This window comes from Canis lupus, chromosome 4 (genome assembly GCF_048164855.1).
Source record: "Canis lupus baileyi chromosome 4, mCanLup2.hap1, whole genome shotgun sequence".
Lineage (NCBI taxonomy): Eukaryota > Metazoa > Chordata > Mammalia > Carnivora > Canidae > Canis > Canis lupus.
The window spans coordinates 60793542-60851405 of record NC_132841.1 but is presented as its reverse complement, the minus strand read 5'-3'; the positions used below and the strand labels follow the sequence as shown (position 1 = coordinate 60851405).

The window sequence follows — 57864 nt, the reverse complement described above, 5'->3', positions numbered from 1 at the left end:
AAGGACCGAGGGAAACCAGGGGGGAAGTATAACAGGTGAAACTGCTGGGATTGGCCATGTAATGCAATGATGAATAACCGCTGACCACTGGTGGGGAAAATGGGGGTCCTTAGGGAATGGTGGGAACTACGACAAACTCAAGACCTTGTGCCCCCCAGGCTCCTTCGCTTCAACTCATTCTTCCATGTCTCCAATGTGGCTGGATCACTGGTATTTTTTTCCCTTTAGTACTGTTATAGTTTTATTTTTTATCTTTGGTATCTTAATCTGTGGGGAATTAATTTTTACATCTGATATAATACAGGAGTTTAACTTAATTTCTCCCCCAAATGTTAGCCATTCATTCCAACATCACTTATTCAATATTCTGTCTTTCCTTCCCTTACTGGAAATGCAAAATTGATTTTTGTATGTTGAGGTTATATCTGCCTACTTTTTGTTTGTTTGTTTGTTTCTTTTTTGTTGAGGTATAGTTGACACACACGTTGATATTTTTAAAATATTTTATTTATTAATTTATTCATGAGAGACACAGAGAGAGAGAGGCAGAGACACAGGCAGAAGGAGAAGCAGGATCCATGCAGGGAGCCCGATGTGGGACTCGATCCCGGGTCTCCAGGATCACACCCTGGGCTGCAGGCGGTGCTAAATCGCTGCGCCACCGGGGCTGCCCACACGTTGATATTTTTAAGAGAAATTGAGCATCTGGAATTTTATAAGTCCCCAATTTTTAAACATTAGTGCCTCATTACTTTCAACTCCCTTGGCCAAGCTGAAGACCTCTATAGGCCAGATGTGGCCACCAGTTTGCAACTTCTGCTAAAGACAACGAAGGTAGGCAGGGTTCACTGGAAGTCTATGCAGGGATGTAACAGGAGCAGATTTGTAGTTCAGGAAATTCCTGAGGCAGCTGGTGTGAGGGAGAGAGAACATTCCAGATGAGGGATGATTGGTGCTCTAGCTGGGGCAGTGGAGAGGGCGGCTGAAAGAAGAGAGGGTGTGGTATTGCAAGAATTGATGCAGGGAAGGGCATGCTCATCGCATTGTTGCCAACAGCCCAGGGTACCCACTGTTCAAGTCTGAGGAAGAAACTGCCTTGTTTGGAAACAGATGACCATGGAAGAAGAACCTCTTAGTATTAGAAATGCCTCCTTCCAAAATAGCAGAAAGACTAAATAAGCCTCAGGTTTTAGGGCTTGAAGGTAGAGTCCTAAAGGTGATGAGACGGCAGGACCTAAGCTGAGCATAGGGAAGAGGAATGAAGCTGAAACCAAGTCCTACACCCCAAAGGGACTAGAGATGCTCAATATGAAGAAGAAAAGGCATAAGGGAAGTGGGAGCTGACTTGCTGGCTCACTGAAAGCATTTACTGAGGATCCACATATGGCTGGGTTCCAACTGGGGCTAGTTTGGGGGGACATAGGGATAAGCCAAGGCAAATGAAATCAATGTTGTCCCTGCCCTGGGAGTCTTCTGGGAAAGATGGTGATTGCATAATCTCACGAATACATGCAAAGGTGCAAAACTGAGATAAGTGTTGGAAGGAGAGGGGCACCGTATTCTGAGGGCATCTCCCCAGAGGGTGGGGACCTACACTTCCAGAGGAAATGATGATTCAGCTGAGGGATGAGTAAGCAGTAAAGATGTAAACAGGGGGAAGGAAAGGCTTTCAGGCACCGGGAACAGCATGTGCAAATACCTGACTCATAGGAAGGTCTGAGGAGGCTGGTGTGGCTAGAGCAGGGCGTAGGGGCTGTCTTCAAAGACTGTCAGGTGAAGGGAGAAGGAAGTTCATTCTGTGTGGTCTGCAAATGCATCGTTCAGGGATGTTGTAATGTGCTTTTTAGTAGAGACTGATGGAAGTGTTTGGAGTTTGTTGTTTGCATTTAGTCCACTAAAATAAAAAGCTACCGTTTATTCATATTTCATGTGTCTCCACTTCTATTCTACATAATTGTCTCATGGATCCACGAATAGCCTCAGTAAGCACGTGGTCCCCTTATCGCTGCTGTGTAACAAGCATCCCCTAAACCTTTGTGGCTTAAAAAACATCAATGTACGATTACCTCTTTTGACTGTGGAAGGGGCTCAGCTAGGTAGGTTTTGCTTGGAGCTTCTCATGCATCTGCAGTCCCAGGGGCCTGAGGCTGGAGTCATCCAAAGGCTGAGGCTACACTGGAATAGTTGGAAGAGGGGCAGAAGCATCTCTCTCCTCGCAGCCTCTCCACCTCCCAGCCTGCTTGAGCTGCCTCTCTGCATGGCCGTCTTTGGCTCATGTATTCAGTGGAGTTCTTCTTCCAGAGCAGGTAACTCAGGAGACACGGGCAGAAGTTGCCAGTCCTTACAAAGACTTGCTCTGGAACTGCCACAGGGTCACGTCGACTGTAGTCGCCGGTCGCAGTAGTCACAAGTCAGACCAGATCCAAGAGAGTGAAAGATAAACGCCACCTTTTGATGGGGCAATGGCACACACAGGAGGGAAGGAAGCGAGGATGGCCATGGTGGAGGGAAGCCATCCCAGTAATGACAATCACGGTCCCCATTTTACAGATGGAGACATCCAGGTGAAGAGAGAAACTTGCCCAGGATCACAAGACCACCAGCAAGTGGCAGAAGCAGGGTACAGACCCAGGTCAGCCTGACTCCAGAACATTCTGCATTTAATTAACCACTGGGCTGTCCCTTCAGTGTGGCAGGATGGGGCAATGGGAAGAGTCCTGGATTCCGCTGCCAGCACTGCCTCCGACTGGTTGTGTGACGTTGGGTGAGCCCCTGCCCGCCTGTGGGCCTTGGGCCCCTCCTCGGTGTAGGACTCTGGGGATCTGAGGGCCTGGGCGAGCAGGTGGGCCGCCACCGGCCCTCCCTTCCCTCAGCGCATCGGTATGTCAGCTGGGCGTCTCTGCCCTACGTCCCTCTCCTTCCCTCTCAGCAACCCTCCGGGCTGCTGTGTTTACCCGGCTCTCCCCCACTTTCCTGTAATCAGAACCAGGAAGCAAGGCCTTAGGTCTCTCCCCTCCCGGCCTCCCCGACGCGGCCGGTTCCACTCTCTGCACTGGGAACCTCAGAGGCGGAGGCCAACATCTTTGTTATGCCAGACGGGGCACATCACACGCTGCTGCACTTGGCAAATAAGTGCCGCGTCCATCAGGAGAGCACGTCCAACAAGAGCTCGGAGAAGCGGATCCGTGCTCTTGCTCGGTGCCAACTGCCCGACTGGCCGCCAGGCCGCCAACCCGCCCCACCGAGGCCGGGATCTCAGCGGGTCAGGGAACCCACAGTGCCGTCCGTCCGTGGCGGGCGATCAAAACGGATTTGTTGGTTGCACCAGCTTTTTTTTTTTTTTTTTAAACCCTGCCTTTCAATTCATTGTTTCCATTTTAGGATCCAGTTTATCCTCAAAAATATTTCGGTTCACTTTTCCTCTTTTGTCTATTCTAATTCCTTGATAATGCTTTTCTCTCCCTATTGGTTTTTTGTGAGTCTAATATTCCGGGCCACCCTCCCACCCCCACCCCCCAGGAACATTCTCTTTCAACTTAAGCCTTTGAAATTTCAGCTCGCCCCAGGTCTTCTCGTCTTCTTTTCAGTTTCAGCTAAAATGTAAGAATGAAAAGCTGTAAGGGAACTGAGAATCAGAACCCCTGGCCTCTGACTCATGCCTCCCCCCCTATTATATTTCTCAGTTTCCCTCCTCACTGTGGATCTCAGTTTCCCCATGGGACCATGAAAGAGTTGGACTATCAGTGGGTATCTTTTTAGCAAAGGAAGACCTGTACAAACCTAATTTTACGCAGAAGCAGGAGACAGAAGGGAGTTAGGAGTGCGGCAGCCAGAGCCAGGGCCTCCCACCAGGCTCCTTGCTGTCTGAGGCTGCATTGAGGAACCCCTCGGCTCCACCGAGCTGGGCAAACCAGAGGGGCACCCTGATTCTGAGGCAGAATGATGCCTCGCCCTGCTAAGCCCCTGGACTGTCAAAAAGGGTCACATGAGCAGACACAGTCAGAGATGTGCACACACGTACACTCTAAAGAGAACCCAGGCCCCAGAAACAGCTGTGGCAAGCTCAGGCTTTTCTCATAGGGCTTCCTCATTTGTTCAAGTTTTTGCCATTTCTATTTTCATTTCTGGTTTCTTCTCACATCCTTTCCCTTCCCCCTCCAAAGAAGTTACTAAAAATTCTAACAATGTCTACTTTTATATCCTGGCTGCTATCTGTTGCATGTTCTCTCCCCACCTTCACCCCTGGCCTCCATAGACAAGACTTATTATTAAGTTCACTCACGTTTGGTTAAATTGTATTTCAGCTTCTTCACCAGAGAAGGGTAGTCATGAGGAAGAACTCTGTGGCCATAACAGTATATTCTAGAAATCTGAGAGCAACACTTTAAAAAAAAAAAAAAAAAAAGTATTATTAAATTACACTTTCTTTTTTTTTTTTTTTTATTTATTTATGATAGTCACAGAGAGAGAGAGAGAGGGGCAGAGACACAGGCAGAGGGAGAAGCAGGCTCCATGCACCGGGAGCCCGATGTGGGATTCGATCCCGGGTCTCCAGGATCGCGCCCTGGGCCAAAGGCAGGCGCCAAACCGCTGCGCCACCCAGGGATCCCTAAATTACACTTTCTAATAGGACTCATCTCGGGGTGGAGGGATGAGTAACATAGACAAAGGGGATTAAAGTGTACACTTACCATGATGAGCACTGAGAATTGTATAGAATTGTTGAATCACTAGATAGTACACCTGAAACTAATGTATGTTAATTACACTTAAAAAAAATCATACTCATAGTGAAAAATCAAACAGAACAGATGAGTGAAAGACGAAAGTAAAAGCCTACTGTCCTGTCCTCCCCACCAGCCCCATCTCCCTGTCACTAGTCCCCTATAGTAAACCTGCTAACTTTCTGAAAGTCTTTCCAGAGTATATTTGTGAAAATAAAAACGTATGCTATTTATACAGAAAGGTGATATACATACTATTTTTGTTTCAACCCTTTTCGTTTAGTATCTTAGAGACCTTTTAGAGATCTTTATCACACATATCTATCTCATTCTTTTGAACTGCAGGATAAAATCCATTGTACAGCCATACGCACTTTTTAAAAAATTTACACATCTCCCTATTGATACATATTTGTGTTGTTAAGTAGATGGCACATACTGTGGTTTATCAAATGAGGATATGTTATGCTGTTGTACAATGAGCCCTTATACTTTAAAATGTATTTTGGATATTGCTTCATACCAGCTGGTACAAAACTTCCTCTTTTTTTAAAATAATGGATTCTAGTTTTTAGAGCACTGCTAGCCTCACAGCAAAGTTGAGAAGAAGGTGCAGAGATTTCCTTTACACCCCCTGCCCTAAGCATATATATACCAGAGAGGTACATTTGTAGTAGTTGATGAACCTACATTGACAGATCATAATCATTCAAAGTCCATGGTTTACATTAGGCTTCACTCTTGGGGTTGCACAATCTAAAGATTTCGGCAAATGTACAATGACATATATCCACTATCATAGTATCATGCGGAGTAGTTTTCACTGCCCTAAAAATCCACTGAGCTTTGCCTCTTCATTCCTCCCTTCCCACTAACCTCTGATAATCTCTGGTGTCTTCATTCTGTCCCTAATTTTGGCTTTTCCTGGGTATCATATAGTTGGAGCCAAACAGTATGTGTAGCCTTTTCAGATTGGCTTTTTCCACTTAGTAATACACTTTTATGTTTCTTTCATATCTTTTCTTTTTAAAAATATTTTATTTATTATTAATTATATATATATATATATATATATATATAGAGAGAGAGAGAGAGAGAGAGAGAGAGAGAGGCAGAGACACAGGCAGAGGGAGAAGCAGGCTCCATGGAGGGAACCTGATGTGGGACTTGATCCCGGGTCTCCAGGATCACGCCCTGGGCTGAAGGTGGCGCTAAATCACTGAGCCACCCAGGCTGCCCTCTTTCATATCTTTTCATAGCTTAATAGCTCATTTCCTTTTAGTGCAGAGTAAGATTCCATTGTCTGAATGTACAAGTTTATCCACTGGAGGACCCCTTGGTTGCTTCCAGAATATGAATAAATTGGCAATTATGAATAAAGCTGCTACATATCTGCATTTGCATAATAATCCATGTATGTCAATACATTAATTTATGTAGCCTTATTTCCAGCTTTTATTTTCTTACTGCACTAAACAATATTATGTTAAACAGATTTTTGGGTTTTTTTATTATGCTAAACTGCAGTGACTATCCTTTTCATATATGTTGTACAGATCTGTGTGCTTAGGACAATACCTGTGTAACTGTGTAAAATGTGACGACAGCATATTCCTGAGTTCTGTTCCGACCCTGTTTTTTGTTTTTTGTTTCTAAGACCTTATTTATTTATTCATGAAAGACACACAGAGAGGCAGAGACACAGGCAGAGGGAGAAGCAGGCTCCATGCAGGGAGCCCAATGCGGGACTTGACCCAGGACCCTGGGATCACAACCTGAGCCAAAGGCAGACGCTCAACCACTGAGCCACCAGGCACCCCCTCAACCCTGGGTTTTTGTAAAGCATTAAATTTTGCCAGTGTGGTAGATCAGAAATGGTTTCTTCTTGTTTCTGGACTTTGCATGTAGATCCACTCACTTCCTCTCAGGCTCTGTGGCCCAGATGACCACCCCATATGTTCCCACAGCTTGTCACATGTCCCTCCCCCTGTGGCAGCCTGAACTCTCCTCTTGCTGAGCTCTGTCCTGTATTTTCTGACAGCAATAAACACTGTCCCTATAGGAAAGCAGCCCTTTCCTGGCAACCAGCCCCACAGTCACACACACATTTGTGCATTTGATTCACCACCGGTCTGGGGGCAGAGAGGAGAAGAGTCCAAACTGCTTTACAAATGAGGAAGCAAAGACCTGGCACCAAGCAAAGAGCCATAGGGGCAGCACCATGTCACTCCCTTGCTGCCTTGGTTTCTTTCCTAATCCACCCCTCTGGCAAGGGCTGCTGGGCACGCTTCTGTGAAATAGTCTCCTTTATCCCATGGTGGGCTTTTTCCTGGACTGTGGCTTTCCGTGGCCTGTCCCACCCCCTTCCATGATTTCCTGTAAACCTCAACTCCTTATCCCGGCATTTTGAGACTTCCAAAATACATAGCCCACATCTCACCTTATAGCTACCCTACTCACGGGCCACGTGGCATAACTCTTCAGGAATAATTGCTGTTTCTCAAGCACAGTTCAAAGTTTCCCACATCTACATCCATTCACATGTTTCTTCTCCATGTGACCTGACTACCACCTGACTACCAAAGTCACGTCTATCCTCCACGCCCAGCTTATGGCCACCAACCAAATGAAACTCTGATTTATCTTCATCGTCTGTCACAAACTAACAAGACCAGGCTTCTGTCCATGCAGATCTATTTTAAACCTCTTTTATAGCCTTTATCACACACCCTGTCATATCATTATCCTTCTTATCTTCACCATGTTCCAGTAAATCCTTGAGAAGCAGCACCGTGTTTAAGTGCTAACTCTGCCCCCCTAGGGCTTTCAGCAGGATCTGCCAGTAGTAACTAAGATACCTAAAACTCCCACACATATGGTTGTAACATAACACAACTGAAATAAGTTTATACAACCTGGTATAGAATTTGCTTTTCTACCTTAGTGATAAAATACGGTGCAAGCTCCGGAGTCTACACATTTAGATCTACTTGATTCTCTTTAATGATTACCCATCATGATTATGTGTTTCTTCTGGTCTACTTAATCATTTCCCCTTTCTGAACAATTGGTTTTGTTTTATTCTCCTTTACAAACAAAATTGAAACTAGACGTTCAGGTAAAACATCCGACATTTAAGGAACACATTTCAAGCAAGGGAATTGCTAGATGAAAGGATATATACTTTTTACATTTTAGTAAATTCTACCAAATTACTCTCCAAACAGCTCTGTTAAATTAGTTCTTCTTTTTAAGAATCACCTTACTCTCTTGGCTAAAGACTCCTTGTTATCTGCTGCTCGCCTGCTCTTTTGGAAGTTTTCCCTAGGCCTCCTCCTCAGTGTTTACATGGGGAGACAGAGTACCAAGCTAGTTTCCCTAGCTCTGTCGCAGTATCTACTCCATTACATAGAAGTGAAGTTCATGTACCAACCTCCCTTCCCAGCATGTGAATTTCTTAAAGGCAAGGACCTTTGTTCACTTGTTCACTTTGTAATGTCCCTCTGCTACTTTAAGAATGTCTAGGTAAATGTGTGTGTGCATGTGTGTGTGCACATGCACACGTGTCGTGAGCACCTGCCTTCTGGTCCCTGTGTTGGAGGGTTGGGGACATGAAGATGAATAAAGTAATATTAGAGAACAAAATGAGGAGTAATAATAATATGGGCTAAGTGCTAGCGTGTGGGGTGACACAAAAGCAATAGAAGAAGCCTCTAATCCAGTCTCATAGTCAGCAAGTCCTGCTGAAGGAAGCTGAACAAGCATGAGTGTGTGCATGTGTGTGTATGTATGCATGTGCACGTGCATATGTGTGTGTATTGGGCGTAGGGACTGGTACAGGAAGAGGGGAGAAGGCAAAGGGGTGGAATGGAAGAGCACTAGGAGTGGAGGAAGGGATGTGGGAAAAACCCAACGGCTCATGGCCAGTGACTTCCAACTTTTGACATCCTCTCTTCTCTTTTTAGAAATTGTGACCAGGATGCTTGGCCCCAAATCTTGGTCACTTGGCCTTTTTCCCGTAAGCATTGGAAACTGCTGCCTCCTGACCCGAACAGTCTGGTAAAAGTCAGTGGCAAGGCTCTGACAACCAGGGCGCCTCCGCCTCTCCAGCTTGGGCATGCAGTCCTTGCACTGGCTGGGCTTCTGCATCTGAGTCCTGTGATCGTGGATCAGGGTCAGTCTTCCAATCAGACAGGACTAGGTTTGAAGCCCTTCAAACCGTTTACCTCTCATGTTAGCTGAGGTGGGCTGTGATTTCTTTAAACCTCCATTTTCTCATCTGTAAAATGGGGATAAATGTGTCTGTCTCATAATGTTACACAGAAATGAGAAAAGAGGAGAGGATATGTATAAGGTGCTACGTCCAGCTCCTATAATTAATACACACACGGTTAATAAGAACTGTGCCTGCTGTCTCTCAGACCCCTTGACAACCACTTGGCTTGGATGCTGTCCATCGATTCAGCCTTCTTATTTGACAGATTGAAGACCAGACTGAGACCCAGGGAGGGACAGTCACACAGAGGTGTGAGGGCCAAGACAGGGGTCCTCTTCCTCTGGACCCTGGACTTGTTTCGCTGCCCCCACAGTGCTTAGCCCAGCTGGGGTATCCGGATATCCTCTCATTGGTGCAGTGAGATCTTTCCCTCTGTGCCACCCAGCACAAGGCACTGCTTTGGAGAGATAAGCCCTTCCTCCTCTCCTGAACGGATCAAAGGCAATTTTCTTCCTCTGCCCTTCTTTCCTGGCCACAGCCGGCTTTATTTTCTCTCTTTATTCTCCCTTCAGCCCTGCTTCATGTCCTCCTCTGCTCCAGCTGACATTGCTTGATCCCCACATTCATTTTACTTCTTGCCTACAGGACCCACCACACATTCTCAGGCATTTTCTTTCCTGAGGCTCAAACACTGGAAGGTCTGCACTTAGTCCTTCAGCCCAAGAGGCTGCATATACAATCTCACCGTGGTCGGTTTCCTGAGTGCCATAGCTAACAGAACTTTCCACAGCTTCTCTGAATTTGATACCAATAGTGAATTTACTGCTTACTCTGTGCTAAACTAGTTCTAGCCGCTTTGCAGATATGAACTCATTTATTTCTCCTAACAACTCATGGGACTGTGAGATACTATTACCAACAATCCCAATATACAGATGAGGAGTTTGAGACACAAGATTAAGTCATTGTTCAGGGTTATACAGCTAAGAATCAGAGTAACCAGGCCTTCAAACAAAGCAGTTGGCACCAGAGTCACTCCGGAGCTCCTCTGAGGATCAAGCTGTGCCGGGGTCATTGCTTAAAGCCGCATACCGATTTTGCCTCTCCCCTCCGTGGCTTATTTCTCTCCCTTTCTTCATCAATCACTTGCACAAAAACCCTCATCCTTACAGCAGATGCTAGGAAATCCAACCTAAGACACTTCCCAAAAATCCATACCACAGGCTGTACTACTCTCAGTAGTATGATGTATATGAAAGATTCTGTTTCCCTGTTAGATCAATTTATTTTTTCATTTGAAAGATTGCCCTCGGAGAAATGAATACAATGTCCTGAAATTGGAGATATGCTGGAAAATCCAGGAGATGATGATGAAGATAAACACTTTTTTGGAAACTCTGTGCTAAGTTCCTTAGATGCATTATTTCATTTAACCACCAAAGGCATCTTCTGTGGGTACTGCAGTTCAGAGAACACTTTCAGTGTAATGACAACCACTGGCAAACACATCACCTCAAATTTCTTAATCTCCTAATCATGATGATATTCTAACTTCTATTTTGATGTCCAGTCAAAACCTCAAATTCCATATGGCCATATCTGAATTCATCACCACTTCCTGTCCTACAGACACTTACACTACTGCTCTCCTTGTCTAGTCCCTGCTGGGTGATGGCCCTGATTCATCTGATTCAACTCCCCAACTCTCAACCCATCCAAGTTATGCTGACCTTTCTACTGTCATGTCTCCTGGTTTTCTCCCTTCCCCTCCAAACCCAGTTTTTTGTGCATTCTTTCTATTCCCTCGACTACCATTTCAGGGATTTTTATCCTCATTTTACAAAGAATCACTCTGAGACCCAGAGGGCTTAAGCACATTGCTTGAAGCACTCAGCTGGTTTAAGGTCAGAATCACCATTGGAACCCAGACCCATCTGGTTCCAAACCCCATGCTTTTTTCTATCACAGTGGTGGGTCTCATTAGCACAAGTCTGGGGCTGAAATCCCTTTAGGTGGAATAAGAAATTATTTTATAAATACTTTAGTAACACCACATTAAAAACAGTGACTACTATTAAGAGTGATCCCCTTTTCAATTTTCTTTCGGTCTTTTAAGATAGGTGAAGAAAGCCTTATTTGGTGCTAGAAAACCATTATTATCTCCCCAGCACTTGCTAATCTTCCTTTTCAATAAAAAGAGCAAGCCCCAGGCTCAGACTTTGGCAAGCAGCAAAATCTAGCTAGAATTTATTAACATTGTTTTGTTTTCATGGTTACCTTCTATTTATGGCAGATGACACCGGTTTACCACGTGTAGCAATGGCAGCAACGCAAAATTTTCTTTAAAAATAAATGTATTTGGGTTTTAGAAAGAAGTCAATGTCAATAAAGTATTCAGCAAATAATGGTACACCTGCTAATTGGAATGGCAAGAATCACAATGGTGAACTTTGGCGTGGGGAAGGGAGCATGGCCAAGTTGTTTTGTAGAGTATTGATGGGTTTTGCCTGCCAGTGCCTCGGTGGCCTCAGAGTCAGGAACCCAATTTCTCAGTGACCCTCCACTTGCTTCCTTCCCACAACAGGCTCGTTCAGCTTAGAATAGAATAGGAGGGTCTTAGATGTCACCCAGGCCAACCTCATGTCATGGATGAATATTGAGGCTCAAAGAAAGAAGGTGACTTGACTAAGGTTATTTATAACATTATAGCTGTCCTGAGCCCAGAGCCTGGGTCTCCTGATCCCCCATCCATGTTACCTCCTCTGCCCCAACCTGCTTCCATCACACAGAAGTATTAATCATCACACACCATTCATTCCCTATCTGTAGGAAACTCCAAGCAATGCCATTCAGATTCAGCCCTATGAATTAAGCCCTATGCCCTAAGGCATCCCTTACATTGCATGTAACAACTTAACCTCTCTCTTAGAGCTCTAGGTGGGTAATAGCTAGCTACTGTTCTTGGGAAAATTAGTAAGAAGCGTCACTCAGTTTTTGCAGGGTTAATTCTCTTATGAAGTCCCAACTGAGAAGAGCTGGTAGAGATTAGCTTCTTTGGAAGTCTTCAGGCCAAGTAGCCCTTCAGAGGATCAACTGAAGTCTCTCCGGCTTTAATTTAAGCCATCTCCCCTCATTCGGTCCCCCTGAGACGTGGAGAATTTATTAGCATGTCTCTCATAAAACGCTAGCACAGCAGGAAATTAAATTCATCCGGTATAATCAGCCGTTCTGAAAGCTTTGCTGGTTGCTCTGCTTACTTTTTGGTTGCCAAGGTGACTGCAAATTGATTATTTGAGGACTTGTTCTATGATCATTCCAGGTATTGATGTTAAGTTTAGACATTGACAGCATGAATAGGTCTGCCCTGATGGTAAAGGAGACTCTAGACCCAAAGGAACAAGGGCTATTTAAGCTGAAAGGAAGGCTCCGGAGACCGCCAAGGGATTCTCCCAAAACCTTGAGGACGGTCTTGGGGAAGAAAAAGGAAACTTGTTTTGAGTGGCCTCAAGGGGGCAGACTTAAAATCCCTGAGCCGGAGCTGCAAGATGTACTGCAGTTCACTCTGCATAGTCAGAAATATACAGTGGCAAGAGGATGTGGGGAGCTTGCCCTTGCTAGAGCTGAGAGTTTTGGTGGATGCCTTGTGTAAGGGGCTGACCAGACTGTGAGATATTTCACTCAAAAACCAAAAACATTCTACCCAGCTACATAACTCGATGGTGACAGTAATTTTCAGTCATTTTTCTTTCTTTTTTTTTTTTAAGATTTTATTTATTTATCCATGAGAACACAGACAGATAGAGAGTCAGAGACACAGGAAGAGGGGAAGCAGACTCCCTGTGGGGAGCCCAATGCGGGATTCAATCCCGGGACCTGGGATCATACCTCAAACAAAGGCAGACGCTCAACCACTGAGCCACTCAGGTGTCCCCATAGTCATTTTTCTTTCTAAGGCACCAAGTTTTGTTCCTGTTTTCATTCTTTTTCACCAAAATTCAAATTACAAGCAAATTACTCATTATTCACATTCAAAGGGGCCTTTCACACATAGCGCCCGATAAGATAAATGTGCATTCTACGGGTACATTTTGATTCAAAAATAAGGAAACAGTAAGAGTTATCTCTTCTGCAAGGGAGCACACTGAACATTACATTTAATCTCATTTAATGTAAACTTAATGGGGTGAAGGTATACAGAGAGAATATTAAAGACAAGACATTTAAGACCATTATTTAGAAAGAAATCTACAGATGTTTATCTGCTCAGGTCATAGAGATGGAAGGAATCTCATCTAAGCCAAGAACAGGATAAGATTTTCCTAAGCTGTCCAGCTAATGGTGTGAGGACATTCCCTGGCACCAAAGAACCTTACTCCTATTCAAACATTTGTTCAGTAAATCAAAATGTGTTTTGTTTTGTTTCTGTTTGGCAGGCAGGAAACGACAAATTAGTGTCTTAAGGGATTGAACAAAATATGTAATTAGACACTATCAATCACCATAAAAGAGCCTGCTTTTTCTTACATCAGATCAAGGTGCATTTAGACTACTAAGAACTTCCAAGTTCAGCTGAAGCATTAAGTCTCTAATGCCACGAGCCCAGCAAGCAGGGCCAATCAAAGTCCTCTGCTGGGAAATGAAGGGACTGCATTGGACATATGTAAGGCAGGGAGCAGGCCTGGATCTTTTTATCTTGCCTGCCACTTTCGACTACACGCTTCTTACTTCTGCACTTTAGTTTCTTCATTGCACCATGGAGGGAAATGAACTAAATGATCTATTGACCTCTTTCCCATTCTAACTAACTCTCTCTACTCCAATTCCTTTTTTTTAAGATTTTACTCAAGACACAGAAGGAGAGTGAGGCAGAGACACAGGCAGAGGGAGAAGCAGGCTCCATGTAGGGAGCCTGACACAGGACTCGATCCCAGGTCTCCAAGATCAGGCCCCGGGCTGAAGGTGGCGCTAAACCGCTAAGTCACCGGGCTGCCCAATTCTAAAAGGAGGTCAGGAGAAGACTCTTGGTGTGAAGACATCATCTTGAAATTCCTACCAGCTTGGTGATGAAGCAGAGAGAAAGAGAGAGAGGGAGGGAGGGAGGGAGGAAGGGAGGGAGAGAGAGAAAAAAAAATGGTGAGCAGGGGCTAGGAGAAGAGAAGGAGAGATTGTCCATTTGGGAAAGGTGATGGGTAAAAGCCTGGGACCTCCTCGTTGACATAAGCCATCTTCCCTTTTTGATTTAGTGTTTGTGGGTTTTTTTAAAAGGTGTTTCCCAAAATATTCAAAGTTAAACTTTTAGATGACTCATGTGTATATCTAAATGATCAATTAGTGTTTATCCTAAAAGGGCTTTCTTTGTTCTTTTTGTTGTTGTTGTTATGGGAAGGTTAAACAATACGCTTATTTATTCCATAGCTTCGCAAACAGGAAGGAGGTTTTAAATGGCTTGGTTCCACAATTTGGGCTAGATGTATATTTAAAGAAACTGTGTTGCATAACAGACACTGCCGTTTCCTAAAATGCATCACACCAGAGCCAATTTTGGGAAACGCAAATATGGGGTGGGTATATTTTGAAAGCTATGGGTGCATAATATTTGCACCTTTATGGGAAATATTTCCTTTTTAAGGCATTTGTCTTGCAAAAACAATCTCTGGCTGGTCAAGGAAGTTAAAGGGAGCATTGCAGGTTAAATTTTGTTTCTGAGCTTTACTTGGACAGTAAACAACCAAGTTCACTTTTGTCCTTAAGTATTTGTTCTATTAGAGAAGACTGACAACACATTCTAAACTACTAAGTGATCTTTATATATTTCATTTGTAACCCATATTTGTGTGGTGCATACATGTGCAAAAGCATTTTCACATGTATTATTATATATTCCATTCTCACTCTGCCCAGTGGGAGTGACTTTATTCTCCACTTAGAGAAGGAGGAAATTAGGTTCTCTCTTTTTGACTTGCCTAAGGAAGGTGAGCTAGAAAGTGCTAGGACAGAGGATCTGGAACCTGAGTATTCCAATTCTGAGTTTTAGAGTCAAGAAGACCTGGGTTCACCTCCTGCCTCTGGCACTGCCTGGCCCCGTGCCCCCAGGCAAGCTATTTTTCTCTTTGAGCCCCATTTGTGAATAAAGCTAAAAATAGTGCTCCCCCCACCATGGGACTGTGGGAAGGATTAAATGGAATAATGCATGAAAAGCACATAGCAGAGTGTTCCCTAAATGTTAGCCATTGTTATGTTATTATGTAATCTACAAAGTATGTTTGGTTACACTGCATGAAATACTTTCAGTCTTTCAAAGAAGCTACTAATACATGTGAAATCAAATCCTGAAAATTAATTTCTTCTTAACAGTCAAGTCATATGCCAGATGCAAAGGATAATATTTCATGGACAAAGACCCTAGTCTGAAGGCTTGGTATGACTTTTTTTTTTTTTTTTTTTTAAGGAGAAATTATCTTCTGTCCTGTGGTTTCAAAACTTTCTGAATGTTAACACATTCTAATGGTCTGAGCCATATGAAACAGCCACTTTTAAAGTCAGACGCCACAGAAGAGAGGCAATTTCATATGGCTCAACCCGACAAATCAACACACTACCGGGCAGATTGAAAGCTTTTTTTTTTTTTTTTTTTTTTTTTTCTAGTGGCAGCGGGATTGCTGAAGAAGATGAGGTTGAAAGGAAAATTATTCTATTTTCAACTCATTTTCATTCCCACAGATGACGAGGGAGTGCTAGCACACGCCCAAGAATTACGAATGGAAGCCCACAACCCTCTCTCCGGGTCCCCAAACCCGGGCCTGCATACCCCAGCTCCAGCTCCCAGTGAAATCCAGAGGGTGCAATCCTGTGTCTCAATGCCTGCAAATTCCCAAGGAGGGCACCCAAAGTGCTTGACAGTGAGTGTGCTAAGGAAATCGGGCCGCTGTTGAAGTCACCTCCTGTGGTCCTGCCAAATGTTTGAAAGGCAATGTGCCTCGTGTGTGTGTGTGTGTGTGTGTGTGTGCGCGCGCTCGTGTGTGTGTGCTGGGAAGGGGCGGGGGTGCTGTGCGCCCCAGTGAGGGGTTTGCGGTACCTGGAGGGGGTCGTCCGAGTCTGTGGCTCTCTGCCTGCCTCCACGTGAGCGCTCAGCGTCCTGTTTACCTGGTTCTGTGCTCTGGGCGCTCCTGTGTTGGCTTCCTGGCCCGGCCTCCGCTGGGCAGGGGTGACTTTGTGCGCGTGGGCTTCTGTGTGCGCGCGCACGAGTGTGCTTGGGGGGTGCGCTGGACGGGCGCGTCTCCGCAGAAGTCTGAGCCTGTCTGTCGGGGTGCGCGTGTGCCTGTCCCTGCCTGTCGCTGCTTCTTCCGAGTGCTGGGGGCCGCACAGGTAGCGGCCCCCAGGGAGCGCCAAGCCCCGGGCGCGGCGGGGGAGCTCGCCAGCCCCAGCCGCGGGCCTCGGGGGCGGCCGGGCAGCGGCGGGGCCCCGCCCGGGCCGGCCCCGCGAGCGGGCGGGAGAGCCGAGGGCCGGGCCGGGCCGGGCCGGGCCGGGCGGGGCGGGCGGGGCGGGCGGGGCGGGGCGCTCGGGCCCTCGGGGCTGCCCGCGCGCCATTGGCGGAAAGTTGGCGCACGTCACGCGGAGGGCAGCTCCCTAAAGTCGTGCACATAACGGGCAGCGCGCACTCCGGGGCGGCTTCTCGGGGCGCAGGCTGTGGGGGCCGCGCGGGCGAGCGCAGAGCACCCCGCGAGCTGGATGCGGCTTCCCGGCGCCCGCTCGCTGCCCGCGGCGCCGCCCCCGAGGTCCGCCCGCTGAGGCGCCCGTGCGCTCACCTGCCGGCCCGCGCGCCATGGGCCAGCCCGCGAACCGCAGCGTCTTCTTGCTGGCGCCCAACGGGAGCCACGCGCCGGACCAGGGAGACTCGCAGGAGCGGAGCGAGGCGTGGGTGGTGGGCATGGGCATCGTCATGTCGCTCATCGTCCTGGCCATCGTGTTCGGGAACGTGCTGGTCATCACGGCCATCGCCAGGTTCGAGCGTCTGCAGACGGTCACCAACTACTTCATCACCTCCCTGGCCTGTGCTGACCTGGTCATGGGCCTGGCGGTGGTGCCCTTTGGGGCCAGCCACATCCTCATGAAAATGTGGACCTTCGGCAACTTCTGGTGTGAGTTTTGGACTTCCATTGACGTATTGTGCGTCACGGCCAGCATCGAGACCCTGTGCGTGATCGCGGTGGACCGCTACTTTGCCATCACCTCGCCCTTCAAGTACCAGAGCCTGCTGACCAAGAATAAGGCCCGGGTGGTCATTCTGATGGTGTGGATCGTGTCCGGCCTCACCTCCTTCTTGCCCATCCAGATGCACTGGTACCGGGCCACCCACCAGGAAGCCATCAACTGCTACGCCAAGGAGACGTGCTGTGACTTCTTCACGAACCAAGCCTATGCCATTGCCTCCTCCATCGTGTCCTTCTACCTACCCCTGGTGGTCATGGTCTTCGTCTACTCCAGGGTCTTCCAGGTGGCCCAGAGGCAGCTCCAGAAGATCGACAGATCGGAGGGCCGCTTCCATGCCCAAAACCTCAGCCAAGTGGAGCAGGATGGGCGGAGCGGGCACGGACATCGGAGGTCCTCCAAGTTCTGCTTGAAGGAACACAAGGCCCTCAAAACTCTGGGCATCATCATGGGCACTTTCACCCTGTGCTGGCTGCCCTTCTTCATCGTCAACATAGTGCATGTGATCCAGGATAACCTCATCCCTAAGGAAGTTTACATCCTCCTAAACTGGGTGGGCTACGTCAACTCTGCTTTCAATCCCCTTATCTACTGCCGGAGCCCTGACTTCAGGATTGCCTTCCAGGAGCTTCTGTGCCTGCGCAGGTCTTCCCTGAAGGCCTATGGGAATGGTTACTCCAACAACAGTAACAGCAGAAGCGACTATGCTGGGGAGCACAGTGGATGTCACCTGGGGCAGGAGAAAGACAGCGAACTGCTGTGTGAGGACCCCCCAGGCACGGAAGACCGTCAAGGTACTGTGCCTAGCGATAGCGTTGATTCGCAGGGGAGGAATTGTAGTACAAACGACTCACTGCTGTAATGCAGCTTTTCTACTTTTTATGAACCCCCTCCCCGCAACGAAACACTATACAGACTATTTAACTTGAGTGTAATAAATTTAGAATAAAATTGTATAGAGATGTGCAGGAGGAGGGACGGCCTTCTGCCTTTTTTTTTTATTTTTTTAAGCTGTAAAAAAAAGAGAAAGCATATTCGAGTGATTGTTTGTTGTACAGTTCAGTTCCTTTTTTGCATGGAACGTGTAAGTTTGTGTCTGAAGGGCTTTGGTCCCAGAGGACCTGGGGCTGCTATGTTTTGATGACTTTTCCGTGGATCTACCTCATTGATCAAGTATTAGGGGTAATATATATTGCTGCTGGTCATCTGTATGTGAAGGAGTCTTTTCTTCCTGCACCCTTGCACTGGAGGATCTTGAGTATCTCGGACCTTTCAGCTGTGAACACGGACTCTGCTGGCCCCTCTTATTTGCTCAAACAGGGTGTTGTTGTAGGCAGGGATTTGAGGGGCAGCTTCAGTTGTGTTCCTGAGCAAAGTCTAAAGTTTACAGTAAATAAATTGTTTGACCATGACTTCATTGCACCTGTTTCTCCAAAACCCCTTGACTGGAGTGTGGTCGCCTCCCCCCACTGGAAACCGCAGGTAACTATTTGTAATAAATAACTGCCCAGGGACTTAATATGGAATGATACAGGAATGGCACGCACTGATTGCTTAACCCTTTCCTTTGCCTTTGACTCTGCTGCTGCGAACCTGTATCTCTCTCAATGCCAGTGCCTCAGAGCAGTTGTGCCTGCCGTCAGCATAGCTTGTCTCCCTGGTCCTATGGTGATGATTCTGTGTTGTTACATCAGAAACACTGACTCACAGAAACGGAGTTACAGGCATCTGCTTTGTCCCTCCACGCGCCCCCACTGCTCACCTTCTAGTCCTACTTGTTTAACAGCTGCTTATGTCATATATTGGCTGCAGATCTATATATAGTGGAGATCTTCGTACTGTGTCAGGTTTGGCATTTTAAAGATAAAGGAAGAAGCTCTTATGCACAAGCTACCCAGACAGAGCCCTTGTCATTCCAAGGGAAACCGAAAAGGGCATTGGTCGTAGGGAGAAAGCTGGAAAACACTTAACCGATGAATAAATACCTCATGACCTCAAAACGAGATTGTAAACCTTCCTCCTCCTTCTGTCTCTCTTCCTCACTTCGATATAAAGCCAGCCAGGCTTCTCAGCCTTGGCACTGTTAACGTCTCGGGCCAGGTAATTTTCTGGGCGGGGGCCTGTCCTGTGCATGGTCAGATGTTCAACAGCATCTCTGGCCTCTCTACCCATCAGATGCCAGCAACACCCCCTGAACTGTGACAACCGAAACTGTCTCCAGACCTTGCCAAATACTCCGTGAGGGGTGAAATCACCCCTGGTTGAGAACCACAGATCCAAGGTTCCAAAATCTAAACAGGGCAGCCGCTTGATTTTGCAGAGCATCCGAGAGGGATTTTCCATGGTTCACTGGGTTAGTGACAGACCCCGGGCCGGTGCTCTTCCCTCCACCCCTCCACCCTGCCATGCTGCCTTCCCAACTCACCTTCCAGCCGCCCCGACACTGACTGTATTTGTGGGGATGTGCATTGTTTGGTAGGGTTTATCCATGGAGGCGAGGCCTGTGAGTCTACTGCCTTTTTGTGGAGAGATTCTAGTACCGTTAAGAGGCACATGAGGGAAAATCACAAAAGTAAACACATTTCTTCTCCCACCCCCTTTCTATTTTTGCCCGTGTGTCTGAGCCAGAGCTTGGCCCAGGTTTGACCGAGTGGACCGTCCTCCTTGGCAACGGCAGCCTGGAGAGGATCAGCCTGCAGGTTCATTGCCATTGCACCCGCTCACGAAGCCGACTCCACTTCTCTCTTCCCTTCTGTCCCAGCCAAGGTCCCCAACCAGAGAAGCTTTGGCTTCCTCTGCTTCCTGTCAGCGCAGTGATGGGTGTCCGGGTGCACATGCAGCTCTCGGGAGAAAGCTAGGTGCCCGAGTTTTCAGGACGTGCAGTGGCAAATTGGAGAGTGTGTGTGTGCCCTTCAGCGCTTTTACTTTTTCTCCAAGGGCTTTGCTGCCTCTTCTCACATTCTCCTCCTGCTCTGGGCCCCACACCCAGAGGTGCGGGCAGCTTCTCCAGCCAGTCTTCACCCTCCTGGTGGCCTCACAGGATCTTGGACTTGAAAGAGCCCATAGAAAGCATTTGGCATCCAAAGAGATGAAAAATCTGTGAGGGGGAATGACCTGCCCAAGGTAAGAAGCCAAGGATGTCAGAGACGGGGCTGCAGCCGTAGAACCCAGCTGTCAGCTGTTATTCCTGGAACAGATGTCTTCCCTCCACTGCATGGCCATTGACTTCTGTCCTCGCCCTCCATGGTGGCAGCTTTCTTTCCCTGGGGCTGTCACAGAACAAACTCATGTCAGTGGGTGTTACTGCTCTCAGGTCCTTAGCGCAGAATTCAGGCAATGACCAAATAACCACAATAGGGATAAGAGAAAGAATTGTTCTTTTACTCAGCAAGAGTCTACTAGGATATCCTCAGCGTTGGGGAGGCGGGGGGACAGGGAGGAGCGGGGAAGAGATGCATGATTCCTCGACCCACCAGGAATTATAAGCCACTCCAGGTAAAAATTTCAAGGAGAAAAAAATGTAAACTTTTCTGTCACCGTTGTAAGTCCTGTGGACAATAAACGTGATTAACAACAACAAAAAAAATGTTGTATCTATATTCTTTTGGCTAGAGAAGCATCTAATATAATTTCACTTAAAATTTGGGTACAAGGATGTTTAGCCATATTCGTGTTCCTTTAGGAATCCTTTAAATATAAAAACTTCGATGAGTTTTAAGGGTCTTGACAAAACAGCATTTTACGTACTGCTCAATCCCTTGCCTTCTGTCATCTTTTGTTTTGCGCTTTGAGTGGGGGGAGGCGGGTAGGCATTTGTCAGTGTCCCTCTGTCCCTCTGTTTGCTGACAGGTTGGTTACATAAGGTTTGTGTTGGATTCATCATCCTAAAGTTTTCTTTGCCTGGACAGCAAGTTCTCAGAGTCTGTCAAGTGAGAACCTTATCCTGAGATGCAAGCTGACAGGTGTGCAAAGTGGCAGGCCAGGGTGGGCCTCCCCACTGAGGTCACTCTTGGGGGGAAGGAATCTGGGGAAAAAGGAGCTGGGAAGTGGGGACTGTTGACAAGCAATGCTTAGAATATTTCTGATGAAACTACTACCAAAAGAAACTCAGGCTGGATCGATCAGGGCCATTTATGCAGCCCCTATTGTGTGCAGCATGAGAAGAGTATACACTTCTGTAGCATAAGATTAATAATACTAAAGAGATCCCTTTTCTGGAATCTTACTAAATGATCCAGACAGTTCTAGATACCTTTTTAGGCATTACATCATCTTGATAGCCTTATGATGTAGGCAATATAATTGTCCTCTCTTAACAGATGTGACAACAGAGGCTTGGAAAGATTAAGTAACTTTCCAAAGACTCACAAACCAGCTAGCTGCAGAGTCAGGACTGGAACCCAGGTCTCCGTGGGTCCAAACCCATGCAGACCAGGAAGCAGCACAAGGCAGCTCATAATCCATGCCAGAACGGGCATAAGAACTGGAAACGCAATACCTCGGTGAGAGAAGAGGGAGGCTGCTATGGGCTGGGGCAGGGAGGAATGTGCCCTTCGAAGCATGTGACTGCAGGGTTGCTGGGGACTGGGACAGGAAACCAATCACCCAAGTGTCTAGTTTGTTTCTCTGAGTCTTTGCTTTGTCTTTTCATCGAGAATTGGGCAAAGGTGAAAAGAGGATTTCACACTTGAAAACAAGCATGGGCTAGAGCAGAAATGCAGCCTGCCTCACATCCTGGGAAATCATTTTTGCTTCTGAAGTTGGGAAGTTCTCTGAAATGGAGCGGGAACCTAGACCCGATGGGAAGTGAGGCAGGGCTAGGCGGCCCTGGAGGTGCACCATCCATTTGGAGCTATCGAATTCTAGGGTAAGGGAGATAGTCTTTGGACAGCAGAGAGCCATGGATGCACTTGGAACGAGACGGCACGGACAGCGTAATGTCCAATAAGTTCTGCCCTGCTCTAATCCCTCCTTCATTGACAGTGCAAATATCATTTGAAGGAGGCATTTTTGAAATACCTAAGAGAACAAACTTCCCAAGCACTCTCAAGGGCTTAAGAAATACTGGTATCTTATGAATAATAGGAGGCAGGGTGAAAGAGGCCGGCACTGGGAATTCATGCCGTTAGGTTCCAGGTCTCCACTCTCTCTCTCTTTCTCCCTCTCTCTTTCTCTCTCTCTCTCATGTTGGGTCAGGCAGTTCTCCTCAGTGGACCTCATCTTGCTTGTCTGTAAAATCACGAGGCCAGTGCAGGTGGTCTCTAAGCTCTGCTCAGGTATGAATTTGTATAACCATTAATTTAGAAGCTAAGTAGAGACACTAGTTTGTAATTCTAATTAGAATTGATGACATTTGTCATATAAATAATGACTGAGTATCTTGGGGGTGGCCAGCTGGCAGAGGAGAATGTTGTGAAGACCTATTTGATGCATGATACCTGCCTTCAAATATTTAAGGACCATCTGGGGAAAAGGAGCATATCAATTTTACATGAATATCGAAAGGCAAGCAGAAGCTCAGAGGAAGGTCGATTCCCCGCTCAGGTGAAAAAAAAGACTTTAAAAGTGAAGTAGGTTATCTATCAGAATAGTGAGCTTCCTGTCATTGGAAGCATTCGGAGAAGCCCAAATAAAGCTCTGTGTGGTGTGAAGTACAAAGGGTTCCTGCACAGAGCAGGAGCTGGACTAAGCTCCTTCCAAATCTGTGCCTCCATGTCCTTGAAAACAATAGACCTGAATGTTCTTAAAAAGTATTCAGACCGTTCCCTAATTCCAGCTGGCCTTCTCCCCAATTCCTCTGGATTTCAGAGGTTTCACTGCATTCCTAAACAGGAAACCTCCGGGGGAAATCAGGATCTCAACAGTCCTTGGCCATGGGGGGAAATCCAGAAATAGAGAAATAAGGTTAAGCAGTTTTCCAAACTATTAGACCTTTTCATCAGCTGCTCTTCCCATGCCTTTTGCAAATGACCTACTAACTCCCAGAGAGAGAATAATGAGAGCTGCAAAGTCCTCTCTGCAAAGGCTATTACATACTTCTCCACCCTCAGAATCAGTGCACTTCCTGTAGTTTTTCCGTCACCCTCACAGGGCAGGAAGAAAAGGAGGCAGGTCCCTGGAAAGCACGGAGCACTTCAAAGCCCTCTGGTCCAAGAGCCTAGAGACCTGGGGTCTCTCACAGCCCAGCCACTAACCAGTAGGGCCACCTCGGACAGGTCACTCTCCTTCTCTAGACCTGTTTTCATCATCTGTGATGAGACATAGTTTGGTTTCCATGAATCTTGTGTTTCCTTTTTCCAGAATTCTGTAAGATTTCAGGAAGTATTTGATGCGGCACATCTGGCCGCAATGCTTTTATTTCAAAATCACATTTTTTTTTTCTCATTAGAAGGGTAATAGATGCCCTTTGTAGAACATTTAAAAATATATGAAATCACAAAATGAGATAAATCACACATAACATTAGCACCTCGAGAGAGCCATTGTTATATGTGTTGTATATGCTTCCAGTCTTTGTCCTGAGCGTGGCGATGCAATGCGTATAGGTATATTTTTAAACGAAAATGAATTAGATTATGAATACAACTTTGATCCCACTGATAATAATTTTGCAAATGCCTCCTTGAATATCTTTTATATATAATATAATCCAGGTATCATAACTGGCCTGACAATAGAAGCGGCCAGCAGTTTTCAAACTTTGGGGGTACAGAGGACCATCACTCCCAGAGCATCTGGATTGGGAAATCTGAGCAGGGGCCCAAGAATCTGCATTCTAGCAAGTTCCCCCAAGTGTTTCTAACATTCTAAAGTTCCCTTGATCCCCAAGGATCACATTCTGATGAATAAGTTTATGGAGATAAATTCTGTCATTTATACAGAATGTCCCCTCTCTTCCTTGCTAGTTGACAAAAAGGTGTTGCCATACTTGTCTCTTTGAAAGCATGCTTTCTGCAAATGGGCTCTAGTTGCTTTCAGAGCATAATCACTAAACTCCTCGGGTGAGGTTCTTGCTGCATCGTTAAATGCCTCCAACCCAGCCAGTTGATTTATGTTAAAATAAGTCCATTCAAGTTACATAGTGACCAATACCTACTACATGAAAAGTATAACAGCAGATTTCTATCCACAGAGCACCTCTTGGGAGAATAATGACTATGAACTCCAGAGGGATACTATGAACTTGGTATCATGCTTGGTGGTTTTTGCGAGTGATCTCATTTAGTGCTTACCCTAACCCTACAGAATGGGTACAATTGTGTTTCTACCCATTTTATAAATAGGGAAACTGAGACTTGAAGGGGTTAGCTAAGTTGCCAACAATGACGCAGTCCACTGGAGTGAAACAGAGCCCATGTGCTTTATTGCTAGGATATGCCATCTTCCCCCCTTGTGGGGTCAGTTAAGAGAAAAAGAAGAAAATGATGAGAAGGCATTTTTATTTTTATTTCATTTTTTAAAAGATTTTATTTTTTTATTCATGAGAGGCACAGGGAGAGAGGCAGAGACATAGGCAGAGGGAGAAGCAGGCTCCCTACGGGGACCCTGATGTGGGAACTCCATCCCAGGATCCAGGATCACGACCTGAGCCAAAGGCAGATGCTCAACCACTGAGCCACCCAGGTGTCCTGAGAAGGCATTTTTAATGGGCATGCTTTGTTTTATTCTCCAGGGATTCTTTCATGAGGCCTGATTAATTTCTGAGCCTTGCAACTGAGAGGCAAGCCCCTGCCATCGAGGGTAGGCTGTGGCTAAGTATGAACGAGGACACCAGATTGCCCTGAAAGCGGGCAGCACCCTGTCTTTCACCATCATTCAGGCAGTGTTTCTGAGCTTCCCCCACCAGGTAGGAAGCAGAGGTGGGCCGCCTGGTACCAGCACATTGGTTTGCGCTGAGTCAAATCCTGACTGTCATGGCAGGAAGCCCGTGACATCTGGCTTTGGGGTGCTTTTCCCATCTCTCTGCCCAGGTCTGTACTCGTATCTGAGGTTTCACCATAGAGAATATCCAGATGGCATGGGCGGTGAGCAAGCCCATTACTTCCTAAGTGTACTAAGAAAGCCCAGGCTCTAAGAGGTGGGGTCGGTGACAAGGTAGCCCAGGCACCACGAGAGGACCATCTCTCCTGGCTTGTTTTATTATTATTTTTCCAGTGCTGAGAGGGGAAGACTGATGTTTCTGAATATATTCACTTCTTCAGGAAGAGAAAACAGTGTTTAAAATCACAACAGCAATACTCATGACAAAGCAAAATTAGAGGCCTAGGGAACTCTTGCCTTCTTTCAACTGTAACTGCCTTTGTCTAGAGAGTTTTCTTCATTGGACCCATTCTGCCTCTGTTCTACCGTCTAGTGTTCCTCTTTATTTATGAAAATCCTATTAGATGGTCTTAAATACTGCAGACAACCCTGATAATCTGTTGGTGGGTTTTCATTGTTTTCAATTTGGTTGAGAAGTGCCCACAGTGCAGAGATGCATTGCCAAATCTAAGCCTGTTCTGCTCACAACATTCAGATTTCTTTCTTGTTTCACCTCTGTGTCTCTGTGATTCCAAACAATCACCTGGCCTCCTCAACCTAACAGAACTGAGGGCCAGCCTCAAGGGCCTCAGGTGGCCAGCCTTAGAAATCTCTTTCTATAGGATCGTGGAAGGGTTAGTGATGTCAGTATAGGTAGGAGTTTCTTGGCGCTATTTTATTTTACTGCAGTGGGTCCCAAAAAATGATTTGGGGGAATTTCTGAGAAAATGCATATTCATGACCCCCGTCTCTGAGACTCTGATCTGACAGGACTCTGGTTGGGAGCCAGCAATCTGCATTTTGCCACGACGACTCCCAGAGGACTGCGACGCAGGTGCTCTGAGGCAATTCGGGAACCTAATGCTAGCACTGTCTTCCCTTCCCCGTCCTTTCCACTGAAGAACACAAAATGTAGGCATACAAAAGAAATGATCCTGTACAGTTGCATACGTTCACACACACAAAAAAAATCATCCTATCAAATAAACAAATAAATAAATCGAATCCTGACTTTCCTGTGTTGCCAAATAAAACAATGTAGATGAAAACAATTTGTATGTGATAAAGAATTACTCTGACTGACAATAAAATGCCTAGTCCCAAACCCTCTTCAATATACCGGGAGGTAGCAGCACAGGAAGACAAGGGATTTTGCTGCAGTGATAGACTACTACTCCAGTGCTCCTTCCTCCCTGACACCAAACCTTGGTTAAATCAAACTATATTAAAGTCTATATGAATCTATTTGCCCAATGTACATAAACCCTCCTACTTAGAAACCTGATGGGGGTCCCACCCACTACAGAGAAGAGTATGATTCATACATATTGACCCATACACCTCTACACACAGCTGCACACACCCAAATAAACACACACACACACACACACACACAGAATTTTATGTTGATGCCTATACCTATATCAACATAAATCCACACAAGCGCATTTCCACATAGCTATATGGCCACATAGACTCAGACCTAAACCTTAGAGAAATACACACATAGAGATTCCTAAGCATACTTTCGTGTGAGCAAACATGCCACGTCTTGTAATCATGGTCCCACTGCTACCTACATAGGCACAAGTCCGTGTGCAGACCCCTTTTCCTTGGTGAGTCTATATGTCCTTGATTAAAGCATGCGTACTAAATTCCTATTAAGTGCCAAGAACTGTTAGATGTTGAAGCACAGTGAGTGAATAAAAACAGTTCATCTGTGCCCTTATGGAGTTTGTATGTGATGAGAGAGAACTTTTAAAAAATGCATGCCAAGTTGCAACTGTCGTTAGTGCTGCAGAGGAGATTTGTGGTGTTTTGAGGGAATCTGACTAATTCTGAGAGTTCGGTAAAGGCTCACAACCCCACAAAGAAGTGAGGTTTCAACTAGGAGCTGAAGGATAGCTAGATAATCTCTTGAAAAAGAAAGGAGATAAGAGCATGCCACTCAGGTAGAAAAGCTTGTGCAAATGTCCTGGGGTAAGAGGAAACCTGGTGCATGAGACAACCGAGCAAAGGTCAGTTTAGTTGGTGTGCAGAGAGGGAGAATGAAGCAGGGTATGGGGTAAGCCCGCAAGAGGCAGACAGATGCCACATGTGAAGGGACTTTTAGGCCACATTAAAGATTTGGGTCTTTATCCCAAGGGCTTTTAGAAGCCACTGATGTTTACAGTAGGGATCAGATTTGTATCTACTCTACAAAAGCACTCTCACGTAGATAAAGGTGCACACAAGGGTTCACACAGACAGTTGGGTGTTGTTTTCTTAGAAATGCACGTTTACATGTAAATATTCATTTAAAAACAGAGCCTCTCTGAACACACTCTTATGTATTTATGTGCATGGTATTGAAACCCAGCAAGCATCAGAGGTGTGGAAATATACTCTTCGCTGAGTATCATCAGGCTTAAGCCAGTGTTTGGGGGTGGGGGCTAGATTAGTGATGTATCAGACCTGATCCAAACCCTCTAACTTTGGAGCTTCGGGCTCTTAGGCTTGGCCTCCTGCCTTCACCTCCTGCTCCGCTCCCACTCCTCTTGGCTCAGAGCACACCATGACAAGGTGGGGTTTCTTCCAGAACATGATCATTGACTATTCTTGGCCTGGGCAAGGAGGGGAGGATGGGCAGGTCAGGTTGCATAAAGATTGCCTTGTGCCCTCTCAGATTTGTAAGCAGAGCCTCTGCCCAGCACCAAGCCCGGAGCACCCTTTGCACAAAGTTGGTGGTATCAAGAAGTAAATGTAGCGATGGGAAACCAGAGGTCTGCAGGTCCTGGTGGGGACTGTGGGGGGACTCCATGCAGTGCATTCCATAAGGAACCACTCACTGCACGAAATGTGACACTGGAGGAGGAAACAGACAAAGCCCCGCAAGAAAGCCTTTCAAGGCAAGATGTCCCACAGTGGCCCCACTGCCCTGGCACAGTGAACACGTGTACGCACATATTTACACATCAACAAATCTTGCTCTGGTGGGTGTCACATCTCCCCACAGAGAAGGTAGCAAGAAATTTATCAGCCACAACAGTCTGCATTCTCTTCCTTCCGAAGAACTGGAACTACATTTGTGTGTATTTTGCTCCTGTTTACCAGCAAGCCCTCCAGGGCCTTAACCAGAGCCAGTGACAGACTCCAGGGAAATCAGTAGGAACATTCATGCCGAATGAAAGGCTCACCTAGAGCCTTACGTTCTAAGGCCATAAAGATGGTCCCAAGTGATTTTTTTTTTATATTTTAAAGACTCCTACCCACTGAGATTTTTTGTTTTCCAGTGTGTGCTTAGAAATGCTTTCTTCTATAATTAAAAAGAATTATGTAATGTAACTTGAAGCTCTTCTTATTTTGCTTCAGGCTGTGTAAGGAACATCCTTCTTTTCTCCCAGTTGGGTGCTCTTTTATGCTATCCTGGCAGTGAGCTACTAGATCCATCAAGTGCTGCAGACCATAGCACTGTGCTCAAGGGGACACTGTGGCATAACAATCCATATTGATCTAGCACTTGGCAGTTTACAAAGAGCTTTTATATCTGCCATCTTATCTGATCCTTACAACTCTGAGGTCAGCATGCTTGCTCCCATTTCACAGATAAGAAGACCAAGGTTAGAAGCACCCAGGTGGCTCTGTCAGTTAAGTGTCCTGTTTTTGATTTTGGCTCAGGTCGTGATCCCAGGGTCATGGGATCAAGGCCTGCTTCGTGCTCCGAACTCAGTTGAGTCTGCTTGTTTTTCTTCCTCAGCTTCTGCCCCACTTGCTCTCTCTCTCTCTCTCTCTCTCTCTCTCAAATAAATAAATAGATCTAAAAAAAAAAAACAAAGAAACACTGAGATTAAAAGATTTGCCTAAGGGCGTGGAGCTACCACATGGCAGGGTTGGGACTTGAACTTAGGCCTTCATAGTTGGTCAGGAAATAACTCAAGTTGTCTTGAGCTCAACTGCCCTTCTAGGACTTACTCAGGCTCCTCTCACTGTTCTTCCCTGCTTTCGGCTTGCATTTTATCTTATAAATTCAGTGCTAACACTCCCCAGCACCGAAGCCACAGCTGCAAAGCTGCAGATAAGTGACTGCCTGCTCCAGAGACAGTCCCCGGGATGTTTTCCATATTGACAAGCCCCAGGCTAGGGTGAGCTCATGCTGGGAGGAGACCACGCTCAGCTCTGTCAACTGTGGCTTAGGGCAGAAGCTCCAAGCCTTTTGGGTTCCTCATGCCAGTCACCAGATGCACTTTCCCCAAGTGAGAGTTACCGGATAACATACATGTCCAGCTGGAGCTCAGGGCTCTACTGAGGCCTTGCTTGTTCATTTTTCCCAATTCCTCTTGCATCAGGATGTTTCTGTGGGAAGACCCGGTATGATTTGCCCCAATCCCACACCCACTGGGCACAGCACAACCTGCTTCTAAGGGCCAAGTTCCACACCTTGGTAAAAATTGCAGGCTCCAGGAAGTATTTCAGCTTCTTGAAAACAGCTTGTATTTGGCATAAATGTCTTATTTTAGTCAGAGCAATTAGATGTTCTTGTTTTGCACACACTTCCAACAGAATTGCCTTCAGCACAGGTGAAAGGTATTTAATGGTTCTGGGAAAGCTTGAGATAGTGGCCACATCCCAACCATGAGAAACCTCCCTGTTGGCAACTGCTTCCTCTCAGAGTGTCAGCTTATCTGATTTACTTAGCTCTCCAAACAACATTTGATTGATTGATTGATTGATTGATTCATTCATTCATTCATTCATTCATTCCTTGAAAAGATGTTTGAACACTTATAAATGCCAGAGCCTGTATTAGCTACAAGGGTCTATCTAGCTATCTTGGTCACCTAACTATGACCAAGATAGGTGTGGCTGGCTGGTCCCCGTGTTTTAGTTTCTTACAGTCTAATGGAGAAGACAGACAATGAAAAGGGAATTATAAATCATTTGTGGATCACATTCCTTAGTATGCACACCAGAGAAACTTAAATATATTGATGAAAAGGGGTGAGAGATGGGCAATTGGCTTCACAATTTTGCTAGCTAGGACTAAGAAATTTGCTGAAGGATCTGTCAACCTCAGACTGACTCCTACCCATCCATAAAAATATTAATGTCTTCCCTTTAAAAACATCTCAGGGGGGCACCTGGGTGACTCAGTGGTCATGGTCCCAAGGTCCTAGGATCGAGTCCTGCGTCAAGTTTCCCACAGAGAGCCTGCCTCTTCCTCTGCCTATGTCTCTGCCCCTCTGTGTTTCTCATTAATAAATAAATAAAATCTTTAAAAAAAATTTTAAATAAAAACATCTCAGGGAGGGACACCTGGGTGGGGCAGTGGGTTAAGCATCTGACTCTTGGTTTCAGCTCAGGTGGTGATCTCAGGGTCATGAGATAGAGCTCTGCATCAGCTCTGTGCTCTGTGTGGAGTCTGCTTAGGACTCTCTCTCCCTTTGCCCCTCTACCTGCACACTCTCTCTACACGCCCCCCACCCCCCATCTCAAATAAACAAAACTTAAATAAATAAATAAATAAATGCACCTCAGGGAAAAGCATAGTTGACAGTGGCTTCCAAAGTTATCAATGATCTCTGTCTTGGTACATCTCTCGAGTACTGTGCCAAATTCTGAGGCCACATTTTTCAAGGGAAGGGGGACATTTGGGGCCCTTCCAGGCTTGCCAGATTTAGCAAGTAAAAACATAAGACATTCAGTTAAATTTTAATTTCGAATCACCAACACATTCTTTTTTTCATATAAATATGTCCCAAATACTGCATGGAACATACTTATACCAAAAAAAAAAATTTTTTTTATCAGAAATTCAAACTTAACTAGGCTTCCTGTGTTTTAATCCAACAGCCCTACATTAGAGCAAAGATAGTGAAGAAATCTCAATAATGTGTCTCAAAAGGAAACTTAAGAGGAGCCTGACTTTTTAGCTTGGAGACAATGGTAGTAAGAACCTAGATTTTTGTAAAGAAGCATTTTCCAAACATTTTCCCTAAAAGCATATATGGAAAATAGTAAAAGGTACACTGGGAGGGAAAAAAAATCTTTCGAGGTCAAAAGTTGGGGAAACATTGCATGGCCAGTCTTCCCATTTTGGAGCTTACACTATACAGAAACATGGTAAACGTTCTGAGTAGACTTGCAGGAAACAGACCTGGTTGACCTGGTTTAGCTTAGCATGCCTACAGAATGCCATTTGTGGTCTTTTGTCTGTTTGTTTTGATATGTTTGCTTTATAGAGGACATCTATTAACATTGTGCAAACTGGCTACTCTGCCCAGAACACCTTGGGGGACAGTGGCATAAAAAAAATGAAAGTTCTTTTCAAATATCCAGAGTGCTCCCGGGTAGGGAGGAAACAGATTTAGTCTTTGTAAACCAAAGGGCCGAGCTGTACCCAATGCACGGACACATCTGGGAGACAGATTGCTGGCCTGGTATAAAGACTAGAACTTTCTAACAATTATAATAGTCTGAAAGGTAATGAGCTCCCTGTTTGGAGACCTTAAGGCAAAAATGAAATGCTATCAGGGACACTGTAGGAAATTCTTGTTTTGTGTGGGAAATTCTCTGCATCTGCTAGGAAGGGTGTATTCACATAAAACACAGAGAGGTCTCTACCAGCAAACAGACTTTCAAATTATGTCCCGTGTTCTATATCCTTTCTGCAGTCTGAGTCTATCCCTCTTGAATACATTGTTACTGAGTTCCCTTCCCATCACTGGGCCAAACCTCTCAAGAATATTAGTCCTCTCAAGCTAACGATCTTTGGTCTGATCTGAGCCTCTTCATAGTCTAGCCTACCTTGCGTCTTGGCTCTTTGGAACCCCACCTTGAGCCTCTGGGAGTGACTTACAGATTTCATGAGTAAACTAAGGCTTACATCTGAGCTTAGTACCTCGGAAGAGGATGGGGTATGGAGAAACTTGGCCCTATGCTCCCCCAGGACCAGTGAGCTTCCCCCGGGTGGGTGTCTACAGTGTGGTAGAGACCACCGCATACCTGAGGTGCTCCACATAACAAAAATCAGTAGAGGGTCAAATCCCAACCCCGCTTCTTCCTGAGTCTATGACCTGGAGAAAATTGTTTGGCTTCTCCAACTTTTATTTCCCTCTGTGAAAAAAAAAAAAAAAAAAAACAAGAATGATGATAACTGCATCACAATATCATGAAAATTAAAAGAGATTAAGAGTACATTCCAAAAAAAAAAAAAGAGTACATTCCAGGCAAATTGAACACCAATAAAAAATAAATTTATTATTATTAAAAAAAAAAGAGTACAGGGATCCCTGGGTGGCTCAGCAGTTTGGCGCCTGCCTTTGGCCCAGGGCGTGATCCTGGAGACCCGGGATCGAATCCCACATCGGGCTTCCGGTGCATGGAGCCTGCTTCTCCCTCTGCCTATGTCTCTGCCTCTCTCTCTTTCTCTCTCTGTGACTATCATAAATTAAAAAAAATAATAAAAAATAAAAAAAATAAAAAAAAAGAGTACATTCCAAAGAGCCAGCAGAGTGCGATACAAAGTGGACATTAAGTAAATGTTTATTTAATGTGTGACTGGGATTGCTACTGTTGTGGTAAAGACTTTCAGAGAAGTTAAAAGATTTCTGTAGAACTTCAACGATCGGTGTGCCAAGATTTCAGGCCCCAGCCAAAATCTAATCTAGCTCTTGTCTAGAGCTCTAACACCTTTTCAGAACTTGTGCTTGAGAACGGAAAGTTATGCATGTGTATTAAACATCACAGTTTTCCTTCCTGCGGGTCTTGGGCCAGTGCTAGGAAAGGCATTGGATTCGGGGGCAGATTGGTTTAAGTGACTCTGCTTCCTTTTCCGTGCTGAACTCTGGTCCTCATCTGTAAAATTAAGAGGTTGGACTGAGATTTCTCTAGGTTCCGTGAGCTGTGCCTTTGAGCTGGGGGCGATGGATGCAGATGTGTAAGTAATGGTCCCTGGTCCCTAATGAAAGAAAGACCTTGCCCAACTAAAGCAATGTGTGTGTACATGTGTGTACACGGCAACGCGATTTGAAGTCACTTTAATTGCCCCCTGCTCTTGTGCCTGTCTCTAAGTTTGACAAAGAAAGAGTTGCACCAGAATTAGTTGTGGAGGAGTGACCTCCCGATGGGGAGAGCTGGGTTCGAGTCCCAGTCCTGACTCTGCTGGCAGAGCCTGTTCCCCATCTCCAGGGTGTGACACTCCCTTCCGCCCCCACCTTGGCCTCCCCCATCTTTCACGTGAGACAATTGGCTCCAGGGTCTCCAAGCTCTGTGTCTCCTGGGAAAGCGTCTCTGATCTATTTTCGCTTGGCTTTGCACGCTCTCCGCAAGGATTCTCATCGGGATGACTCAAGTTCTGCTTCTTTCTTTTGTTTCATCTGCTCTGGTTTCATAACACAAGCTCTCCAGCCAATTTTAGCATTTCTTGGATTATGGGAGTGTCTACATGAAGGTACCAGAGCACTGGTCTCCTTTTCTGCCCAGGATGCTGGTCTCCCCCTTCCCCGCCCCGCCCACCCTGACACTCCCTTCCATTCTGGCACAAGCAGACTCCCTCCTCCCCGCTGGATGACACACTAAGTGGAGTCTGCTTTTCACATTAGTCGAGAGGAGGCCCTGAAGTCAGAAATCCTTGGCACATGACTCACTTTGTCTCTTTGTGCCTCCTTTCCCCCAGTAATAAATAGGTGGAGTCTCACACTTTCTCACCTCCCAGTGTTTGCCCCCCCACCCCCAGGGAGGTGTTTTTGTGCAGAGTGTCCCCTCTTTTCACAGATGGGCTCTCTCGATTATCATAGCCCCAGGGCACTCTCTAGGAAAACAGTATGTACCCTCCAGACTTCCCTTCATTACTGCCCAAGACACAGCACTTTCTAAAACACAGAAGTCAACTTTTGCTGTAAAGCCTTCCATGGCTCCCTATTACCTTCAGGATAAAGACCTCAGCAGAGCGAGTTCACAAGGAAGCACCCCGAAGATGAATGACTCATCTGCACATACAGCCCCCCTGACTTGCACTCCTTCCCTGGGAACTGGAATGGGCCAGGGGGTACAGTGGGAATAAATAGAGAGGGGAGCAGGACTCGGGCCATGTGTTTAAGCTTATGTGCCTTCCAAAAAGGGAATAGACATTCAAAAATAATAATGGTTTTCTTTTTTAAGTACTGGAAATGGTCTTAGAAATCACTGGCCTGGCCCAACTGCTTCATTTCACTTGTGGAAATGGATGTCATAGAATTGGCAAATTATTATTTTTTTCAAAGATGTATTCATTCATGAGAGACACACAGGGAGAGAGAGAGAGAGAAAGAGGCAGAGACACAGGCAGAGGGAGAAGCAGGCCCCACGCAGGGAGCCCGATGTGGGACTAGATCCCGGGTCTCCAGGATCACGCCCTGGGCTGAAGGCAGGTGCTAAACCTCTGAGCCACCCAGGGATCCCCAGAATTGGCAAACTATAAGAGACCATGTCTCTTACTAGGTCGCCGGGTTTCTACTCTGCCTCTACTACCAGGGGCCCCTCTCTATTCTGCAGCCAGAGTCATCCTTCCAAGGGGGATGGGATGTTGTCACTCCCCATGTGAAAGTTTTCTGTGGCCCCAATGCAGCTACTGAAGAAGCCAGGCATCTTCCTGGGGCCAGGGAGCCAGTGTGGTTTGGGTGCAAGGTAGACACACGGCCCCACTCACTCTCCTTCTCTTTACCATCCCTTGGTGCATTCGCAGGCCAGACCACCATCTGCACCATCTTGCTGATTCATTTGGGTTTCTTATTTATTATCTGTGTCCACTCACTAGAGGGTAAACTGCAGGAGGGCTGGGGTTCGCCTCTAACTCTAGTGTCTACAACACAGTGGCTCACAGTTGGTACATAATAAATATTTGCTAAATGACTAACCAAACAAACAAATGAATGCATATTGAAGGAAATTTGAAAATGGAGAATAGTATAAAGAAACCAATAAAAACCACTCATACTTCCTCCTTCTAGATATTACATCTGTTAATATTTTGGAGTATTTCTTTTTTTTCAGATCTTTTTTTCTCCCTAGGTACATGTAGGATATATATATATATATATATATATATATATATATATATATATATATATTAGATATATAATATCTAATAGGAAATAAAATTATATTAAATTGTGGTTTGTATCCTGCTTTTTTCTCTCATCATTATGTTGTGTTTCTACATGCTATGGAATTATCTTTTAAAATAATATTTTAAATGCTGCATAGATTACATACATATATCAAAATTATAAAGCATTTCTCTAATTCTGGACACTGACAATTTTTTTTTCCCTAAGTGATCTACTTTACCTCCAAACCATTCTATTTTTTTAAAAAAGATTTTATTTATTTGAGAGAGAGAAAAGCAGAGAAAGCATGAGCTGGGGGAGCTGCAGAGGGAGAGGGAAAACCAGGCTCCCCGCTAAACAGGGAGCCCTACTGGGGCTCAATCCAGGACCCTAGGATCGTGACTTGAGCAGAAGGCAGAAGCTTAACCAACTGAGCCACCCAGATGCCCCTCTCCAAACTATTCTAGTAGAACTTGGCTTTTAAGGTACTTGCGGTAACTATTTCTTACTTTGAGTAGTTGGGTGGAAGACATTACTTTCTTTCCAGGAAATGTCAACAGATCAAGCCTTTATTTTGTATGTTTTCCCATCACCTCCTTCAGTGGGGATTGACTTAGTTGATGATCTAGTTATTAAGTCAAAGACTTGTGTTTAGTACAGGGTTGTGTTTCAATGACTTCCTGTTCGAAAGATAAAGTACTCTAAGTGTTCACAACTGAGTAGAGTCCATGGAGAAACGGAGGCCAGGCCCTGTTACATCTAGTGCATACTCTTAACTCAGGGGTGACTGCCTGTTGAAATTAATCAATGCTTAGGGACCGAAGCTTCGAGCGTTTCCAAATACTCACTGACTTATAAAATCTCTGTGAATTAAAAGGAAAAGTAAAGATAACTAACACCTTCAAGTGATGAAAAAGGAAACTGAGACTCAAACCGTATCTTTGGTGAACTAGATTTCAGAAAAGATTTTACAGAGCTGGAACGGACCTTCGAGATGAACTGTCCCGACCTTGTCATGTTCTAAAGATGAGGAAACAGAGGTCCAGACAAGGAAGGGTGTCGTACCCGGTCACCAGACCACCAGCTTGTGGTGGGGCTGCAATGAGAAGCCACTTCCTCTTCCTTGGCACCCATCAGTCTTTCCACTGCCCTAGCTTTGTGGGGCCTTGTCACCAGCCAACACTCAGCAGCAGAATCTGCCCTTGGGCTCTGTTTCCTGGAGTGCTAAGAAATCTCCTCACTTCACACAGAGGATTGGAAAGTCAGAGCTTTCTTTTTTTTTTTTTTTTTTTTTTTAATATTTTGTGATGTCGAAGATCACTTTTTTTTTTTAATTTTTATTTATTTATGATAGTCACAGAGAGAGAGAGAGAGGCAGAGACACAGGCAGAGGGAGAAGCAGGCTCCATGCACCGGGAGCCCGACATAGGATTCGATCCCGGGTCTCCAGAATTGCGCTCTGGGCCAAAGGCAGGCGCTAAACCACTGCGCCACCCAGGGATCCCGGAAAGTCAGAGCTTTCAGGGAAGCCCTGCTGTGAGTGCAGCACCACAGGGGTGCCAGGCATAAAACAACACGTACACCCTAACATCCCTTTCTTGTCAGCCCCCACCCCCACCCCAATCCAGCTCTATAGCACTTTACGCCCTCAGAGTCCCACGGACCTCTCCTTGCTCGCTCTTGCCACACTCCTCTTGCGGCCTGTGGATGGCCAGCTCTCCCTCTAGAGTAGCAGCTTCCTGAAACCAGAAGCTCTTTCTCTTTCTTTGATTTTTCAGCACTCTGTAGCAAATCATTGCCTAGTCCATAATAGATGTTCCGTAAATATCTGCTGAATACATGAATAAAAACTTAGTTTCTGAAAAAAAAATAAAAAAAAAAAAAACCCACTTAGTTTCTGTATCAGCTGGCTAGGGTTGCATAACAAAATATGTTATGAGTGCCTTAAACAACACACACTCATTTATTCACAGCTGCAGAGGCTGGAAGTCCAAGATCAAGGAGCTGGCAGGGTTGGCTTCCTCTGAAGCCACCCTCCGGCTGCCTCTTCACAGCATCCTACGCTCTACACCCGAACCCCTGCCACCATCTCTATCTGGGTCCTGATCCCCTCTTCTCAGAAGGACCCCAGCCAGATTGCAGCAGGGCCCACCCTAATGCCTCACCCGAACTCAGTTCCACTCTTCAAACGGGGGGAATACAGCCAATTTGTGAAGTAGTGGGAGTTCACACTTCAACATGTGGATTTGGGGAGAAAGCAAAAATGTTGTCCCAGAGGGCTGGAGAGCATGGAGAGGCTGGGAAGGCCAATCACAAGTCAGATTAGGAGAGGTCTTATTTTATAGAATAGTAAAATTGGGCTTTATTCTCTAGACACTGACAAACTTTTGGTTATTTCAGCACAAAATCATTTCATCCCACCTCTTCATTTTACCAGCAAAGAAACCAAGGACCAGAGAGAAAGGACTTGCCCAAGGCCATGCAGTAGGTCAATGGCAGAGCTGACACCAGCTGACACTGAGATCTCTCAGGCCCGGGTCAGAGCTACACTCTGCTAAATTCGGCCTGCATAAGTGCATCGAAACCGACATCATTTTAAAGAATGAGTTTTTTTTTTTTCCCCATGTTTTCCCATGCCTTTCTTTTTTTTTTTTTTTTTCCCCATGCCTTTCATCCAGTTTTCATCCACTTTCTTTTTTGGGCAATTGTACAGTTCCCCAAGTTTCAAGTAATTAATACCTTTCATCAAATATAACTGATATGGTTCAGTCAGAAAGATCCCCAGAAATCACTAATGATGCTGTTCCCGTGTGGCTCTGTGGAGTGTGGCCAAATGGCTCGCTGGTACATTTTACAGACTCGAAGGACCTGTATTTCTTACGTCTAATAGATAGCTCGAGATAGACTGTTACACTAAACAGCTACTCTGGCCAAGTTTGTTTTACCACACATAGACACACACACACGCACATGCACACACACACATTTGGTACACTATTTCAGGCCGTTTCTGCCATGCTTAGAGCTCCTCATAGCAGTGATTCCCCAGCTAGAGGATGTGTGTCCAACCAGGAAAATGGAAACCACTCAGGGATCCCTGGGTGGCTCAGCAGTTTAGCACCAGCCTTTGGCCCAGGGTGTGATCCTGGAGACCCGGGATCGAGTCCCACGTCGGGCTCCCTGCATGGAGCCTGCTTCTCCCTCTGCCTGTGTCTCTGCCTCTCTCTCTCTGTGTCTTTCATGAATAAATAAATAAAATCTTAAAAAAAAAAAAAGAAAAGAAAAGAAAATGGAAACCACTCTAGGTCTTTCTACTTAAGAAATTCAATATAAAGAATTGGATGCACAAGTGATAGAAGAGCTAAGAAGCCAAACAGGGATGGTAAGGAATCAGAGATTAACAACAGCAGGAGGATGCTGTTGCTCCTGAGCCTGGAGAGACACAGGAGAAGGTGGTGACACAAGATCCCAGAAGCCAGGGGATTATTTGGCAAGAGCTGGAGCCACAGAGCACATGAAGTCACTGCCAGAGATGCCCCTTGAGGTAGAGAAAGAAAGGAGAAACAGTCAGCTTGTCCCCACCTCTCCTCCATTCTTCTGTCATACAATCCCATCGGCCAAACTGCAGCATGTAGGTCCCCATGTCAAAAAGCAGGGCAGAGGAAGCATGAGGAAAGGGACAGAGAGCAGGCACCCTGGTGGCCTTGGGTAAATCATTTGCTCTCAGTTTTAGTTGCCTTGTGGATAATTTGAGAAAAATAAGACCTCTCACGTTTGTTGTGAGAAGCTTCAAAGGCACGTATATAAATGGAAGGGCTTTTATTATTGGTTTTAATTCAAAGTATTTGGGACTTTGGGCTCTGGGGGGGACAAAAGCGGGGTGGTGATCAGGTGTTATCAGGAGCTTTGTGATGCCTCCCTAATTGCCCGGGTGAAGGGAAGTAGGTCTGCATTTTACCACTTGTTATTTTATTGTGTCACTCTGCTCCATCAGGCTTCAAAAGCCACTGACTGACTTTGAATAAACTGGCACATAACTGAAAGGATGTTGGAGTGTGTTCTCGGTTCTGTTTGGGGAGCTCTCTGTGGTTTTTGCATCAAAAAGTGACACATAGAGAGGACTCTAGAAATTACTCCAAAGCCATTACCTCCACCCCACCCCTTTTGTTTTACAGAGGACCAGAGAGGAGACGGGGTTGGCCTGTTGTCCCATGCCAAATTCTTGGCAGAGAGAGATGCACGGCGCTGGAGGAGACTCACTGCTTTCTCCAGTCCTCCTCCTTGGGCCTTCGGGTCTTCAGTCAGCCCCATATAACAGCTGATACTGCAACATTTCCTTGTTCTTTGCCATGATCCTTCTTTTCCATGAGCCTCCTCTCTTTCTTTTTAGTCTTTAACCTCTTCTTCCTAGTAGTCTTTGACAACTCGTTCTCATGGGGTTCTTTCGCTCCACTCTGCTGATGGACATCAGAAGCGGAGTGTTGAGCCACATCTATTTTAAGTTGAGAGTGTAAACTCTTCTAAATAACTCCATTCCCCTTTGATGGCGGGAGTGAGCAAGGATCATCACAAACTCTTGGAAGACCAGTTTTTCTGCCAACCTCAGGGCTTACGGTGAAAATAATAAGGTGCCATCTCTTCCTTTCTACTGGCAGAAAGTACAGCCCAGGGTCAGTAAGTGCCAGGCCATTCCAACCAGGCCCATGAGAACGGTAGGACTTCTACCAATGGCACGAGGTGGTTTAGCCCTCTCGGCAAGAATGGGTCTGTGTTCTGTATCTTTCAGTGCCAGCTAACCTTGATGAGTGGATGATAAAGCTCAAGGGTGGATTCCTTAACTTGTCAAATGAAGAGATTGTGCCTTGATTGTAAGTTCCCTTCCAGCACTGACATTTAAGAAATCAGTATCCTTCCACCAAAGAAGTCCTATTATGGTCACAGAGGCACTAAGATTGTAATAATCCCCTGAGTGACTCATGGAATTCCCAATGGTCCACTGTGAATTGACATTTTACTGGTGCAGAGTCTGTGGCATCTTAAAATGTCAGAGCTAGAAGAGCATCAGTCATCCTCTACCATGAGGACATTGAGGAGTCTGGGACCTGAAGCTTGCAAGTATCCATTTACCGATTCCTTCAGCAGAAATTGACTATGCCCGTGTTATGTGCCAAGCACTGTTCTAGGTCTTAGGGTACAGTAATAGAGAGGAGTAGGGATCTGCCCTCACATATGCTTGTAGGGTAAGATGCAGGACAACTAGGGAACTAAAAAAATGGGTACGATAATTATAGTTTGTAATAATTGTTTGAAAGGCAATAAAAATATATTGGATTAATTCACTTTGCTCAATGGATATTGAATAACTTGGGTCAGGGGAAAGTGACTGTTTGCAACAGTAGCCCTTAAGCTGAAGCGTAAGAAGAAACCAGCTGTGGAAACCAGGATGTAAGAAAGTAGGCAGAGAGAATGACATGTGCAAAGGCCTTGGGGCAGGAAAGCTTTTGGTATAGCCAAGATGTGGAAAGGCAGCGAGTCAAGTGGGAATGTAATAGGTGAAAAGTGGCTGGAGGAGTTGGCTGAAACCAGATTGGCTGCATAGGCCCTCATAAGGAGTTTAGGTTTTATTCTGAGAATGGGAAGCCATTGAAAACTCTTAAGCAGTTAAGCAACATGTTCTGCTTGCATTTCTTAAAGACTCCTCTGATTGCAGAAAGGAGAATGGATTATAGAAGAGGAAATGAGACTACTGAAATAGTCCAGACAAAAAAGAAATGATAGACAAAATTAGCAGCAACGGAAATGGTAAGAAATGGGAGGATTTGGAATAACATAGAGCCTCTAAGACTTGTTTCTTACTTGGCTACATAAACTGAGGATCAGAGGAATCAAAAAAGACTTCTAGGCTGTTGAGCAACTGAGTGAATGGATGTTTCACTACAGATGTGGTAACAAACATTAAAGGTGGGTAGGATTAGAGAGATCTATTTACTGTAAAGGGAAACTGGGGTTCCAGGGGACACAAGGTTGGGGAGTATACAGGTATGAGGGTGGCATAAGAATTGCAATATTAGTGCCTGGGTGGCTCAGTCGGTTAAGTGTCTACCTTCAGCTCAGGTCATGATCTCAGAATCCTGAGATCAAGCTTCACAGTGGGCTCTGCTCAGTGGGAAGTCTGCTTCTCCATCTCCCTCCACCCCTGCCCCCTTCCTGCTCATCCCCTGCCTCCTCCCCACTCATCCTCTCTCTCTTTCTCTCTCAAATAAATGAAACCTTTAAAATAAAAAAATAAAAAAAAAGAATTGCAATATTACCAAATATCATCTATGCCTTAAGAGAAAGTAAGACTATGAATGACTTTACAGTGGTGTTATTCAGTGGGTGTGATTTGGACCCATTTGGCAATGTCCTGAGATTCTTTTAGTTGTTATGACTTTTGGAGGGATTGTAGTTTTTCTAGCGTCTAGGGGATAGAGGCCAGGGATGCTGCTAGATATTCTTCAGTGTATAAGGCAGCCCATATAACAAAAACTTGTCTGGCCTCACATGTCAACAATGCTGAATTTGAGAACTCTATAGATTATTTTTGGGGTTTTATACAAATGAATCATGCCCAGAGAGCAATGTCTTGAAAGGTGTCACTCCAGTGTTAGGAAGGAGTCCAGACTGCTTCTGTGGCAAGAGGCTGATAGTAGCTAGTGAATATGAGACCAGCAATTTCCTTGTGGTGGGGCTGGGACCCCAAGAGAGGGCTCTGAGCCCTGTAGGGCCTTAGTAAGAGCAGAACATTGATTGGATCTGACCAGAGAGCACTAAGTCCAGTGGGACACCAGATAGATGCACTGCCAAGTGAGAGCTCACTTATTGAGCAAGAGGACCAATGGGGATATGTCTCTGGGGGAATCAGGGGTTGCCAGAGGAAGGGAAAGAGGCTGGGAGATCCTAAGGGGCCAGAGGGTAGGTAGCAAGTACCAGTTCCCAAACTAGAGATCCTCTAGAGTCTGCTGGTTCTCATGACTGCCTGCACAGTAAAATCACCTGGGGAGATTTTAAGAGTATTAATACCTAGGCCCCACCCCCAAAGACAGTTATTAAGTTTGTCTGGCTTAGGGCCCTAGCACTGGAATTTTAAAGCCCCTCCAGGTATTCTGGGTTAAGAACCACTGATCTAATCCAAGCATTGCACACAGAAGCTTCCAGAGGCAGACAAATAAAGGAAGCAAGGGACTGGGAGGCCCCATCGCAGTGGCCAGTCTGTACTCAGCTGGAGCCCACTATCACCCTGTAGAGATCTGGGCTCAGTGTTGCCAGAAATCTTCCCATTTCCTTGTTGTTGTTTTTTTCCTCTCAAGAAGCCTAAAATCCAGAATTTTTTTTTTTTTTTTTTAGTGTAAGCTCCAAAAATCTTAAAATCGCATGCCAAACAAAACATGTGTGCGGAGTGCTCTGGACCTTTGGGCTGTCATTTAGCAACCTCTGATCCAGTCCAGTGGTTTTCACACTTTTTTTTAGCCACAGGGGTTTTTTCCTCCAAACAAGCTATTTTGTGGAACTGATATAGATTAAATAAATCTAAGTGGAACTTTGTGGGGAACAGAGCAGAGGCACACTTAGCCTGTCCTTCCAGCCTGGGGCAGTTCTTCTTGTTGCTCCTGAAGAGGCCCCTCCGGCTCTGGGGAACCACACTGGCCCATTCACCAGATGAGGAGACTGAGGCCCTTCAGAATATAGTCCCAGAGCAGAATCAGCCCCATGGAGCCATTTGGAAATGTGTGTGTGTGTGTGTGTGTGTGCGCGCGCGCGCACGTGCGCACGTGGGGGCGTTTGGAGTTGGTGACAAAACAGACACTACCGGCATTTAGTGGCTGGGTGCCAGGAATGCTAAACTTCCTGTAATGTCCAGGACTTTGAATAAAGAATCATCCCACACAAAATGCCAACAGCTTCCCCCGCTGGGAAACACCAGATGAGGAATTGGAGACCCAGAGAGGAGAAATTGGCTGGCAAGATCATGGCAAGTGCACACTAGAACTTTGGCCCCTGCCCACAGGCTTGGGGACTTCATCTGTACCGTCAGGAAAGGTCACTGGCTGGGGCCAGGTTGGCCCTCCTCCACAACACAGGGCAGAAAGGGATATTTTACAAATTAAAGCCAGGTAGCCTCCTGAGGTGGGGCAGCTACTCCGTAAGAAGCTAAGTGCCAGATTTTGAGAAGTGAGTCTAGGAAGGGAGATGGGGCTGCTGGGTCTCTTCAGCCCAGGCTGGAGGCCAGCAGTCGACCCTGGGGGAGGCAGATCCGAGGAGCCGAGGTGCCGGGAAACTCAGAGGCAGGGCAGTCATGCAGGTTTCTTGGCTCCATTGGTCATTTAATCCCTAGGCCAAAATACGCCAGGTTCAAAAATAGGATGTGGAAGCAGGAGGGGAAAGGAGGGTGTTCCCCAGCACTCCAAGGAAAATCAAGCCAAAGTAGAGCTCATCTACCTATTTTTGCCATCACAATGCCACACATTGTACAGCTTCCCTGCTTACAAAATCACTACTTCAGAATTGCCATCTCCGGAGGCGCCTGGGTGGCTAAGTAGGTTAAGTGTCCGATTCTTGATTTCGGCTCAGGTCATGATTTCAGGGTCCTGGGATCCAGCCCTCCATCAGGCTCCCCACTCAGCAGGGAGTCTGCTTGTCTCCCTCACCCTCTACATTACCTCCTTCCCTGCTCACTGGCTGACTCTTGCTAAAATAAATCTAAAAAAAAAAAAAAAAAAAAAAAACCCAAAACAAAAAAAGAATCGCCATCTCCATAACTGGCAGACGAGGACAAAATTATCCATATTTTACCGGCAAGGAGCTGGAGCCTCAGAGTGCTGCTTATAAGGAACCTTCCTTTTAAAGATCTGATTTTGTTTGTTTATGCCTATGTTAATCATCCTCATGAGGAAGGTCAAGGAGGGAGTCCTAGTCCCAGTTGGGGGTTCAGGCCAGCAGTGCTCACTCAGGCTGTGGTAGGCACCAGAATCATGGCAGAACTTGGTGAAAACACAGCAGGCCCGATCCTATCTCAACAAGCCCAGGTCCCAAACCTCCCTAGGAGCACTCCTGGTGATTCTGACACTCGCCGACACCCAGCCTGCCTAACCCAGCTCGGCGAGAGCAGTCCACTTTCCATGAACTTGGGGGTCACGGCAACATCACATCATCACATTTCCACATAGCTTTCCAAATGCTTCTTCTCTCAACTGGTGATGGAGACAAGACACCATCCCATAGTGTGCCAGTTAGCTAGCTCTTGGTGACAGGGTGTGGGGGGACATGGGGGTGCTGATTTGTAGTATGCCTGTTTCTGTGGTGGGAATCCTCCGACTGTGGCCAGTTTCAAGCTACTGACATCGCATCACTGAACATGTTGTTGAGGAAAAGATGCGCACAAGCGGAGCTCTGGAGACGGTGTGAGCCAGCCCCCGCATACGTCTTTTGTGTCCCATCTCCAAAGCCTGGGATCTTTCCCCTAAAATATCCAGAGCTAGGACAGGGGACAGGCTCTCAAAAGAAACCAGGAGTGTACATGCTATGAGAACATCATTTCCAGGGGAAGAGCATTAATTACCATGATTCTTTTTTTTTTTTTTTTTTATGATAGTCACAGAGAGAGAGAGAGAGAGAGAGAGGCAGAGACAGGCAGAGGGAGAAGCAGGCTCCATGCACCGGGAGCCCAACGTGGGATTCGATCCCGGGTCTCCAGGATCGCGCCCTGGGTCAAAGGCAGGCGCCAAACCGCTGCGCCACCCAGGGATCCCAATTACCATGATTCTTGAGCAAGAGACAGGACTTTGGATCCCAACTTTGTGACTATTGGCTGCGGGATCTTGAATCGCACACCCCTCCGGGCCTCAGATTCTCCACATCTAACCTAGGACTAGCTAGTAACACACAAGAGAAACTAGTCACTCGAGAGAAACCTCGACGGCTGAAGGATAGAATGCATGTAAGATATGCAAGCTCGTCCTCAGCACCTGGTCGTACTCCATTACGCATGGGTTGTCCCTTTGGAGCACCCCCTGCATTTTGGACCCCGGGAGACCTCACCACTCTTCCCATCCAGATGCCTCACTGGGGAATCCGGGACGGAAATAGGACAATTGCTCTGCTCAGCAAACGACAGCCACTTGGCAGGGAAGCCATCCTGTGTCCCTCTGTCTCTTGACTTAAAAGGTTGGGAAATCTGTCGCTAGACTAGCCTTCCCGCCCCCAAATACACACAAGGTAATTGCCAGGGACCAACCTAGAAGATTCTGCACAGTGACTGGCTGCGCAGCGGTTCTGCCAGAGAAAGATCCAGCAGCTCTGAGCCTGAGCAGCCGGGCTGGGGACTCAGGCTGGCCTCGCAGAAGGTCCCTTTCCCCTTTCTGCCGCAGATGACGGAAACCTCGAAGCGACGGATGGTCTCTGCATCCTCTTCCCTTCACACCAGCTAACGTGTTTTTCATTTCTCTTGGCGGGCTCAATTTCCCACATGTCCTCCCAACTCTTCCTCTCCATTCCCCAGGGCTTCCCACCACGGACCTGCGTGCCTGGGCGGCGAGCAGGCCGGGCCGTGTTGACCGGTCCCGGCTCCCGGTGACCCCGTGGCTGTGCAGGTGGCCCCGCCTGGCTGCACCCGGCCCACCAGGCCTGGGACCCACAACCCCTCCCCAGCCCTGCTCCTAACTTACTGTGTGAGACCCCACAAAGAGCTCTCCCTCAAGGCCTCTCAGCTCCTCATCTCCCAAAAGAAGGATAAGAGAGTCTGTTCCCCGTGGAGCACTTTGCATCTCTCCGAGGCCCCTCACCGGGGGCTTCCTGTTTGTCCCACACTCGCTGTGCCTCCGGAGATGCCAGCAGGGTCAGCTAGGACCTCCCGGGGCTGCTGGCAGCAGGGGCAGGGCTTCTCGTCCCACCCCCTCGCTGGGAGGCCGGGCTGTGACACAACCCTGTGGCTCTGTCTCGCAGTGTGGGACCTGCTTCCAAGCCTTGGCCTCCAGGCCTCATGCCCACCGCCCCCTCTTCCTATGGAAGTCACTTTGTTCCCTGACAGCCCTGGGTGTCGGGGGGCACCACGCTCAGCGTGCACGTGAGCCTCCCAGAGCAACCGCAGGCTGAAGGGGAAGGCATTCACTCTTCAAACACTCCCTGTAAATCCCGGTTAGAAGAGGCACCGCCAACGGTCCTGCTCTTCTCTGTCTGTGACCCACCCTCGCCCCTGCCCTTATCTGTACACTTGCATCCTGCCACCAAATACTCCTTTTGGACATGGAATGTATTTGGTGTTTGGGTTTTTTCCCCCCTTCTTTCTTTCCAGTTCTTTCGGACAGAAGGAGCAAGCAGATCATAAAGTATTTGTGGAATCCATCAGTTCCGCAGACAGCTTGTGGACCACAGAGAGAACTTACTTGACCCATTTCACTGTGACCAGGAAAGAAAAGATGATGGCATTTAGAATCCAGACAACAGTTTAGATGATGGAATTTTCTAGCATATTCTAGAACGCTCCCAACCCCCTCTGTGCCTTTTCCAACAACCAAGGTCTTTCTTGATCTCTCTAGTTAGAATGAATATCTCTTTCTTAAATGTAAACCCTACCTCACATCTCAGTGGTCACGCTTCTATTTACCATTTCATCATTTTCTATGCCACTTCTCAGGTTCTCTTGGTAGATTGTAAAATCTTTCAGTATAAACACCATTTCTCAATCACACTACTGCCATCACCCAATACCTAATAATAATGATTAATAATAATGATATAGAAACTTCTATTTATCAAGTACTTACCCTGTGTTAGAGACTGTTCAAACGATATCTTCTTGAACCTTGTATCAGACATTGAGATAAGTAGCTCTTGTTATTTAAGTAACTTTCCAAGGGTTATACAGAAGTAAGAGAAGGCGATAGGATTTCCAGCCTCGGTTTGTCTTATTCTGTAATTCCTGAGCTATTGTTCCCAGCTTTTTGGATTTACTTCCAAGCACAGGGTCTGGGAGACTAGGCCCTCCATGAGGGAATTGAATTCTTCCCTTACTGTGCAGACAAAAAGAATATTTACAAGGTCATTTCATCTGCACCCTCCTTTCACCCACGAGAGGCTTAAAGCCAAAGAGGGGAAAGTGAGTCAACGTTGGTGGCCTGGCCAGTTCATGGCCCAGCACAAAGGGCAACCCCCCACCATTTTGCTGTTGCCTGCGACCTCTCAGCCTCTCACTTTCCTCAAGAGTTGCTGGGTACTGGAAAGTTTAGGCAGGAAGAGGGTGTGGGCGTGAATGTATGGCATGCTTCGTGATCACGCTCTATAGGACACCAGGGACACCCCAGCTTCCCTGAAGCTTTACTTTCCTAAAAAGTTGTGCGTAGATCAAATGTTTAATTTCTCATTCCAGTAAAATCAGCCTCCGGTGGGTGAGTCAGTTTGGCTCGTTGTTGAGAGTCTGTGCCATGGCTTTGTCTTTGTGCTGGCTCTCAGTACTGTAAGCGCTAGGGCTTTAAGACATAGGGCATGGTATGTACACACGCATACAGTGTAGAATATAGCCCAGATGCATACAGTAAATATAGACATATATGTGTGTATACGTATATATGGCTGTATAATTTATATGTATGTAAAACCTCACTAATTTTTTTTATTTCATTGTAGTCTGTGTACCTTGGTTACCATTTAGTCCATTGTTGACACTTCATACCAGGTAATTCTCTGTAATGGGGGCTGCCCTGTGCATCGTAGAATGTTTAGCAGCCTCTCTGACCCCTACCCACTCGATGCCAATAGGACCTTCCTGCCCACCACTGTGACAACCAGAATTGTTTCCAGGCATTGCAAAACGTCCCCTGGAGGAAAATCTCCCCAAGCTGAGAACCATGATTTAGCTCATGTCTCCCTTGGTCCTCTGGTAGACAAGGGGATGCTAATTAGTGAAGAGAGCAAATATTCAAAAGTCCAGCTGGGATCTATACCGTAAGGATGGCTCTGACCTGGGATTTGAAACTATACTCATGGCTTTCATGTATGGCATGTTTCTTCTGCACCCGACACAGTAGCTAAGTGATTTAGATCACTTATACCTCACAGGAACCTGTAGAACAGCATCATTGTTTCTGTGTTACAGATGAGAAAACTGAGGTGCACTGTGGCTTGTCTAAAAAGTCACACAAGTAACAAGTGGCAGAGAAAATGTGCTCTTCATCTTTATGTGAATGTTTCTGAATCCCATTGCCAGTTCACACTAGGTGGGTGTTGAAATCTCTGAGGTGCATGGGACAGAAAAAAAGATTCAGAACTGCTCTGGCTCTGCCCTTCACAGGCTGATTGTCCCAGAATCACTGAATATGAGCATTAGAAGAGACCATCAGGATAATCTAACCCAGTGAGATATTGATCTGATCATCACACAAATAAATGTCTGGTGCAACCATGATGAGTGCTCTGATGGAAAGGCACATACGAATGGGGAAGAGACTGGGTTCTGGAGGCCCTTGCCCAGGAAGTGGATGAACAGGGGGTGGCAGGTAGAGAAAACAGGAAGCTATTACAAGCAGAGAGAACCCTAAGGTGGCAGGAAGCAGGCAGGCTTCCAGGTTGGCTCTGCAGAAGGGTTTCTTAGGGTTGGTGGAAACCTAGAAAGGGACACAGGATATAGGGACTTGGAAGTCCTCGAGGGGTAGGTTGAGGGTTGGGAGGCGTGACCATCATAAAATTACAGAACACCATCCAATCCCATCCCTCCTTAGGTAGAGAAAGAAATAGACTGGGAGAAGGCATGTGTTCTAGGACACACAGGCAAGGGGTTGGCAAAAGTGTCATGAGGACTCGGATATCCTGCCTCTCTAGCCATATTTCCAGAGACCATGCGCCTCCTCCATGTTCCCCAGCATAGACTGACCCTCCCTCCACTCCAGAAGGAGTCTTCCAACTCTTAGGGCTTTCCACTCTGTCCTAGAGAGGAATGAAAATGCTGTCCTAAGTCCATGTGCACCCTGAGTGCTGAGCATGGGACCATGCCACAGGAGCTGGCTCCCCCCAAAAAGGGGAGTCCAAGCTTGGGCATAAGCACTGGATCAACAACCAGGAGCCCTGAAATAACCTCATGATCACAGAGGCAGAAGTTACAACATAGTCTACAGATCCGATCTGACTCATAGTTGTGTTTTCTTTGGCCACACAGTGTTCTCAGATGTTTTCGAGATATATGGCCACCGTTTGAAAATCAGATTTCATATAAAAATTTAGGTTTTGGGCAGCCCCAGTGGCTCAGCGGTTTAGCACCGCCTTCAGCCTGGGGCATGATCCTGGAGACCCGGGATCGAGTCCCACGTCGGGCTCCCTGCATGGAGCCTGCTTCTCCCTCTGCCTGTGTCTCTGTCTCTGTCTCTGTCTCTCTCTCTCTATCTCTATCTCATTCTCTGTGTCTCTAATAAATAAATAAAATCTTAAAAAAAAAATTTAGGTTTCAAGGCACCTCAGTGGCTCAGTTGGTTAAGCATCTGCCTCGGGCTTAGGTCATGATCTCAGGCTCTGGGGATTGAGCCCCCACATGGCATCGGGCTTCCTGCTCAGCAAGGAGTCTGCTTCTCCCTTGCTCTCTCCCTCTGCCCCTCCCCACTAGTTGCTCTTTCTCTCTCTCTTTCTCTCTCTCTCTCTAAAATAAAAAAATAAATAAAATCTTTAAAAAAATACATTCAGGTTTCTAGCCTGCATTCCTACATGAGAACAATCACCTGGAGCTGTTGCCTGTCGCTCTTTGCTTTCACCAAGTGCCCACCCACCCCCTCTGTTCAGCCTGCCCGCTGCATTGCCCGCTGACCTGCAGTGGGGTCCGCTTGCCCTGTGCTGCCCTGCGCTGCCCTACAATAATGCTTTTAAAGATCTGCAGGTAATGACCTTGGACGGGGGCCCTGGAGTCTTCTGTGGGCAAGCCAGCCAATGCCAGTTCCTTCAGCTGTCGCTACTCTGATTCAACCCCAGTCTCCTACCTGTCCTGTACCTTTTTCTGGCCACACTCCCCTAGGTCCATGTCCCTCTTAAAGGAATGCATTCAGAAGTCAGAACAATGCTCCCCGCAGGGGCTGGTGGGGCTGACCTGGGCAGAGTTAAAGAAAGTTCTTTATATGATACACCATTAGTTTTCAACCTGGCAACCAGACCAGCAAGCACAATGTCAATCCAAATGGAAAGAAGCCTCATAACATACAAAAATGATTCTGTCTTATGACTCTAGCTAAATAGAATAAACCCCCGGGGGAAGACATCAGATCATTTCCTGAGACTCTATACAGGCAAACCTGGGACAATGTGGGAGGAATGACAAGCATCTTGAAACATTTTTTTCATTTATAAGTATAAACAGTGAGAAGAGTCTAAGAAAATACTTATAAAAGCCCTTGTAAAATGACAGTGCTCTAACTGGCTACTTGAGGTTACTCTGCTCCCTGAATGAACTCAGGTGGACTGCCTTTTACCCTCTGAGGTTAAATCCGAATGGGTAGAAAATAAGAAAACAAATGGGGCTATGGAAAAAAGCCCTGGCCTGTGAATCTGCTGCATTGGGGACTTCCTTGAATCTGCTTCTGACTACACCAAGCACTCAGGTAGGACAGTTAAACCTGCTGGGCCCTGAGTGCCTCGTCCATGGTAAAAGTGTCAAATCAGATTGGAGATTCCATGAACCAGGACTGTGCATTCAAAACGTCCACTGTGTTCAGCACCTTCCAGCCTTTTCTCCAGCTCTGGCTCCCAGAACCACTGCCCATTTACTTAATGCTCTGTTTAAAATTGTCTTCAATTTTTTTAAGGTTAGCTTCATCCCCCAAACATCTAGAAGACCGCAGATTTAATGTGTTAATTATGATTTGCATACATATTCAAGTAAATACTCAGGGGTTGAAATTTTAAATTTTTTTCTCCACACACTTCCTAAAATCATCCTGTTTGGGATCCCTGGGTGGCTCAGCGGTTAAGCGTCTGCCTTCGGCTCAGGGCGTGATCCTGGAGTCCCGGGATCGCAGTCCCACATCGAGCTTCCTGCATGAAGCCTACTTCTCCCTCTGCCTATGTCTCTGCCTCTCTGTCTCTCTCTGTCTCTGTGTGTGTGTGTGTGTGTGTGTCTCATGAATAAATAAAATCTTAAAAAATAAAATTAAATTAAATCATCCTGTTTGCTTACAGCACTATAGGGACACCAAACTTGGGATTCATGGGTGGCTTTCAGGGAAACCCCTGAATACCCTAAAACTGTCCACTAAGTTGCATGTGGCAGAGGGGAGATTTTTGGGGGGAGAAATTATATAAATTTGCCGTGATCCTCAAAGGTCCAACTCTTCCATGTAAACGCTGAGAACCACACTCTCCAGAACCTGTCAGAGCTTTCTGGAGAAGGGATGGGGCAAAAGGACTGTAGTTTCTAAATAGCTTGCCTGTGGCTCTTTTCAGCAAAATTTCTCCCCACCTTCCTTTCTCAATGTCTTCTAATTGACTAAGGAAGTACCTTTTGGTCCCTTGGTGGGGTGGAATGGGATGGGCTTCTCCGGGGCCTGACCCAGCCTGGGAACTTGACCTGGCACAGCGTGACGCTGGCTCCCTCTACATCCCAGCAGAGGAGTCTCCGAGGTGCTGGAATGACAGCACCCTGAGGAAAGAAGAAGGGCTTTGCTTAAATTGATTTCGTAAACACTTGGCAAACTCCCCCAACACCAGAATCCTGCAGAGCACAGCTTAAGCAGATCATCACGTTCTCTGGGGGAAAACTCAGAAACTCAACTCTGCGGGATGGTTGCAAGCAGAGGGGCAAGAATTATAAATGCTGTCCCTCCAGCAACTGCTTTGCCTAGCGGAACTCCCTGCTGCTTCTCCACCTGCTTGTTTTGCAGCTTGCTGAATCTCCATATGTCTGACCTAAATTCTTAAGTGGCTTGGATGGTCCCAGGCCATCACACCACAGGAAAAGACCTACGACTTCTCAGGCCTTGGAAGTGATGGCAGCTACTTCATAAGTGGGAACATAGCAGCTCTAATTGCATAATTTGCCTTGATCCTAACTGAACAGGGGGCTCCCTTAGAGAAGGGGTAGTGGACATGCAATAAACATGCAATGAATGAATGACAACTACTGCTCAGCGGAGTTTGGTGTGCCATAGGCAAGGGTGGATAAGGTAATCAAGGAAAACTTCACAGCAGAGGTGATATTTGAACAAGGCCTTGGGTCAGGTGTAATTTTAACAGGAGAGCTGGCTATGCTCTGATGTGGTTAAACACAGGGGCTCTGGAGTCTGGTGTCTGATTGGGTTTGAATTCTGACACTCCGGTGTGCTTGGTGTGCCCTTGTGTTAATTTCCTTGTGCACGCCTGAGTGTCCTCACCAACAAAATAAGGATAAGGACTATGCATGAACCTCAGATGAGAAAACCACATAGCACCCTTCACACAGAGCCTGAGCACACATTCCCTGGTAGTCCTCATCAGATCAGAGAGGAGATCAGCATCAGAGAGGAGAGTGGCATGAGACGCCCTACAGCTGGGACTTGAGAGAGTGGAGCACGAAGCAGGCAGCCAATTTACCTGTGATTTCCGCAGCATTGCCAACACACCTGAGCTACTCTCTGCCAAAGCTTGCAATCTCACCAGCAGACTTCAGACTTCACTGTAGAAGGTCCACCCTTATGCGTCTCAGCAGACTCTGTTCTGGTTGACTGCACAACCTCGTGCCCCACTCCCCACCCCTGTGGTCCAGCTCTGCACTTCCTCCTCTGACGGTGCCACCTGTGGCCATAAGGACAGAGTGTCCAGGGTCCAGCCATGGGATGCTCCTGCATCCACAGATGCAGATCCTTCTTGGGGCTGCTGCATTTCCCTGGGAGAGAGTGAAACAAGAGGCCCAGCAGCCACAGTGTCGATCAACATCAAAGAAGAAGTCAGAATGCAAGAGGAGCCACGGAATGGCCAGAGGCTGTTCCTGAACTTTTGCCCCTGGGTTGGTCCAGCTAGGCCTGCACATCTCTGGAGCATGTGCCCCTTGATGTCTGGTGGGCCCTGTTCATTCTTTACGTGTTTAGATCATGTCTTGTGAATCAGATTCAGCTGCTTTCTATTTTCCTCGTGCACGGATATTATGTCCCGGCGGCGAGTATTGTATCACTTATATAGGGATGGTGCCTGCCATGTAGTAAGGACTCAGGAAGGATTTGCCATAAGTTGGAGGAATGCCTGAATGAGTATCCATGGTGCCTGGCACATAGCAGATGTCCCATAAACAGTTGTCAAACAGTGAAACAAATGACTGAGGAACTGAGAGGCGGAGAGTTTGTGCAGGGAAGCCTTCCTGGAAGTGGCTTTTGAGCTCAACCTTAAAAGATGGAGTGGAATTCTACAAGGAAGGCTGAACAGCGGAGCATTCCAAACAGAAAGGACAAGCATCTAGACACGGAAAGCACTGGGAAGATTTGAGATTTGGGTTCGGCTGGAGGGCTGGAAACATAAAGAGGATTGCAGAAAGCTATGCCTGGAGAAATTTCTTCAGCCTTGCAGAGGGTCTCAAAGGCCATGCCAAAGAAGGACAGCCTGCCTCCCCAGGCAGTGGGTGGCCAGTATAAGGAGGGGATGATGGGATCTAACCAACGTGTCAAGAAGATTAACGTGGCAATGCCTTGAAGAGTGGATTTGAGGTCGGCAGAAGACAGAAAGCAAAAGTCTAAAACCAGAAATGTGGAGAAAGTATGAACAGGACCTGGTATATGGCTGGATGTTGATTGAAAACATGAACAGCAAAGAGAGTCAGTGATGAAGTCGAAGTGCCCACATGGCTCATGGAAGGGAGAGATAGCCCCTTGAGCAGAGAAGTCAGGAGGAACAGAAGCGGTTGGGAGTCTGGAAGGCAGACTAGAGCAAAGTCCACTCCGGTCTGTCACTCACATTCCTCATCTGGTGAATACCTGCAGACGTGCAGGCAGCAAAATCCCTCTGGCTATTGGAAACAGAGACTCAAACTCCAAAGACATAGAAAGGGTTGTAGAAATTTTGAGGGTTATCTTCATGAAAGTTCTCTCCAGGAACAGAGTTTACCCACACCTTGGAATCAGCATAGTTTCGAGAGTTGGGAAAATCTGACTTCTAACCCTGGCTCTGCTGCTTCTTATGTGTGTGACCTTCGACAAATCTCTGAACTCATGTGAGCCTCTATTTTCCATCTGTAAAATGGGAGAATTATAATAAATCAGTCTCACAAGGCTTTAGTGAGAAGTAGATAGCATACATACAGGAAGTCCCTAGCATGGTGTCTACTACCAGTAGGATACTCACTATACATCAACAATTATCAATATTCTTTTGTTGTTTTAGTTCAGACAGAGGTTGCAGATACAAATGCCCACCGGTGCTCAACTGGAAAGAGAAATAAATTAAGCCTAAAAGGAACAATGGCTCTTCACTTTCAGCAGATTCCTGCCACGTGGGAATGGTGATCTAGGTGTCCAAGATGTCCAATTTTTCAAGAGAAATCAGAAATCTAAACTTTGCTGGGGAGGGGGTGCTGAAATTTCCCATTTAAAAATTTAAATTTAAATTACAAAACAATATGTGGTAGTTCACACTGCATGGACCAAACAAAACATGCGTGTGGGGCTGGTGCAGCTCAAGGATTGGCATTTGTGCAGTCTGAATTTTAAGACAGGCTTCCAGCTTGATGCAGAGATCCTGTGTGCCTCTTTGGAAGATAGAAGTGCCATGTCCTCCTCCTGAGATATTGGGCCCCCACCTCTCCCACATGTAAAAATGACAGGCTTGCAGAGGATGGCTCAATCCTGCCCAGCTCTACACTTCTGAGATCTTGAATACCTGATGATATGGAGTTTGGCCTTGACGGTATTGAGGAGATGAGCTCCGGGAGGGGTCCATGGCTGGGCCAGCTGCTAGGGAGGCCAGGCCTGGCTGCAGGGCTGCATGGTTATTTACCTACAATAGAAAAAGACAGAGGTAAGTCTGGCTGGAGAGAGGCAGACAAGCAGGCTATCTGACCTGACTAGTTAAACCACTTTACTAAGAACTACAACTGAACTAGCTTTGAATCTGACTCTGTGTGTGTGCACGCCTGCCTGCCTACACTGGGGAGGCTCTGAGGAGACAGAGGAGAACAGGCCTCAGTGTATATCTGCTCCATCTGTTTGCCTTTCTCAAGTTTGTTCCTGTGTGAATGGACCTTCCTAATCCCTTGTACTCATAGAGGAGGAAATATCAGCCATAGTTGTACTTCCAGAAGACTTCACAGCACCCTCTCCCCAGCAACCCTGGCCTCCAGGTCCCAGGGCCAGAATATGCAGATTCTGGGCTCTAGAAGCAGAGTGGAAATAGTAGAGAATCCTATAGGCCAGCCTGAGTAGTAAGAGCCACCAGCAAGCTCAGACCCTCTTGCCAAGGGATAGCTGGCCATGCTAGGGTTCCGTAGTGAATAAAGGCCAGGTCGATGCATGCCCAGCAGGGGTAGAAGAAACACTGTCATTGTCCCAGCAGACCGAGGAGGAGATGCTGGGAAGGCAGGATCATCTTTCAGCGAGGTACTTGGTGAGCTCAAGGTGAAGATTTGATTTCTTCTTTTTATTGGGATATTTGACTTTGATCCCTGATTACTTTCTATCTCTGAACAGATGTATCCTGTAGCTTAATGGCCCATGACATTTTAGAAAATGAGATTCGCTTTATTAGTAGCAGAATTCTTTCTTTAAATGATGTCTAAACCCCAATATATAAAAGACGTTTTGGGTTTTTTCTTTAAGATTTTATTTATTTATTTGAGAAAGAGAGAGAGAGAGAGAGCACAAGGAAGGAGGAGGGGCAAAGGGAGAAGGACAAACAAACTCCCCGCCTGAGCAGGGACCCGACGTCGCAGGGACCCGACGACGCAGGGCCCAATCTCAGGACCTGAGCCAAAGGCAGATGCTCAACTGACAGAGCCACCCAGGCACCCCAATAAAATATATTTTTGAATGAGTGATTAACATGTTCCTTAGTTAAATTTGGTGGCAAAGATGTTATTATCTTCAAAATCTCAGAAGTGGCTACAGGAAACCTGAGGGTTCTTTGGAGCATGATGGCAAAACCACTTACAAAGGCCACTCTTTCTGGGCCATCAGATCCTGAATGATCAGGGCTCATTGTCTCATCTTCCACAAAGTGAGACAAAGATGCAAGGCCACTGCCATCATGTTTCACAAAATCAGGTAAAGACAACAGAAAGGCATTGCAGCAGTGAGCAGCATTTTACTGATTAAATTGGAATAGGAGGGAACCAGCATCGTGTGTTGGAGAGAGAAACAGAGATGCAGAAAAAAATCTGGGCCCTGTGTTCTGGCTTGGGCTCTGCAGAGTGTGGGCTCTGTAGTCTTTTGAGAGTTAGCTCTCACTATGTGGTGGTGGAGAAGCCCCTTCTTGTCTGCACACTCAAATCCCCCGTTCACGGGAGTCACTGAGGGTCTTAGGCTGTGCCTGCCACTCACTGTGTTTGGCACAAAATGTTGCAGGATCACAAAACCGTTACAGATATGCTCAGTGTGCCACTGAATGGACCCGGCCCCCTCCATACACCCACATTTCCATATGATGCTGAGTATCCTCAGACCAAGCAATGCAAATGAACTCTTGGAAGATTTCCAGGGATTTCAGGAGAGGCAGAAGGGCAGTGAATGAGACCACAGCTTAGAAGCCCTGGAGTCAGACCTAGCCTGCAGTCCTAGCTGTATCAATTGCCAGCTGCATGATCCCGGGCAAGCCACTTAGCTTCTTGCTCCCACCATCTATAGACCGGGAACGACATGGTGTCCCCCTGGAAGCACTGCTGGTTTACAGTATGAGGTAGCACAGGGCAGAAGGCCTGACCTACCTGCACCTGGATTCAGGTCCCTCCTTTTCCACTAATAAGCCAAGTGACTGTAAACCTCGGTGTTCTTATTCATCAAACAGGAATAACGATTAAATCAGACAATGTTTGTAAAACACTTTGGTTAGCGCTGTACTTGGAATATGGTAAACACCCAGAAAAAAAAAATGGAATGACCATACATAAGAAAAATCGAGGCAAATAGTGCCAGGTGTAGATGGAGAGGGGGAAGTGTTGGGTGATGCTCTGGAGGAGGGCTGGCTGGCACCCCGGCCACACCCCACTTCCTGGGTAACCACTAGAATGGCTCTTCCTCTTTCTGGGCTGCCATCTCTCCATCTGTAGGGGTATGACATGGCACTCCATAGTCCGATGCTAATAGTCTCTGGTTTTATGGTGTTCTCTTAGCTTCCAGTTATAGCCCAAGGGAGGGAGCTGGGTGTCAGTGTCCAGGGTCCTACCTCAAATGTCTTTAGGACCAAGCACACATCAGGCATGAATAAAGTGAGCCATTGTGAGCATGAGAAAGGTGAGCCAAAGTGTTTGCAAGACAATCACAAAGTTGACCTAGTAAGCATGAAGAAGATTTTTTACACCCACCAAAAAACGTGCTCATTCCCATTTTTCTTGAACCACTGACACAGTCTCAAATTTGTAGAGATAAGAAGCAAAGGGGAACCTGTAGTAATGGGGGCACCCAGGCCTCATATAGAGGTGGTGTCTGTTCTTCAGAAACGGTCAATTGTTGCCAAA

The 57864-nt window shown here is 46.5% G+C and overlaps 1 protein-coding gene and 1 long non-coding RNA gene across 3 annotated transcripts; one reads left to right on the top strand and one right to left on the bottom strand.

The window, feature by feature from the left end:
* Positions 1-489: 489 nt before the first annotated feature.
* Positions 490-16394, bottom strand: LOC140632506 (uncharacterized). Its single transcript, XR_012030107.1, has 3 exons — positions 16016-16394; positions 4283-4382; positions 490-3593 (listed from the first exon to the last, which is right to left on the bottom strand). It is a non-coding gene; the product is annotated as an uncharacterized lncRNA (long non-coding RNA).
* A 291-nt stretch (positions 16395-16685) lies between these two features.
* ADRB2 (adrenoceptor beta 2) lies at positions 16686-45661 on the top strand. Of its 2 annotated transcripts, XM_072824591.1 has the most exons (2): positions 16686-17942; positions 39407-45661. In XM_072824591.1, the coding sequence occupies exons 1-2, from the start codon at positions 16763-16765 to the stop codon at positions 39544-39546; spliced, it is 1320 nt and encodes a 439-aa protein (XP_072680692.1). In that variant the 5' UTR covers positions 16686-16762; the 3' UTR covers positions 39547-45661. The 2 variants fall into 2 exon arrangements, with proteins under 2 accessions (XP_072680692.1, XP_072680690.1); XM_072824589.1 differs by lacking the exon at positions 39407-45661 and having other exon boundaries at positions 16691-19148.
* The last annotated feature ends 12203 nt before the right edge of the window (positions 45662-57864 follow it).

What these genes read in the sequence shown, in the direction of transcription:
- ADRB2 (XM_072824591.1), top strand. Translation starts at nt 16,763, where the DNA reads ATGGGCCAGCCCGCGAACCGCAGCGTCTTCTTGCTGGCGCCCAACGGG. An exon ending in AGGCACGGAAGACCGTCAAG is followed by an intron (nt 17,943 to 39,406) that starts GTACTGTGCCTA and finishes TTTGTTTTACAG; the next exon opens with AGGACCAGAGAGGAGACGGG.